The following is a 72,089-nucleotide window of genomic DNA, read 5'->3' as shown; positions in this document are numbered from 1 at the left end:
ATTAGTGTTTACTGCAGAGTGAAGGAAGGACCACTGTACTTCGCGCTGGCATATTTCAATAAAAATAATGTCTTCTTGCTGGCGTAGTTTAATAGAACGCACAAACACAGATGCTTTCGCGCGCACAACATGCGCACATACACGAGCGCACGCACGCATGCACACGCGCAAACGCACGCACGCACGCACAAGCACGGACGCACGCACACACAAGCACGCGGACGCATCCACACGCGCACACGAACCCAGGCGCATGCACGCACACACACGCACGGATGGGAATACGAGGAGCGAAACGTTGGTTGATATAGTTTCGGTTTCGGTTTTTTCACTTCAAAAGAAAACCTTAAGTTTAGATAAAACTTTAGATAGACTAAATCTTCGTTAATTTTTTACAACATTATTATAGTGACATTATTATTAGTAATATAACAATATTTTACTTGGTTTCGCTAAAAAATTTTTTTTTAAGATTGTGGAAGACCATTGGGTATCACAATCAGCTTCCGTTCGACGCGTTTGACCGTTTAGCTTTCGTTGGGGTTCCAGAGGCTTCGAAAATAGCTTCCTTTATTACGTTTTAGGCATTTTAGCAGGTATTTTAGATATCTTCCTTACGAATACCACGTTCAAGAATATCAAGCGATGAATGAGAGCTGGGAGACGCTACGTCTTGCTAATGCCCGTAAGTTGCGGACGCTGCTGCAAGCGCCGGTGAGTAATTTTCTTTTGTTTCTGCGAAGTGCACCGCTGTTTCAAACATTGTCGTGTACCATGTGTTTGTTAAGCTATGCTTGATTCTAGCAGTCTTTCTGGCCGATGGTATTTCGTTATTTGAAAATAGCGTACCTTCTTCAAAACATATGGCTCGCTCCGCAGAGCGAGACCGATTCGCGTGCGGCGGAACTGAGCCTGTTCTTGGCGCCGTCCGACGACGTTCGTCCGACGACGCTTTTGCGGAGCGTTCAAGTGCAGTCTGACGGGTGGTCTCAACAGCCGCCCGCCACCGATTCGTTTCGTAAAGCGGGAGCGAGAAAAACGTTTCAAGAGCGAGCAGCATGATTTCTTGCCAATGCTTACGTCTGTGCCCTTTAGACGCGCGGTCTCTTCGCGTATGCCGAAGCAACACGCTTTCGAAGTTTACCATTGTGATGTAAATAAAATGAGTTTGGATGTCACGTTTTTTAGTGGCGGCAAAAGCCGCTACAAAAACAATACCTAGAAAAGGCAAAAACATACAAAAGAAATGCGAAAAGAACTTGCATATTCGATGGAGTTGAAATACTACCAACGTACCGACGCGCCCAGTTATTCTTTCTATCAACATAAATTATCAACATACATAAATTAAACAAATTCCAACTTTTAATTGGTTACAAATTTGTAAAGTTCTATTGCTTTTATGATATCAGGCAATGTGTAAATGTATAGGATAGCTCATAGCAACAATATATGTCCCACTCATTATATTGTACATTTTCTCTAAATGCTCGAAGTTGTATAAAAAATTGTTCATCATAAATTAAGCCGCACCACTGAATGTACAATAGCGTGTGACCTTTATGTATGTTCTCTGCAAAAGAAAAATATGCATTCAAAAAGGGTCAATGATTGTGTTTCCCCTCTGTTAAAGCTTCTTTCAGGTATACGCAAGACATGGGTGTCTGCATCTAAAAGAGTGGAATTGGCATTTCTCGCAGGGCTGGCAGGCCTGACTCAGTTTGGCTGGCAGCTGGCAGCCTATGGGAACCTGGGGAACTACCACAAGAGTGAGAGTGATGCCCACCCTGCACCTCCTCAACGATGGCGCCATAAGAAAGGGGGGAGCTGCCTCCACAATGAGTGCAATGGCAGGTGGGTCGTTCCAATGAACCCCTATAAGATAATACAAAAAAAAATCATGAAAAATGAATTATTAAAAACAAAGAATGCGAATTGCACGGACAAGAAGGAGGAGATGAACACAGCGCTTTGTTGTGTTTGTATCCTCAGTTTCCATATTTTTCACAATTTCTTTTTATTAATTGCCTACCAACTGGTCCAATCATCAGCACTAGCCAAAAAAAGTATGCTGCTATTTTTTTTTTTATTCTGCAATGACACTGTGCTTACTGTTGAATCCTACAGTGATGAACAATAAAAAAAAAAACAAGGGTTCAAGCCAGGCACGCAGCCAGGATCTTGATTCGGTGCCGTCAATCACGAACTGCCATATGGGGGACGGGTAGGGCTCCGTGTTTCAGAGTTTATTTTTTGTGAAATTCGGAGGGTGTTTTTCGGAGCTTGTTTTTAGCAAAAATTAGGTGTTTATCGGAGTTCATTTTTCGTAAATCCCCAATTCTCTGAGATTCGGAGACTGATTTCGCAGTGTTTTCTATCAAAAAAAATTAATAACCGGATGCAAACATATGGCAGATAAAAAATAAAAAGCGCTTGTATCAATTAAGATTTCTTCAAGTGAATTTGGCGTTGGCGTCGTTGGCACTGCTAATTGGTCTCGCGACAAAAGTCGCACACAAGTGTGGCTTCGATATACGTCGTTGCCTTAAAATTAATGAACTGCCGGAGGTAGCCGCAAGGAACCTCGTAGTCATCCCATCAATCTATCCCGGGGCCACGCGAGGTGGAGTGCTTAAGGAAGTAATAGAGAAGTTTCTGTTGTGGGCGGCGCTAGTGTCAAGTTCGGACACTTTCGGTAATTGGGTTGCGAACATTGTGCCTGCGTCTTCTGCAAAAGCCATGGCGTCATGAGATAAACATGCTTTTTGGTTCCCGGCTCTCGACTGTCTGTACGCTCAGTTGCTTGCTTGCCGTCGCTGGTGGGCCGTGCAGTCTGACCGCCGGCCACAGCCCGGCACGACATGGTGTCAGAAGCAGTCCACTAGGCCTACGTTCCTTCAGTCCTCATGGCAGCGCATTAGGCCTACGTCCCTCCGTCATGGCGAACTCGCAAGAAGCTCCAACGTGGGCGGGCGTCTCCCTACGTCAACCCGCTGCTTTCAACTTCGACAACACCGGTTCTTGGCCTGCGTGGCTTACGCAATTCGAGGACTACGCTTATGCCTCCGGACTTCGCCAAGCACCACCGGACGTTCAGGTGCGGACACTTCTCTACTGTATAGGCCCCGAAGCTCGGGTCCTTCTCGACACGTTCGGCTTGAACGCCACCACCCTGAACGACTATGACACGGTGGTCAAGCGCTTCTCCTAACACTTTGTGCACCCCCTCAACGAGGTGTACGAGTCTTCGAGGTTCCACAAGCGGGTTCAGCAGCCGGGAGAGAGCGTCGACAGTTACTACGCCGAGCTCTGCAAGCTTGTCAAACGGTGCAACTACCCGTCCCCCGATGTCGAAGAACGCCTGGTTCGCGACCGGTTCGTTGTCGGTCTTTGCGACGGACGCCTATCCGACCAACTCTGTCGGAACGCGAAGCTCAGCCTCAAGGACGCGTGGACACAGGCGAGGCAGGCCGAAGACGCCGAGAAAGAAAAGACTGCTCGTGGGAGTGAGTCAGGCCAGCTTACCGTCAACGTCGACGCTGCGAAGTCTCGTCGGTGTCCGACGCACCAACGCAAGACAACGAAACGGTCAGACGACGTTTCAGCCGTGCCTTCACGTGGCGATATCGACTCGGGTTCCTGCAGCTACTGCGGTCGAGGCCCCCACGCACGCTCCGACTGTCCTGCTCGGCAGTCCCTGTGCAACTACTGCAAAAAGAAGGGCCACTTCGCGGACGTCTGTCGCGCTCGCAAACGAAAGCAGAGCAAGGTGGCGGCCTTACAGCTCCATGCAATCCTCGAGACTGAGAAGGCCAAGGCCAAGTACGTCGAGGTCACTGTCGACAACTACACGGCGAGATTCAAGGTAGACTCCGGCGCGGAGTTATCTGCTGTTTCGGAAGCCTTCCCAAACTTACCTCGTCATCTGGACAAGGTCGACGACCTGCTGACGGGACCGGGAGACCAGTCGCTAAAAGTCGTTGGGTCCTTCATGGCTACTCTCCTGTGGCGAGGCAAGACCTGCCATCAGCGTCTGTACGTGATCAAGTCCCTCTCCGTGCCCCTGCTGGGGTTCCCAGCCATCCAGGCTCTGGGTGTGGTCAAGTTTTTGGACGACATGAAAGTACAGGTGCCGCAGGGACTTTTCAAAGGCCTCGGCACGCTCAAGGAGGAGTATACAAGATCCGTTTACGCCCAGATGCGGTTCCGTTTTCCCTTAGGGTTCCACGCCGCATACCGATACCCCTGCGCGAGGTTGTGCGTACGGAGCTGACCAAACTTGAACAAGACGGAGTCATTCGTCGGGTCACCAACCCCACACCTTGGTGTGCTGGACTGGTTGTGGTTCCAAAGTCGTCGGGAGGCTACCGCCTCTGTGTTGACCTTACAAAGCTGAATCAAGTTGTCCTGAGAGAACGTCATGTGCTCCCCACTGTCGATCAAGTCCTGGGACTTCTGGGCGATGCAGCAGTCTTCTCGAAGCTCGATGCTACCTCAAGCTTCCATCAGGTCAAGCTTTCCCAGGACTCTCAGGAGCTTACGACATTTATTACGCCGTTTGGGCGTTATTGCTTTTGCCGCCTCCCATTTGGCATCACGTCTGCCCCAGAGTTTTTCCAGCGACAGATGGCATGGATTTTGGAGGGCCTAGACGGAACAGTCAACATGGTCGACGACGTCCTAGTCTTCGGCAGAACGAAGAAAGAACACGACCAACGCCTGCAGCAGGTGCTGTTGCGTCTCTCCAAGGCCGGCGTCACCCTCAACAGGGAGAAGTGCAGTTTTGGAGTGTCCCAAGTGTCATTCCTGGGAGTTGTTGTCTCAGCGGAAGGGATAAGGCCCGATCCCGGCAAGCTGTCTGCCGTCCAAAACATGGACCCACCAACGGACGTTGCTTGGGTACGCCGACTTCTCGGCATGGTGAACCACTTGGCCCGCTTCCTTCCACATGTGGCCCAAGTGACAGCGCCGATCAGGGCTCTGCTTAGCAAGAACACAGAGTGGACCTGGTCGTACGAACAGGAAGTCGCCTTCGATGCTCTCAAGAAGCTGCTGACGTCCGACCGTTGTATGGCAAAATACCACCCAGCCTACCCAACTACGGTCTCAGCAGATGCAAGCTCCTTCGGCCTAGGCGCGGTGCTGCTGCAGACTCAACCAACAGGAGAGAGACGACCTGTCGCCTTTGCATCAAGATCCCTGACAACAACTGAGCAGCGCTACAGCCAAACTGAGAAGGAGGCTTTGGCGGTCACCTGGGCTGTACTGAGGTTCGACGAGTACGTGCGTGGCATCTCCTTCGATGTCGAGACTGATCATCTGCCATTGGTCTCCCTTTTCGGAAAGATGGAGCTCGACGTCTTGCCACCGCGGATTCAACGGTTGCGGCTGAAGCTCATGCGGTATCAATTCCGAATGCTGCACGTTCCTGGAAAACTACTAGCCACAGCCGACACACTGTCTCGAATCCCTTGCAAGGCCCTCGTCACGCCAGGAGAGGTGGATGCCATCGAGCTTTTTGCAGCCGAAACAGTGGACGGCTCCTCTGAGGTGCTTCCAGTTCCCATAGAAGATCTCAAGATGGCTCAAGCATCCGACGGTGAATGCAGCACGCTCATCTCATTCTGTCTGGGCGGTTGGCCATCCAAGGGAAAGTTACCTTTGCACGTTGCAAAGTATGCACCCGTATTGGAAGAACTTTCAGTCTGTAATGGTCTTCTGCTGAAGGGAACCCGTATCGTCATCCCAGCTGCACTGCGCCCGACGATACTTGCCTTGATCCACGAAGGCCATCAGGGTATCAACCGCTGCAAGTCCAGAGCCCGCGAGTCAGTCTGGTGGCCCCAGATCAATGCCAACATCACTTCCCTTGTGGCGAACTGTGAGCAATGTGCCTCGTGCCGAGTCAACCTGGCGGAACCCCTCTGTGCCACAAGTCTCCCAAGTCTTCCGTGGGAAGTCCTCGGCGTCGACCTCTTCCACCTGAACGGCCAAACCTTCATTCTCCTAGTTGACTACTATTCCCGGTACCCGGAAGTGGTGACGCTGGGAAGCACGACGGCAAGGAAGGTCATTGACGTCCTCAAGAGTATGTTTGCTCGTCACGGAATCCCCAAGAGTGTCCGGTCTGACAACGGTCCCCCATTTTCGTCGCGGGAGTTCGCCGGATTCGCAAGCTCCTACGGCTTTGCACATGTGACGAGTAGCCCAAACTTCCCCCAGTCAAACGGTGAAGTGGAGCGAATGGTTCGAACCATTAAGAACCTCTTTCGCAAGGCCAAGGACCCATACTTGGCGCTCCTCAGTTACAGAGACACGCCAGGTGTCACCGGCTACAGCCCAGCACAGCTGCTGATGGGCCGCCAGCTTCGAACGCGGGTCCCGAAGAGGGAGGAGCAGCTACAGCCTCTTAATCCGGGACGAGACCTGGTTGTCACCCGAGACTCCGACTACGGCAGGAAGCAGACAGCAGACTTCAACAGCCGTCATCGAGCCCATACTCTTCCAAGACTTCAACAGGGCACTCGAGTTTGGGTTCAGCCTGAGAGGCTGCGTGGCACTGTCTTAAGCCCGGCGCAACGCACGAGGTCTTATGTCGCTGAGACTGACAACGGGGCAGTTCTGCAACGCAACCGGCGCAACTTAGTGCCCTACAGTCAAACCTCGGCTCCACCGTCTACATTGGCTCCCAGCGACCGGAGCGAATCTTCAACGCCCCTGGCTACCCCAGCTTCCGGCGATGGTTCAGCCTCGGGTGGACCTAACGACTCCCCTCATCGTGTTGTGCCTCGTCTGGCATCACCACCAGGTGTTCGTGGTAACGGTACGGGCCAACCCTACACAACCCGTTCGGGGAGACAAGTGATCGCTCCCAAGAGACTCGATCTGTAAGACTATGTTTTTTTTCACAGCCAAAGGGTCCGGTGCATTCTCGAACATTCTTAAGGGGGGAGATGTTGTGGGCGGCGCTAGTGTAAAGTTCGGACACTTTCGGTAATTGGGTTGCGAACAATGTGCCTGCGTCTTCTGTAAAAAGCCATGGCGTCATGAGATAAACATGCTTTTTGGTTCCCGGCTCTCGACTGTCTGTACGCTCAGTTGCTTGCTTGCCGTCGCTGGTGGGCCGTGCAGTCTGACCGCCGGCCACAGCCCGGCACGACAGTTTCAACTGCTCCTCTTCCCTATTTTGTACAATCACTATGGTCCACAGCTTTCACTGGTACCCCCAGAAACATACCCACTCCTTTCTCTAAAATCCCAACCCCATGGCCCAAACTGGAAACCAAAAGAGTGGCTTTGGTCGTGACACGGATGGTACGATGACCCGTTTCCCTGAACCAAACTTTGCGAGACAAGCCGTAAGACCTCTTTTGACAATGGTTCGAGGCTTGAAAGATACACATGGTCTCATTTCCCAGAACCATTAATCCTGCATTGCTCAAATTGTAAGAAAAAAAAATAGTATTTTTTTTTGCTGGGGGAGGGGGGGGGGGGGGGCATGGGCATATAACAATGCAGAGTTTATCGGATAAATCTGAATTAACAAAAATTTTACCGGCGTGTGTTTTTCGGAGTTTTTTGGACTTATCCGAAAACACGGAGCCCTAGGGATGGGGGAGAGGAGGTTTCGGCAAAATTGAAGACTTGGAGAAGGGGCGGGGGAGAGAGGGGGATGACTTTCAGGTGGAATGTTTTCAGGCATTCTAAGGATAATGTAGGTTCTGCAGAGCCAGGAGCCTGGTTTAAATGATAGAAATTAATCAATATTTCTCCACCTTTTCCACCTTTTTGAGCCGAAAGGTCATTCACATGTGAGGAGTGTTGCTTGCGTTATCACACTGCTATGGAGGAGTTAAAAAGGCAACTGATAACGCTAAGGCAGAATTTTCCTTATGTTGATCAGCAATCCTAAGCAGTTTTGGAACATAATGAACAATAAATGGCATGCACCTTTTACACTAAAAGATATATGGGACTATAGTATGCCCAGTGGTTTGTGTGCTAGTTTCTTAAATGCTACCTTTGCGGAATTATTTTCTTGTGATCAGGTTGAAGGCTTCCCACGGCTACTCCGCACTGATTGTCTGCTATAGAGCCAATTTTTCTTGATTATGTCGGAATTGTTCATATCATTGGAGAGCTGATATTGTTTTCTCCAGCAGGAGTGGATGGAATAATTCAAAGTTTTTGAAAAATACTAAACATTACTCTTCTTTTATATTACCAAAATTGTTTGAGCAATCTATTCAACAATCCGTTCTCCCACTAAACTGGCAGGTAGGGAAGGTGGTACCGATTCACAAGGGTGGTGACAAACATTCTCCTCTTAATTATCGTCCGATTTCTAAAACCAGTGTTCTCCGTAAACTTCTCGAAAATGATAAGTTTTCTAGCCTTGTCAACTTTTTATTATCAAACAAGTTTTCAACGCTGCCCAAAATGGTTTTCGAACAAAAAACATTTTAATGTGAGGCCCAGTTATTATCATACAAACATGATCTTCAAACAAATCTAGACCGAGGATCCCCAGGCGGACTGCAGTTTTCTGCGTTATGCAAAGGCCTTTGTTAAAGGATCTCACAAGCTCTTGCTGCTGAAACTTACCATACTTAATATAGAGGATAACGTTCTTGCATGGATTGAATGTTTCCTAATTCAAAGGTCACAATTTGTAGTTGTCAATATTAGTAACTCCTCCTCTGTCACTCTTGCTTTCGATGCTCCACAAGGATCACTCTTAGGGCTCCTACTATTTTTTATATATATTAACGACATTCCCACAAGTGTCTCCTCATCTATTTCTTTGTTCGCTGATGACTGCGTGATTTGTCCTAAAATTATGGAGCATACTTAAAATTCTAAACTCCAATCTGGTGCTAACGCTCTCTACGAATGGTGCAAAGTATGATCTATGAGTCTTAACAGTAGCAAATGTAAGGCCATACTGGTTTCTCGATAATCCGATGACTATCCTAAGTATCTCCTAAAAAATGCTCAGTTAGAGCCAGAAAAGCCATATAAATAGTTAGGCGTACATATAACTTGTAACCTTTCATGGAAAACACATATTCAGCATATTTCGCTTAGTGTTAACCGCATGTTATACTACATCAAACGCAATATTTCGTTAACCCATTTTCATTTATAGGAACTAATTACAAAACTTTACTTCACCCAAATTGAAATCCCGCACAAGCAACTCTTACATGTCCATTAAAAGCATGATCAGATAAAATTAGCGCAAACGACAAGAGAAGAGAAAGGTAAGACAGGAAAGGACAGAGCGCTACTCACAACTGACGTTTTAATAGAAAAGACAAGAAGGAAGTGAAGCATTTTTAAAAAATAAAAGGAAGAGGAAAACCCAACGAAAATACGCCCGCGCCCTAGGTTGTTTTCTAAAAGAAGAAGAAAAACGCCTAAATCGTGACTACCTTGGGTTGCTGTACTAAAGGAAGAATAAATAAGAAAACATCTCAGAAACTAAGCTAGAACGTTCAGATGTTGAACACTTCGTCGGACCTAATGTGAAACAAAAGTTGAAATTCTATCTTCATGTACACTACACACTTCTTGCGGCGTATGGATCGTTACTGGTGGAGTCCAAGATAGTGAAGTTCTTTTGGTGAAAGGGTCACCGAAGGGGCACTGATGCAGGAGTTCCCGCGCGTGATGATGGCTTGCGCCTCGAAAATTTCTCGAGCTCTTTTTTCGCCGTAACGTCTCAGCACTTTGGTGTTGTTCAGCAAAGGCGAGCAGTGACAGTCTCGTACTTGCACGGCTAGGTGTCCTGCTGGTGTAGACTTTAGAGCAAGAGCATGTTCTCGAAGACGGTCATTAACACATCTCCCTGTCTGGCCCACATACACATTTCCGCATGTTAACGGTATCTCGTAGATTACACCACAGCTGCAGTCCACGTATTTGTGTCGATGGTTTACTCCACATTGTGCATGTAGTATCTGCGTGTTGTTGATCTTCGGACAGAGCTTCTTCAACTTATCCGGTGCAGATAGCACGACTTCAACATGGAACTTGGAGGCCACCTTCTTTAAGTTATGCGAAATACGATGAATGTATGGTAGGACTGTTGGTCGGTGTCTTCTGTCCCTTTCTTTGTCTCGTTTACCGCGTGAAGTAATCAAACACTCAGCGACTTCATACAGCAGTGAACGCGGGTACCCAGAAGACTTGAGTCTTTGCACTTGGGCATTAAAACTATCACTTGCTGAATGTGCACAAGATTTCTTTAGTGCTGCTTTCAAGCAACTGGTAACAATACCTCGTTTTATAAGCTTGGAATGGGCCGAGTCAAACTGTAAAAGTCCTTTCTGGGTTCGTGGAGAGTACATCCAGCATGTATGGTCTTGAATGAACGTCAGCCTGAGGTCTAAAAATTGCAGGACCGCATTCGCTGGTGTCTCATAAGTAAAATTGAGGCCCTTTCCTCCTTTTAAGAAGTCTGAACGTATGTTGTTGATCATTTGTGCCTCTTTGTCATCCGGGCAACATGTAAGTAGAACCAAGTAGTCATCCACGTATCGAAAAATACGGGAGATTTGTTTGTTTGTTTAATGCCCAAGTGCAAAGACTCAAGTCTTCTGGGTACCCGCGTTCACTGCTGTATGAAGTCGCTGAGTGTTTGATTACTTCACGCGGTAAACGAGACAAAGAAAGGGACAGAAGACACCGACCAACAGTCCTACCATACATTCATCGTATTTCGCATAACTTAAAGAAGGTGGCCTCCAAGTTCCATGTTGAAGTCGTGCTATCTGCACCGGATAAGTTGAAGAAGCTCTGTCCGAAGATCAACAACACGCAGATACTACATGCACAATGTGGAGTAAACCATCGACACAAATACGTGGACTGCAGCTGTGGTGTAATCTACGAGATACCGTTAACATGCGGAAATGTGTATGTGGGCCAGACAGGGAGATGTGTTAATGACCGTCTTCGAGAACATGCTCTTGCTCTAAAGTCTACACCAGCAGGACACCTAGCCGTGCATGTACGAGACTGTCACTGCTCGCCTTTGCTGAACAACACCAAAGTGCTGAGACGTTACGGCGAAAAAAGAGCTCGAGCAATTTTCGAGGCGCAAGCCATCATCACGCGCGGGAATTCCTGCATCAGTGCCCCTTCGGTGACCCTTTCACCAAAAGAACTTCATTATCTTGGACTCCACCAGTAACGATCCATACGCCGCAAGAAGTGTGTAGTGTACATGAAGATAGAATTTTAACTTTTGTTTCACATTAGGTCCGACGAAGTGTTCAACATCTGAACGTTCTAGCTTAGTTTCTGAGATGTTTTCTTATTTATTCTTCCTTTAGTACAGCAACACAAGGTAGTCACGATTTAGGCGTTTTTCTTCTTCTTTTAGAAAACAACCTAGGGCGCGGGCGTATTTTCGTTGGGTTTTCCTCTTCCTTTTATTTTTTAAAAATGCTTCACTTCCTTCTTGTCTTTTCTATTAAAACGTCAGTTGTGAGTAGCGCTCTGTCCTGTCCTGTCTTACCTTTCTCTTCTCTTGTCGTTTGCGCTAATTTTATCTCATCATGTCTAACCAACTAGCCCAACATATGATATTGATCCATTAAAAGCAATTGGAAAGAGGTTTCTTCGTTTTATCCTAAGTAACAATGCCACCGCACCTCCAGCGTCACCTCTATGAAAACTACTCTTCGATTGCCACCTTTATCCCTAAGTCGAACGCTTTCTAGGCTTTCGTTGTTTCATAAAATTAAGTACCAGAACTCTATACTACGCGAGGCACTAATCTCTCGTTCATGTTAGGTTTCTTCTCGTCTTGATGATAAACATAACGTTGGCAACTCAAATTCTACCACGACAACGTTTTATTCATCTTTGGTTCCTCGTACATCCCAGGCGAAGAACCACTTTCCCGGGTCGATAGCTGCCATCACGGACAATGAGCTCTTCAAATGTGCCATCCCCAGTAATTTTGTTCACGAGAGTGCCTGATATGTTTTCAATTGATATAACCTTCTTGTGATTGAATGCGCCGAATATTTATTTTGCTTTAGGTTTAACATTTCTTGGTTTTCTCACCGTCTGTAATGCCTTCAGACCTTGAGGGGGCCGAGAGGGCAATAAATGAAATGAAATGAGTTTGATTTAAGCCGTTTAAAGGCGGCGGGCATGTTTCCTGTCCTTGTTACAGCTATACTTAAGATGTATTATACAAAACAACATGAAAATATTATAAGACGATTCTGGCTCTAATTGGGCATGACTTACGAGATAGCATAGTCATGCGATTGGCGAGGCACTCGCATGTTCTTACATCCAGAGTCAGTGTTAGAGTATTTTTATATTAAAACAGAGTATCGTCTTTTTGTTGCAGTTGTCAATACATAGCGTTTTTCTTTCTACAGGGAATAGCAACGTTTGAAAACATTCTTTATTCGAAGGTATAAACTAAATATAAAGAAATAAAAATTTACCTGGAGAATGAAATTTAAGAGCACTATGAACACTTAGTTCGACATTTAAGAAAATGAAAGGACATGCACTTTATGGCACCACCACTTTCACATCAGGCATTGCTCTTTGACGTCAACTAAGTTACAAATTTAAACGGATTATTTCTGTTCCTGGTTGAACTCTTTATTTTCCGGTATAAGGTCACAGCTTTGAACGCATAAGGCGATCTGCGGAGTGGTGCATCTTGGCACAGTGACACAATATATCCATCGTTGCCCACTTAGCGCTTTCGTCATGGCTGCTCTGTAACCTGGAAAGTCACGTTCTAAATCACTGGTCAATTTCTAACCGCTGCAAACTAATCCAAATATTTATTGATTCAAGCATTGCCAGGTTGCTGGAAATTGTTCATTTTTCGTTAGTCTTGGGCCTGCGCTAATTGTTTTGGAGTGGAAAAGTCGAGCAATAACAATCATCCTACCTCTAACATGTAGAAATATAGACATAAAACTGCACAGTGGAAAACTTTTCAGTTCTACACTTATTTGGAATGCGCGTTAAGCTGCTTGATCGGTGTAAAGATATATTATCTGTTGCTTTTCCTTCGTGTTTTCTAACCGTGGGTGAAGGAAATAAACTTATTAACGAAGCGCTGTCACGCAGTGGTGATTGTTTTGAACCGCACCGTTACCAGTCCCCCGTAAAATTTGGGGCCGTCTGTTCGACTATAGTGTCCTGTACGCCGAACTAAAGGTTTGGGTGAATTATGTGGGACAGAAGGGTGTAAGGGGATACCCTTTTTTGAGAGCTCTGACACCGGAGTTTGAGGCGAGGCTGACGTAACGAAGACAATCTTTGACATTTTATAATAATTCCAAATTGAAACAAGAAAAAAAAAAAAGCAGATTTTAATGCCAAACATTTTCAGAGCCAATTTTGAGGACAAGTTCTCGAGAGCGGCGCCTAAACTCCAATCTAAATCACTATCGTACACATGTTGAAAGACCTGGCTTGTGTGATCAGATTCTGCGAGAAACCTGCCTTATATTCACTGTCTTAATAGATATGCTTGCCTCGGCTGCAACAAAGACAAGCGGTGAACTCCGCAAAAAGGCGAACGCTGGCCATGAACTAGCGACCTAAGTGTAAGCCGGTAAAACGAAGGTATTTTTTGATACTCCCCGAAAGCACCCAGTGGGTCTACCGTCATCATCAACAATAGCGCGGAACACAGGCGAGCGGCCAATCACAAGCAGACATGTACAAATTACTCAAAAAAGGTAGTTAAGTTAAGTTACTGAGTATTGACACCAAAAGTAATTGGAGTAGAGTAGAAATTACGCATTCGTAATAGTAATTGAGTAAACTACTAACTACTGTAAAAAGTAGCGAATTACTTTGAAGTTACTTTCGAAGTTACTTTTTTATATTTTTGTGCTAGCAAAATGAACAGCAGTTCTGATCAATGAAAAACCCTGCGAGCCTAAAATAAATACAGTCTATTTATGGCTTGCGTTTTCGCCAAAATAGTTCATTCGCTCGCAAAAGGAATTGACTTTCAAAGTTCTTGATAAGAGAGTTTTCCTCTTTTCCTTCTAAATTTCCAGCCAAGCTAAATAGACGTTCCACCGACGGGCTGGATGGAACGGCGGCTTTGAATTTCAGAAACAGGCTGTGCAGGGTCGGGTAAGCGAGTGTCGGGATCTTAGGTGTCCATGACGAAACATGTGAGGTTTGCCGCGGGTAGAGGGTCTTTTATAACAAACTTTCCTCCTTTTTTCTTTTTTCTTCGTCAAGTTGAGATTGTTATAACTGGCCCCTCTTTATTCCGACGGCGTTCTGAGAGTACGCTGAGCGAGTGCACCAGACAGTCAAGGGTTCAAGTCTCGCGCCACGACGATGAGATCATCCGGACGACTGCGCGTTCCGTTGTAGTGCTAGTGCTACGCTACTGAAAAAAAAAATGGTTTTGGTTTAACAGAAGATGAACCGAAGTATACTTTGCCGCTGACGCCGGGCCTAACAGAAGGATCTCCCAAGGGTAACTCGCAATCCTCGCCGGCGACTACAATATTCTGACGCGCCTGAATCGTTTTTAACAAAGAGGTCTCCCAGGCATGGATGCTCGAAAGGACGCGAAGGATTACGTGAACAAGCATCGTCGCTCGTATGAAGTTGCAGCTCGAAGCGGGAACGTGCTCCCATGAACGGATTATCCGTGTCTGCGTTTGTGCGCGGGGGAGTCCGGCTTTGCAAAGGCGTATGCGCTGACGACAAGGCGACCATGGGAACAGGCGCCCAGCTGCGAGGTCATTCCAGTGGCGCCTCCCGTGGAACGTACCACTTGAGTCAGAACTCACTAAAGAGAGACAACTCGAAAACAACAACTCTCAGAGTGTACCCTTCTTTCACGGTTGCAGCTGGAAACGCGGCGCCTGCGTGCATTACCGGATTAGGTCAATACCCGACCAAGGCTTGTTAAACATCTCTTCCCTCGTTCGTGCGTGCCGCTGTTATGTCTTGGCTGCTCGTCGTCACCTTAGTCCAGGGACGCCTTCCCGAACAAGGGGGCCCCTTGTTCGGGAATGCCACTTCATCTGCCGGCGTCTTATTCATTTCTGCGCTCAAACTTTCGTAATGGGCCAAATTAGCACTATATAATTTGGAAAGTAGCTAGTAATTTGAGTAGAAGTTACCTGAAAAAAGTAGTTAAATTAAACTACTAATTACCCAAATCAAGTTGTAATTGAAAGTTACCAAGTTACTCGAAAAAGTAGTTAAACTACAGTAGTTTGAGTAGAGTAGTTGAACTACGTCTAAGTCTGATCACAAGGTAGGGGGGAGGTTCTCGACGGAAAATTGAGTTTGGCCGGAGCTCTAGATCCGACCTGACCGCTCGCTTGCACTGACCGCCGAGGGCTATAGCTGAAAGGAACAAACGCCGGCGAATTCTGGATGCAGCCTAGGAATCGAATTACGTTCTCGACACTGTGCCCTCTCAAGGTATCCGGCATTCGCGTAGGAGAAGAGCCAGGCGGAGGACCAGCGCTGAAAGTAGGATGGGAACTGGACCGAAGCCTTTGGCGGTACCAAGAAAGAATTTGCTTCGGAAAGCTGCGTACCGAAACTCAAGAAAATATTTTGTTTACAATGCTTCTCACAATCTGTGCAGTTAATCGTAACGAAAAGGTAACAGAGGAAAAAAACATGTTCGAAGGTTTTGGCCGCTATTTGTTGGGCTAAGGAACGCTGGGAATGTGTTGAGGGTGAACTCATAATGACATTGTTATCGCTGCTCTGTTACGTCTGTGTAATAAATAGCATTGATGTAGCGTTTTTTTTTTGTTTGTTTTAGTTTTCGAATTGCCGCATGAGAAGGATGAACAATCAACATCCTCGCTGAGACGGCTCATGAACGCGATCTTGTGTCTTCAGAAAAAATGATCAGATATCTTTACTACGGAGGCCTGCGCTGTCCTTCAAGGAGGAGCCTAAAAAAATATTAATGGACCTTTTCCGAGAAGCGTTCTGCGCACGCGCGAGCGGACGATGCCAAGTGGTGGAAGTCGGCACAAAAAATCGAGGAAATTGGGAAGGAGGCTGTGGATCAGGGAGTAAACACGTAATTGGAGCGTATATATAATTGTGTTACACACAAAAAAAAAGAAAGGTCGACGGAAAGAAAAACACAATGTTTGGGACGTGTTTTTCTTTCCCCTCTTTAAAGTCGCGTTGGGCACACGCCGCAGCTCAGAGATCGTAAGAAACTGGTAGCGTACCTCCCATTATCGATTGGTAGCGCAGGTAGGTGCACTTCCTCGATTTTAGTTCGTGCAGCCACCACCTGGTGCCGTCGGTATGTCGAAAAGGTCCGTTGGCTGATTGACGGTACCAGCTTAACTGTTGCGTCGTGGGGCTCAGAGCGGATGATCCTAGAGCTTCGGAGTTTCTAGAACGTCATCTTCTATTAACTATTTTTTTCTTAAAAGAAGAATGCAGAGGATCGATTAGTCAACAAGTTGTTACATGACCTAGAGACGGGAAAAGCTTCTGCTGGAGTGGAGGGGACAGATGGTGGCGGCATTGAGTGAACCTGGTGCAATATAGTTTGCTTAAAGCATGAGACGCTTTGTGACGGAACCCCAAATCTCAAAATATTGTCCGTGGGGCTATCCTTCCATTTTCCGCTGAGTTTAGCGGGGAAATTGAATAAAGTGACCTAAAGTGGTGTGATCTATACGCCACGTTAAGAAATTTATGTCACGTGTCCTACACGTCAATTTAGTTTCCTCGCCAAATTTAGCGGGAAAATTCACGTCATATCATATGAGCACCAACCAGATTTGTACCGTACGCATTACAAGTAATCAAATTACTTGTAATCGATTACTTTTTGAAGTAATTTTGTAATCAGTTGATTACTTTTATTAGGGAGTAATCGCAAGAGTAATCTGATTACTTTTTGAAGTAGTAAAATTACTTGTAACCATTACAATTTGTCCACAAGACCCCCTCCCCGGCACACGCCTTTTTTTTTTTTTATAAAATGACAAAAATAAAATTTGCTTTTTTTTTCGAACGGAAAAAAAGAAAGATTTTTGCGAAGCTGTAGGAAACGAGGTCAATCTTTTTCTATGTACAGTTTCTGTGGAATGTCCGTTTTTTTTTTTCGAGCTGGGACTGGGAGTGGGAAGCCCCAGGAAAGCCACAGTGCGTGACAAAGACCATTCAGGGCGAAGTTTGAAGAAGCAGAATGTAGCTTTGTGAGTCCTTCGTTCAAACTACCCCCCTCACGCACACACATACAGAAATAAAAAAAATAAAAAAATCCTGTTTAGGGTACTTACTCGCAGCCCGTAGGAGAACCAGAACCGAAGAATGCCTAAAGCGGATGCAAAATATAACAAAGGCAGTTGAAATATTTCCCCATTTCCCCTACGTGGTCTTTGTGACAAGCAATGTTTCGACTTGAGAGGTGGTCGGGGCGATCTCTTCCGCTAATGGATACTACACATGATCCGTTTCAAATCCTGGAGCTGCTGCTCTTTTGTATAACATGCGAGTTCATCTGCATGTGAATAATAAAATGAGCGACGCAAACTTTGAGCGACAACCATTGCTCAAGCTTAACAAGATCTAGAACCCCCTCCGCTCCCCCCCACACACACACACGCGCGCGAACGCCCAAATCATTAAACGTCTTCAAACGAATCCTATGCTTGTGTCCGCATTGTGAAGGTGCAACGACCACGAAGAGGGAACCCGTGTTTTCTTCTTCAATACTTCTGAAGATGTGAAATATAGGTTGGAAGTAGTTCATTGTTATGAGCGCTAAAGATGTGTCTTCACACAATAAAGTAATCGGAAAAGTAACGAATACTTCTTTAAGTAATGTCCAATTACTTTTGCCGTCGAGTAGTAGAGTAATCTAATCGAATACTTTTTAGCCAAGAGTAATAGTAGTTGTAATCGATTACTTTTTTATAGTAACGTGAACAAGACTTGCACAACCCAGTTTCTCCGCTAAATTTAGCTGGGAAAGCAACGTCACGTGACCGGATGTCGCGCCATCTATACCACAATTTAGCTTCCCCACTAAATTAATCGTGTGAATTAATGTCACATGACACACCAGTTCCCTGCCTCATCCCTTTCTATACCTCCTGCTCTCTTTCTTGCCTGCCCCTCCCTTCCCCATCCTTCTCCCTTCCTCCTCACTGATTCGAACTCCCTATCTCTCCTTCCTTCCCCTTAACTCTCTCTTTTTTACTATCTTTCCTCCATTTTCTTATGGTGCCCTCCCTCCTTTCTCTCCCCTTCCCCTTTATTCTCCTACCTTCTCCTTGGCCTTGTGAAGTACCAATTCAGTTTCCCCATTCCTCTCTCTTCCATTCCCTATCCATCCCTTTTCCGATTCCTTTCCTCACCGTGCTACAATGTCCTTCGGCCCTACAGTGTCCAACAGTATATGTAGGCCGTATACTTTCCGGTTTTAAGCGAAAAACAACGATAAGCATCCGCCGTTGTTGAAAATGAAAATCCGTTAAAACTGAAAAATACCGGTTTATAATTATTAATACTTTCGTACAAACCGCAGTCGTTGTTTTCTTTTTTTCAATGAAAAACTCATTAGACTAGGTCTTTTTTATGTTTGGAACTTTAGGTTTTCAAAGGTCTTATAGTAACCGAGATGCGTTTTGTCTGTCATTACTTCGATCTTTATGTTCGCAAAAGTTTGTCCTCATTGTACCCTTTTGTAGATTGCCCCGATGAAGGTTGCCATCATCTGTGAACCCTAGTTGGGTGGTTTGAAGTGTCTTTCATATTGTTTTTGTCGAGGCGTGTTCGGAAGCTGCGTTCACCAGACTGACCGGTACTCTCCCAAGCCTCTTTGGACATTTTGGGACTTCCCACGTCTAGCAGAAATGTACAGCGCGAGTTCTCCAAATTGCGCCTCGTCAGCAGGAACGAGTGGGCGGAAATGGCAGATGCGAGCCTTGGTATGTACGTATGCACATAGAAATTATAAACTGTAAAGAATATTGCGTTTCAGATCTAAATAAATGTTGAACCGATCTCCTCCTCCTTGTTCAATATATTCGCGATTGTTTTCTTTGATAAAAGACGTTTTAATCGTCTGCACGAGAAAGTTGACCAAAATGCACCTGTTGTTTGGATATGAATAAACACCCTAAGTAATCCTCCGATGTTTTAATAAACATTGGAAAGTTCGGCCTAAGGATAGGGTTACATGGTTACTGCACATTCAATATAACAGTGTTTGCGCCTATTCACCTTGTTAAATAGGTAAATATGGAGCGACCGTCGAAGCTAACCGGCTTTAAATCCCACCGGCTGCCTGCATGTTGTGCCAATGTCATCCTGCTGCCATGTGTGCCAGGTCTGTGTTTCCCGGTCCTTCCGAGAATAGAAGAGCAGTGCCTTTCAGATAGACTTCATACATAAACACTGGAATTTCGCTTTGTCAGATACAGTGGTATCTGATGATTATTCGAAATAAATTTTTTTAGCAATAACACACTTGCGTGCTCAAATAATTGATTTGCCTTATTTCTGCTCTAAGAATACCGGCACTCGTATTGAGGCTACAATGATAAAGCTACGCAAACTTAATAAAGAAGTGTGTTATGAAGGAGAAGAGATAGAATAAATCTTAAAGCACAAGTGTCATATATCATTTTACTACTCCGATCGATTTATAGTTTATATTTATATATTGTTTTAATATTTTGATATTTTTAAACGCAATGATTTAGATTTTAAATGAAAATTGCCGAATACTCGTTACTCACATGCGCAATACCCGTCACTTGCCATAAGAAAACAAGAATCCTCACACACGAAGATTTCCAAAAAAGCTAGGTCCAGAAATGTACACGTACAATATATATAAAAAATTACCAAATGTGACATAGTAGAAATTTTCTAAATAAAATGCTCGAAGATAACTCTGACAATTTTTCCGTAGTGTAAAAAATCTAGCATGAACAATTAATAGGTCGGTATATACGTCCAATAAAAAAAAGTAGATGGGTGAAGACCGACAACCTCCCGCGGGCATTAAAATGTTAGACGAACTACCTCAGAATAGTAAAAAACCTGAGGGCAAAATGTTCATTATTATTGAGTGCTAACAGAAAGAGAGCACTGCACCAATGCTTCCGATTCAACACAAAGGCCTTGTGTTAAACTTCTTTTTTTCCTCTCTGTGAAAAAAAATGTGACACACACAGTCCGTTCTACTCATGGAATCCATCAAAGAACTTACAAGAGGATTATTGTTCAATTCCAAAATAGTAATGGGCAAATTTAAAACAAATGAGAACTGTGATTCCGAAAAGGATAGAAAAAAATATATTACAAAAGTGATAAGTACGGAGCCTACAAAGCAGTGTTGTACACGTTCCTAAAAAAAAGGAACGAAATCTCGTTCCTCGTTCCTTCTGATTTTTGGAACGCGTTCCCGTTACAAGTTCCATATGTGAAAAAGGAACTCGTTCCCGTTACAGTTTAAGAAATGGAACGTATCGTTACATATTGTCACGGGTGGTGACCAATAAACAAGAAATAAACAGGAAGAAATAAACGTTTAATGTGGCGAACTTGTGCCAAAAATAAAAGGGTACAAAAGATAATAACGGAGCGTCGCGGGCGTCGAAGTCGGCGTAGCAGCAGAATCGAACGCTGGGAGAAAACTGACTCGACAAGGTCGCGGGCGACCTCTTATCTAGAGTGCGTCGCTATCTCGAAGATTCGGCGAAAGCGGCTCGAGCGTCGCGTGATCGGGGCGAGAATGAACACGCACTTTCTAGAAAACAAAAGCAGGAATAAATGATAGAAGTTACGTGCGGTACATGAATAAACGAGAACTTTCTGGAGGTCCGTGACCGAGCGTTGCTTTCTCAGCCCTGCGCGCGGCAATATACGTTACATTTGTATTTCTGCTAATTACCATATTTAGTTAAATCGAACAGAGATTTGTTTTATTTTTCATCTATCCCATTAATAGTCAGCATACGATTTTGTATGTCGTGGTGGAAGGGCACCAAGAAAAGAAAACGTGCGGAAGCAGGGTTTCATTTGTTCATATGTTCATGTTAAAAATCTCAGCTATTAACCATGTCCACGTTTTTAGTGGATCATTCAGACGAGTCAAATGTACTTTTATCTAAGATTGCCACCAGCGTTTTACAACTACCTCATACGTTGCAATTCAACAGAGTCCCGTGTTTGAACATAACAACAGTTGCTTCTCGATGTTGCTGTCCGAGAGACGAGCAAATGAAGGAGAGGGCAGGGCTTTTGGAAAGTCAGGCTTGAAAGCTACAAATACTTCTTTGTGAAGATTAGATTTGTTGTTCAGTTTGAAGGTGGGGGACAAACGAAGGAATAAAGTTTTTTTTTTTTTTTTTGTGTATCTTTTCAGTGAATAAAGGTCGGGACAGAAGGGTGAGTCCGATATCTGGCAATCTGTGATCTTGTTGTAATTGGTGGTCTTGTTATTGAAGTTAAAAAATGGCTGTAGTCGGAAAAAGATTTCTGGGTGTTTGAGGATTCGTGGAACCAAAGAAAGTACCTGAGTTTGCAACAACCCTCTTTCTTTGTCTTTTCCTACGACTAAAAGTTTTGCTTTTCGTACCGCAGTTTCGGGCACTCAAAAAAGTATCGATGCCCTCCAGCTCTCCTGCATTCGAAACTGTTAGCAAGCAAGGACCACACAAAATAATCCATAAGATTAGTAGCCAAGAAGGTAACGAGATCCTGCACTTCGTAAAGATATTGTTTTTGTACTTTCGTACTTTCCCTGTTAGAAATAAAATAAAAATCACCCCACTGGGCAAAAAAGGGAACGCCGTTACTCTTTCCGTTCCAGTAAAAATGTAACGCGTTCCCGTTCCAGTTCCAGCGATGCAAAATGGAACGACGGCGTTCCTTCGTTCCTCCTAAAAGGAACGCGTTCCAGGAACGCCGTTCCGCACAACACTGCTACAAAGATACGAGAAAGCAAGAAAAGTCGCAACTTTAGCCACTCTCCACTGATAAATTCAGCTTTAATATTTATATTGACTAGGACCATCGGGCGGTCTCGCGCAGGAACGAGTGTTTTCCCCTATTCGTATATTTCCCCATTCCTTCCTCCCCCCCTCCCCCCCCTCCCCCCCCCCCCCTCCCTTCACCCATCCTATTGTTCCCGGGTGCTATACGTTCGAATAAGCCGCGAGGGAGCGCGGCGAAAGTAAACTACGAGTCGACCATTGTCCCCGGCCGTCCAGGGAATACAGCAAGCCTCTCGCGAGAAGTTGCCGATAGATAACCACGCATACAAGGGAGGGGAAGACGAGGGATAGGGGCAAGCATTCTGCCTCGCTCCATGTTTTTCAATCTCATTCCATCTTTTTTTTTTTTTTTTTGCGCAGGAGCGAGGTTTAGCACGAACACTCACTATCCACGGCGTTGTTTGTCCCTGCTTCTCTATTTCACTTTTACGTAGTGTTTGCTGTTACCGTGTTTGTTTAGCTTGCTTAGTTTTAGGACTTGCATTCCTCCTCGGGTTTGTGCTGAAGGGTGCTTGGCTCCAGGCAGAAATAAGTTTTTGGAGCGCCTTCTATGTGTTAGAGAGGGTTTCTGGTGCACACAAATTGCTTTAGCCGTCTGATTACATTGTTTGTATGTTTGTTTTCCAATGCTCGGCAATTGTCTGGAAGCATTACGAATTGCTAATTCCGTCTGTTCGTTGGAAGCATGACCTTCTTAGGTCCATGTGTTGGCACCAGTTTAGAGAATATGTCTCTTACAATTTCGTCTATTCCAATTATTTCATATATAGTTTTATATATTTAGTTTAGACATTAGCTTTCGAATTATATTTATTAACATACGTTTAAGTGATCAGCTAATTAATTAAATCTGACGTCGTTTTCGGTCGATTAAAAGCAGCCATATCTAATAAATGAGTGGCCGTCTCCGAAGCAATTTTCCTAAATGACACGTCAAGCTCGCTTCATAACTGGATGACATTGTTGAACTGGGCGAGTCAGTATTGTTTAACATGACAGGATTGTGTTGCAATTACACTATCAATGGTGCACCTTTTAAAAGAAGGAAATAAAAATATATTGTAATTGTTTTTCTTATATCTTTTGTTGTCATGTTCACATTGATCACGCTGTAAATAAGGCAGTCGGTCATTGAGGTTCATTAGACGAAAAATGTTTTAGCATTAACCAAATCTCGTCTTATAGCTTTTAAATCATTCATCAAGTCTCAGCCTAATTAGGCTGGTATCTCTTTGCCAAGATTAACTGATTAATAATACAAAAAAAAATCTAAAACAAGGGAGCACGTTTTATATTCAAAGACTATTCACCATCTACAAACTAAACGGCCCTGACACGTAGGGTGAGCTTGGTTGTTTTTGGGGCCAGAATTACGATTTCAAGGCTCGCGTTTACTTACAACATTTATTATTTGAATTTACCCATCAAGAAACGCTTATTACATCGCGCTCAGCAGATTTTTCTCTGGACACGACCATCCTCATAAGATTCGGTTACAAAAATGTCGCACTAGCTGATTTCTCAACTCTGTGCAAATTGCAGATAAAACGAAATTCAAAACATCATGGTAATTATTCGTTTACGGTACTCAGGAGTGGGGCAAGTGTGCGTCTGAATATCTTTGTATTGTATTTATTGATATTGCTATTGGTTTTAGTTTTTGGATTCATAGAATTTTTATGTAATAATTAAGTACGTCATTCCATGTTGCATTTTGGAGGTTGAAAGTTTGATTCCCCTTCATATATTGCCCTAACCAGGCGACTTAAGGCATGTTAAAAAAAAAATCTACAATCAGCCTTGGAGAATGAAAGGAATTCACTTACGGCAGGTCAGAAGACTCGCAAATAAACTGTATTACTTGAAAAGAAGAAAAAAATGTAAATAAAAACAAAACACGTCATTATCAGATCACATGGTGTGCAGAGAAAACAAATCGCATGCATACGGTGACGAGTATGTGTTTTGTTCCTTCTCTTTTCCTTTTTATGTGATGAAATTCAGTTGCGAGTACAGTACACCTGTTTTACTGCCGGAAAGTAATCTGTTGTCCTGACGCAAATGTTCCTTTTGCTGTCCTAGTTTTTTTTTTTTTTTTTTGCAGCTCTTATTTTTGCATGATGCTTAAAAGCATTCAGGGTTCAACCTATAGTTGTAGAGAGGGGTGTCACCAACTCTTTTCGCACCTGGATTTTTACGTCGAATCTCAAGGTCTGCGTGATTCGCTGAACCTTCAGGCTTTTACCGAAGTTCGAAGAACGTCGTCTTCTGGACAGTGTTTCCCGGCTTCTACATAAATATTTCAAATTTTTCTGAAAAAAATAATTTAGAAAGTGGTTAATTTTATATTTTATAAAATGTTTAAAAATATTTACACCATATAAAAGCGAAACTATGGGATTTGAAAGCTTTCGTTAGGTAATAATCTGAACCAGTGATGCCAGAACAATAAACAAATGCTGCGGTTTTCCTTCGCCGGGTGAAGTCAACTATTTTTTTTTTAATTTCGCGCATCTACACGTATGTTGAATTTCAGTCGCATCTTTGTCGAACATCACGTTGAAGGTAACAAAAAGTCGACCTTTTTCCAACTCGAACCTGAGGAGGTTCGCGACATACCTATTTAGAGAGCGATCGCTTTAATAAAATAGTTAATGGTGAACAGAATAATTACTGGTAAAGGCCCACAATCATGCCGATATGGTCTACATATTACAGCAGGAGACAAAATAGATAAGAAAAAAATTCAGATAAAAGACCCGTAGTACAATTATTGAAACATACCGATCCTTTTAGAAACACACGTTTAAAAAATAAAACAGGGAAAAGTAAACAAAATGCATTACCATTTAAAGCCGCTCGGGCCCGTAAATCTTTTACAATTTTGGTATTACAAATTTACAACTTCGCTTTTGTTATGCACAAAGCGGACGCAAATGGCACATTTACAGTATACCGCAACATTTTCTTTTGAGAAGAGAGTGCTGTTTTGCAGTTTTGTTTTTACAGTCGTTGCCTAGACCAGATGGTAATAGTGTTAAGTTGGAAGTAAACATGGCATAACACATTTTAAGTTTGATACTGACTGGTAAGAATCTGCGGAACCTGAAAACTCCTTGAGAAAGCTTTTATTTAAATATTCGATGTTTACGTTACGTGACAGGTACTCAGAAACAAATATCCCTAGCGTTTTAAGTTGTTGCACAGATTCTATTGGCGTCGTTCAGGTTTTTAGGAAACATGAAACAGGCAACACTTTATTTACTGGTCTAAATACAATTATTTTGGATATTAACGCGTTAAGTTTTACTCCATTGACGTCTGACAAAAACAAAATATTATTTAAGACTATGTTTGCCGTCTTAACGAGTACATTCTCCTCGCCGTCAGAGAAAAATAGGCTTGTGCTTATTTTTTAAACTTGCCCTTTTAAGATGTAGTGAAAGTCTAGGTGACTTTCTGGGTGGGGACGCGTTCGTAAGTAACAGCTTGGTAGACATGGTTCAATTGTACTCCCCGCCACACATATTAAAAAAGACTCAAAGCAATTGAGCTTTGAAACGAAAATAACGTTGATCTAAGTGAGTGCTCTAAATCCCAAACTTTGACTGACCCTAAAAAAAGAAGAAATTGTGACTTTACGCAATACCCTTGAAACATAAGTAGATAGTCTATGGAAAAGTCAATAAAACTATCCAATAAACGTTTAAATATTTCCGCACTACTGCTTCACACAATAAAGCAGACAACCTAGTGAGCGCCTCAGCTGCATCGCGGTAGAAGTTTCATCAAAACCCTTAAATCAAAGCTACTATGGTGCCTGAAATGCATGCCCCAATGGTATATATAGAATGTTCTCAAAAGTGTTCCGTCAATGTCCGCTAATGATGTCACTGAAGTGTCATGTCGTCAAAGGCCGCGATCCTGTCGGTGTCAGAGATGCGACGGTGGATAGGGCAGAGGTCTGTTCTGCCGCAGATCACACTTCAGCCTGACAGTCCTCGGAAGCTTCGCTAGCCAGGCGTTGGGACGCCGCGACAATAGCGACCCTCACGGCCTTTCGTGTTTTTTTTTTTTTTTTTCTGAAAGCGCCTACGACCCCTTGCTAGGATCGCAACATCCGACAGCATGACACTCCGGCCTTTACGACGCCATAGTGTGTTGCTACTTCAGAGCAGCTTTCGGTATCATCACAATCACAGCCCTCGTTTCACGGGTTGACAGCCAGCCCTTTGTTCTCAACTCCTCGACGCGGCTTATCGAGGGCGGGAGCGCCTCGGCGCCGGAATGTGAAGCCCGTCCGCCACTGCAGTATGTGTGGTGTGTGTTTGTGCGTGCTGCAGGGGATGAGTGTGGGCGGGGCCTGGACGGGGGACGTTGGTTGGCAGCTCGGCCATTATTAGCTGCCAACCGTCTGGGTACCGAAGAGCTATCTGATAAAAGGAGCGAACAGGAGGTCGAAGTGCATACTCTTGGACGATGTTGATTTCTTCGGTATCATGTATTAAACAGAGTCTATCGTGAGAAACTCTCCCGTCTCCTGATGTCCCTGCCGGGAGTCGTCCTGCGGTTCCGGTCCTGGCCCGGCCCTGCTTGAGGCTGCCTGGAAAACTCCTCGGTCCCAAATGAAGACATTTGGAGTCTTTTCTAGGCTAACCTTGGAGGAGTCTGTTGAAAATGACAGCGTAAAGAAAGCGCTCCTGCAGAGGTTTCGATTAACCGCGGACGGGTTCCAAGATAAGTTTAGAGGGGCTAAGCTGGAAAAGGGGGAAACCGGTACTCCACAGGCGGCGGGGTTATTCAGCCTTTTCGACCGCTGGGTCGACCTTTCCGAGACGGCAAAGGAGTTTGCTGCATTCCGAAATTTGTTCCATAGGGAACAGTTCACTCGGAACGTTCCCTCAAAAATGTCGTTTTCCTTAAGAGAACAGAAGAGCCAAAAAATAGACGAAATGTCCGAGCTCACAGACCGCTATATGAAGACCCAAGAGCAGGAGCCTGCCAGGAGATAAGAGGCTGCAGCAGACGTTGCGCAGAATGGGTCTGGACCGATATCGAACGCGTCACCAGTGCAAAACCAGTCAACCTCAATGGAAATGATTTCTGTGTGGCAAAAGCGGAAACCTAGCGGCACACTGTAAAAACAGTCAGAAACCGAGCAACCAAGCTAGGGCCTACCGAAATTGTGGAAAGCTGGGTCACACTTCCAGTCATTGTTAGAACCGGGACGGAGGACCGCAAGTTTCCTGTGTTCAATCAAGCACGGAGGAGCTGTATGTAGCATATGGTCGAGGGGAAATTGGCTATGTCAAGCTAAGGGACGGCACCAAGGTGCCAATGGTGAAGGCAGTGTTCGAGGCTTAGCATCTGATTTGGAACATGCCTGTAGCTGCCGGAAAGCTACAAAGTTGTTGATCATACTTTTTATTTTGTTTTGTTGTTGTTGTCTATTTTTTAGAGCGCAGCTCTTAGGTACCCGTTTCCGGCTTGAGCGGCGTCGGCGTCGCCATCGGCGTAACCGTGAGGTCATGTGACCTTCCCGAGGTCACGTGACCCGGGGGAGGGGTCACATGGCCTCGGAGAAGAAGCCATACAGGCAAGAAACAGAACGGAGCCTTCTATAGGGTAAGGGTACGAGCTGGTGACGGATGGGAAAGTAATGGGAAGGCTAAGTTGTGGGCCCGTCTTGATGTGAAAGAGATGACAAATGATAAAAACCCAGAAGGTAGTAACGGCACACAAGTTGTTATAAAGGTGAAGAAGCGCAGAAAGAAAAAAGCCATAGATGCAGACCTGCAACGAAAACAAGTCTAACGAAAACGTATTGAATCGCAAGGTGAAGGGACAGCTTCGAGGAAGAGGTGACTCCCAGAATAGCCGGCATCTGAGAAAGAGCCGAGTCGCTCACAGCACACCTCTTGTGAAGCGGTTTCGGCCAAGTCAGGCTGTTAGGCGAGCACAACGAACAAGGAATCATAACGGCCACATGGCCCCGTTATGATTCCTTGTTTGGCTGCTCAACACCACATCTGAAAGCCTGTTAGCGTCAAGAGTAGCATCGCTCGAAGACGAAGGCTGTTGACAAAGACGCGCTGAGCTTCAAAGAAGAGGGCACACTGTTCGAGAAACGATGTGCCTCTTGCTGCTGATCTGAGACAGCTTCAGCAGGACAATTAGACACAAGACCGTGAGTAGCTTATTGTGGAAAGGCCTTTGATGTGCCAGGCGTGTCCAGCGCACCGTACAACAATTGATGAAGGTTAGACTAATGTATTGTATTCCAGGTTGAACACATGAATCAAATATTGTCTTGGGAACTTAATGAGCTTTTTCGAGTATTCTGTCAAAGGATTGTACGTGTGTGCATTTTTTTTTTGTGATCTTTGCATTTTGTATTGTGGCATTAACTGCAGCTCTGTGTTGTTCATTTTGTAGGGTTCGCTTTTGAGAGAATCTGCTTATAAAGTGGTTTTGCTTATTTCTGAAACAAATGAGGTTCAAAATGTAGAGGCTTTGCGCTGAGTTGGAAAGTGTGTACAGTAAGATTTGATTGGAGGAGGCCTGAAATATTTCGCAGCACGAAGTGAATTTCGATGTTTTTTGCTGCGTGATTGCAGATAGAGTTTGAATATGCCTCTGTTCGCAGGCTATATTTCTGTGCCGCAATTTTTTTCTAAATGTCAAGAGAGACTACCTCAGTGTATTGTAGAGTTATACTATAAAGAAGAAATGTACGGTGAAACATGTTAATATGCAGTAAGCAAAGGCGATAGAACTAAAAGTATATTTCGAACGTTTGTGAAAATTTGTGCTGCTAATCATCTAGTTTCAGGACGTTTCTGAGAAATGTCGGGCACAAAACATGAAGATTAGTGCGCGTTGAATTTGTGTGAATTTGTATTTAAACATTCACTCGCCGATATATATTTATATGTTTTAAAGGGGTAGCGTCACGCAATTCAACGTTCTTGTTTTGTGTTATTTTGTTAGTCTCCGTTTTGAGTGGGGTGATAGCCTCCTCTATAGGGAGTATTCACTGGTGGGCCATAGCTGTGTGCGCGAATTCTCAGCGCGTGCTTATGTCGAACTTCCACAGTTTCTTTGCAGCGTGCATTCTACACCATCAAGTGTGCCAGTCTTAGCAGCTTATTGATGTGAGCTCGTTCTGAGCCTGCACTTTAAATAGCACCCACAAATATGGCGTCCAGTGAGTACTTCCTATACTGACGAATCCTGGCAGACCACCACGAGACGCGGCAGCCGAAATTTAAAAGGTAGGGCGGCAGGACAACGGATGAGAGGAGAGCCAAGTGACGGGCTCCCCGCTGCGGCGAGACGCCAAAACATACTTTTCCCGAGCGATAGAATGCCCGCTTGTGCTTTTACCGTTCCTCACGCTACCGCTTCGTTTTTCGTCGGGTTTGAAAACTATGTTTCCGGTCATCGCCGCTGCATGAAGTGTGCGCTGACGACCAGGCTCCCCGAGAAAGGATCTGTGCTACCAGATTGTCGCGCTATAAATCTGCGACCGGGCACTCTATGACTCCGTCGTTAACTGCCAGGCTTTGTGAGTATACAGGAGGCTATGGTGGGATACTCGAGCGCCGAGGACACGAGCTCGGAGGAAATATAAAAGAAAGGAGAAGTTGCGCGTTTGTGGTTGTTGGTGGAACGTGGAGCTAGGCTGCCATGTGGTTGTTGGTGGAACGCGGAGCTAGGTTCCGGTGTGGTTGTTGGTGGAACGCGGAGCTAGGTTGCAGTGTGGTTGTTGGTGGAACGCCGAGCTAGGTTTCGGTGGGGTTGTTGGTGGAACGCGGAGCTAGGTTGCAATGTGGTTGTTGGTGGGACGCGGAGCTAGGTTGCAGTGTGGTTGTTGGTGGAACGCCGAGCTAGGTTTCGGTGGGGTTGTTGGTGGAACGCGGAGCTAGGTTGCAATGTGGTTGTTGGTGGAACGCCGAGCTAGGTTTCGGTGGGGTTGTTGGTGGAACGCGGAGCTAGGTTGCAATGTGGTTGTTGGTAGAACGCGGAGCTAGGTTGCAGTGTGGTTGTTGGTGGAACGCCGAGCTAGGTTTCGGTGGGGTTGTTGGTGGAACGCGGAGCTAGGTTGCAGTGTGGTTGTTGGTGGAACGCCGAGCTAGGTTTCGGTGGGGTTGTTGGTGGAACGCGGAGCTAGGTTGCAATGTGGTTGTTGGTGGAACGCGGAGCTAGGTTGCAGTGTGGTTGTTGGTGGAACGCCGAGCTAGGTTTCGGTGGGGTTGTTGGTGGAACGCGGAGCTAGGTTGCAATGTGGTTGTTGGTGGAACGCGGAGCTAGGTTGCAGTGTGGTTGTTGGGGGAACGCGGAGCTAGGTTGCGGTGGGGTTGTTGGTGGAACGCGGAGCTAGGTTGCAGTGTGGTTGTTGGTGGAACGCCGAGCTAGGTCGCGGTGTGGTCTGGTGGAACGTGGAGCTAGGCTGCGGTGTGGTTGTTGGTGGAACGCGAAGGAAGGCTTCGGCGGTGTGGTAGGTGGAACGGGAAGGAAGGCTCCGGCGGCATGGCTGGTCGAACGCCGAGCAAGACTCCGGCGGTGAGGGTGGTCGATCCCCGATCAAGGCTTCGTCGGGATCATTGGTGGGCCCCGGGCAAGTTTTCGCGTACTCGTCAGTGACCGCTGTTCGGCACTGCAAGCACCCAAAGCACAACAACTTCGCGACTCCGACTGGCGGCGAGAGGGACCAGGCCACCACCGACATCTTGGGACACTGATTGGACTCTTCTCTTCCTCCGAACTGTATGGCTTCTTTGATTTGGCTTGTTTCTTTTGTTACGCTTTCGAATCTGTGGCTTTTTTTGTTTGTGTCGCGGTTACGAAGAGCGGAATTGCACGCAAGACATGTTTTATTAATTTTTTTATATTTTTTTGTTTCCGACTATGTGTGCACCTTGTGCAACCCTTTTTTTTTTAAGTCCCTCTAGTATTAAATAGTGTTCGTAACGTCAGGTACGACTCGGTCGCAATTCCTACTGCCTCAGGAAGTTCATCGCCGAAGAGTGGCCCTAGCACCTGGCCAACGATCCAAATTAAAATAAAAAAAGTCTGTTTATGAGATCTCTTCCCCCCAAACCTGTGACACACTCTCTGTCTCTCTCTCTCTCTCTCTACGTATATATATGCCAAACCTCTCGCCCCAACCTGATGTAATGTTGGCTGTTCAGCACTTTATTCACCCTCAGAGCAAACAAGGATGCCAAACGCAGCCTACACTTCTTTCGCACTGCGATCGACACTCATATTGATCCCCACTCCAGATCTAGAAGGGACTGTCAACATAGCGGTCGCTTTTTCGTTAGTTTTGGTTTCCCATTTTGTCAATGTTTTTTTTTCTTGCGTTCCTTTAATCCTTCTGCGTTGGAGGCGCGCAATGGAAACGGCAATCGTCTCGCTTCTAGTATCCTGTCACAATCCCCCGCCCGTGGAAACCTTAGATGCGCCGAAGCAAAGCATTAAGAGCACACGGCACGGCGAAACGAGTAAAACAAAACGAGGCAAACAATGAACCGTTTACATTGACGTTTGAGTCGCCGCACGAAGGCGCTTAGCGGTTTTATCCCGACACCAGTATTGATCTGGTAGACTTTTTCAGACATTTGGACGTATAAATGTCATCTATTACTTCTAAAGGATTACTCACCAAGTCTGGTCTGGAGAGTACAAAGGAAAGGCTTGACCAAGGAACGGCAAAGACCTCGGAGGTTCCATTTCAGTCGTAAACGTTCGGACCAACGGAGAAATTTTATATTTTTGTAAAATGAACGTGCACTTGAAAGCATTTCAAAAAGGCCGCGGGTGCTGCTGAAACATCATATCGAGTCTCAAAGCTTGTAAACGGAAAGCACATCACGTCTCGCACGTCTATGCGAATATTCTTTAAAATAAAGAATTTCAAAGCATACGCTTGCACCTTGCACATACTCACACGACGTGCACATGTGCATCGAGCACATATTCCCGTTAGTACAATGCATGGCATTTTAATCGTAAGCACAAGATCGCCCTGTTTTTTTTTTTAATCTACAGGGTGAAACAAGGAGACGGCAGGCTCTTTAAATCGACCGGAAAATTTGGTTTTTTAACCTATCGCGCTACGAATTTGTGTAGCGTTGCCCACAGATAGTGCATTTTTTTTTGTGTAAAATTTGCGATGAGCGAACTTACCTGAGAAAAAAGTAAAGAAAGAAAAAAGCTTAGCTCCTATGGAAACGCAGCGACGCCATCGGTCTGCAAACAACACGGCGCCGTTTCGCACGGGAGACATGAGATGGCGCAACAAACGCCGCCAACGAACGAGCATACGGCGCCGAGAGCAGGCCTTTTTAGCAGACGATCTTTTCGACTCAAAAGCGGCGCGCGTTCCGCAGGCGGCGACCGTTGTAGAAACAAAAAAGACACGCGCAGTAACAGCAAGGAACTGCAGTTCCTTGTCTGCAAAAGGGCCGGCACTCGGCGTCGTCTGCTCGTTCGTTGGCGTCGCGACCGCTTGCGCCATCTCTTGTCTCCCGTGCGAAACGGCGCCGTGTTGTTTGCAGACCGGTGGCGTGGCTGCGTTTCCATAGGAGCTAAGCCTTCTTCTTTCTTTACTTTTTCCTCAAGTAAGTTCGCTCTTTGCAAATTTCACAAAAAAAAAAAAAATGCAGCATCTGTGGGCAACGCTGCACAAAGTCGTAGCGCGATAGGTTAAGAAACCGAATTTTCCGGTCGATTTAAAGAGCCTGCCGTCTCCTTGTTTCACCCTGTACTTTATAAGAGTGTTGACAGCAACCAAATCTTAATGCTCAGGGTACTTACTGCTCCAAATGAGCAATCTGTAACAAGTTAGAATTTTAGATGACATTTATTGCATTCACACGCGCGCGCGCACGCACACACACACATACACACGCACGCACGCACGCGTACACACACGTACGAACACACGCGAGCACGCACGCAGTACAAGAGGTTGAAAGCGTCTCAACAAAATAATAATCTGATCTCCTCCAGAAAGAAAGAAAAAAGTGGTCAGCTTAGTGACAATAAATCTCCGCAGCCTCTGTAATTAAGCATCGCAAATTAAAATCAGTGTTGTGGCCACCGTTCGGCATAATTGTACGCGGAGAGCTGTTACACGTAAAGTGTCAATTAAGGGGTTCCCCCGGGGCAGAATATGATTACCCTATATACTTTCTTAAACTCTTAGCATTACGATTATAATGCAATTAAATGCATTATAATCGTCATTCTTTGCATTACACAACTTATCGCACAAATATTTATATTAGAATGAACACTAGCGACGAAATTTTTGGCCTTTATAGGTCTCCCCTCTTTCCATAGTGTTTCATAATTTCGTACGTTAAATATGTTTCGTGGCCGGCAATGGCCTTTGCCTCGAACCAACGGTACTTTAAACAAATAGACAAGAAAAATAACCCATGAAATGGAAATGACATATTGCGAGAAAAGAGAGTATTACGTAAGAAAAAAAAGAAATTCTTCCGTAGCAAACGATAAAAGGAATATAAAATTATTCTGCTGTTGCAATTATTTATTCGATCGCCTGTCTCCTGGAATGCGTATTTCTTTTAACACTCTCATACGTAAACGTCCTTTTAATATTTTACTTTGGTGGAATGTGTTTTTGTTTCCAAAGAAAGAAGAAAGCACGATTATTAGATGTATTATATTTCAGTATTGTTTGTGCTGCTTCAGGTTATATGTCGATCTTGCGTCTCGCAAGCGTGGTCGGCGTGAAAGCTCGTCTTCACCGTACGTACTTACCTCGTGCGTTTGTTTTACGCCCCAAACGCGCTCACGTGCTTTTGTTTACCCCCAAACCTCAACCAATGACGGCAGCTGCTGGGCTGCCTCGTCATCGCGCGTTCCCTGAGCACTCCTATGTTGACTCTTTGATTGACGTGCCTTTCCTTGCCTTCTAATGCTCCAAAGACGCGTTTTGAAACACTTGCTTCTCGTGTATTCTTTTCGTTACGTTTTTTTTTAAAATCTTTTTTCTGTTTTTCAAAAATTATTTGTAGCATCTGTATTACTAACGTTCTGTTTTCTTATCCGAGTGTAGCTCGGAGCGTAGCTGCAAAGCAGTCTCAGCATTGAAGGGGTGCGGCGGTCCGTAATTTTTTTTTAAACCGCAGCTCTTAGGGGCCCGTTTCCGGCTTGAGCGGCGACGCCGTCGGCGTAAACGTGCGTTGGATTGTGGGTAATTGAGTGGCATCACGAGTGACGTCACAGCGCGTTGTATTATGGGTGAAGTTCCCCAGTAAATTCAGCGGAAAAAGTTTCCCGCTAAGTCTAGTTGAAAAATTTCTCCGCTAAAATTAGCGGAAAAAATTTCCTTGCTAAATTTAGCGGAAAAATTCTCCACTAAAGTTTGGGGGAAAAATATCTCCGCTAAATTTAGCTAAAATATTTGCGCATAAAATATAGCGGAAAAAATTTCCCGATAAATTTAGCGGAAAAATGTCTTCTCTAAATCTAGCTAGAAAAATTCCCCTCTAAACTTAGCGAAAAAAATTCCCCTCTTCATTCAGAGGAAAAAAAATTCGCGACTAGATTGTGTGGCAAAATTTCTCCCTAAATTTAGCGGATTAAATTTCTCCGCTAAATTTAGCAGAAAAATTTATTGCTAAATATAGCAAAAAAAAACCGCTAAATTTAGCGGGAAAAAATACCCGCTAAATTTAGCAGGTGAATTTACCCACTAAGTTTAGCGCAAAAAATTCCCCGCTAAAGTCAGCGGGGAATTTTTTTTCAACTAAATTTATTGCGAAATTTAGCGACAATCTTCCGCTAAATCGGAGGGGAGCAGGAGAGGAGGAGGGCAGGTTATGGATGAGGAAGAGGGGCATACCCTCCTTACCATACCTTCCCCTCGTTCTCCTCAAGAGCTGAGCTCAAATTTGGCGTTACAGCGGATTGCCAACGTATTCCGTTTTTTTTTTTTAATCTTTACCAGATTTGGAGATATAGTGTTGGGTAAAGGACATCTTGAAAGCACTTGAAATAAAATTAAATTACAGGTTATGTACTGCAAGCGAAGTAGTAAGTACACCGGGAGCTACATATTTGAAGTACAGTACGATACATAAAATGCGCTTTCAATGTAAAGGACAGGTATTATTTTAAACAATCTCTAATAATGCCCTTTCCTTTCCCTCTATAATGTTTTTTTTTTATTGTAAGATTGCTTTAGGGTCATCGGGGATGCATCAGTTATTTTCGCAAATGGCGGAGAATTTTGGGTAAAGTTAAGTGGCATCACAGTTGACAATGGATAATTTTTTATGCAAATTTATCGACATCCAGTTTGGGAAATGTACTTCAACGCCGGAATTTGCATTTTCCTCAGAGAGTAAAAAAGAGTTACTTTAAGTAAAGTAGAAGTGTATACTCAAGAAATGCATTTCAAGTGAAGTACACGTATTCTAAACCTCGTTGAAGTAGTACTTTCAGAAAAATGTGCTTAAAGGACTACCCAACACTGTAAATTTAACAGTTGTCGCTCCGGAAATTACTTTTGAAATGTGAATTTTCAAAACTTAGAATCTTAAATTCATTTCCAACAAAACATTACAAACTTTTGCACTTATCCTTAATGTTTGTATTATTGTCGTCAAATTCGTTTATATATATATATATATATATCTTTTACGACTACTCAATCAATAATAAGTAGAACAATTATCTATACCAAAAATATTAAATTATTTTGGAGCAGGAAAATGCAGCTGAATTGATTGAGGGTTATGTTTCGCACATTTATCAGTCGATATTAAGGAGTCAGCGATACATCACTGAGGCATACTCTCGGAGTATCTTCGTTTTCTTGGATTCACAAAACTTCATGAATTAGGTGATCAAGTGCATAAATATTTAGCTATCAGTGTTAATAGCCAAAGAAAAAATATTTATTAGATTCTCTTTTAAAAGTTACTCGTACTTGTTATGTGACACAACAACACGAACCCTCAGGCAAATATATCGGTGATTCGCTGCGCGTTTCTTGATATTGGTGGATAATCAAAATACACCTCCAATCCGCTGGCCGCCTGAGCGTTCTGACTATACCTCATTTTTGCTGAAGTCCAGATCACGGTGCAAAATACACTCTTTAACTGAGGACTGCCCGAAGCTTAGCGACCAAATAGAGTCCTCACATGAGAGCATGCGCGCGTCCAACAGCTCGCGGCGGACTAGCGTTGCGCACTGGCGAAACCACGCAACTGGGGAAAACATAAATGAAATATCTCGTTACTATGACATCTCTGTTGCAAGCGTCTCACACCTTTGAGCACGGAGGTCGTAGTCGTCTGATGCCGTAACAACGAATAATGTCTTCATATTTTTTTCACAGCTGCGTCCTTTAGTCACAGAGCGACGCTGGTTCGCCACAGGTTGTTGGGCGCGCGCATGGGCTCGTGTGCGGACTTTACCTGAACTTCGTTTCAGCATAAGTCCAGACGCCGACGATGCTACAAGCGAGAGCATGTGGCCTAGAACAGTGCTTGCATTGCACGAGCTCGCGTGCTTGGCAGGGACGCTGAACGCCCGGAGCTCGCGATTATAGCATAGGCTCTCTCTGGACGCAAGCTGAAACGAAGTTTAGTCGATCAAGTCTCATTGTTCCTCGCGCCAGTGCCTTCACCTAAAGGGTATAGAAGGTATTCACCGGACGCCATATTTGAGGGCGATGTTTAGAGCGCATGCTCAGAACGAGCTCACATTAATAGCCTGCTAAGAACGGTAACCTTGGTGGTGCTAAATGCACGCTCCAAAAGGACTGCGCAAGCTGGGAGTCAGCACGCGCTCAGCAGCAGCGCACACGGATATGGTCGCCAGTGAATACTCCCTATACATCTTACACCGTAGTCCAGACGCAGCCGACACTAGGAGGTAATGGGACAAAGAAGCAGCCTGAAAAGCGTAAGCCACCGGGTCTTTTCTGTTTGCGATTGGTTCAAGCGATAATAGAACACGCACAAAAACATTACGAACACCACGATGGTGCGCTTTTGACGCTGTTTGATTGGTCCCGGAAGCTCGTAGTGTCGGCTGCGTCTGGAATGAAGATGAAACGAAGTATTCGCTCCTTCTCGCGTGAGTTAAAACGCGGTGGCGAAGGTGTGCACATAGGCTCCCAACCCCCTCCTTTTCTAAAGCAGACGTCCGATTTCGCAGTATCTGCGGAATCAGATATACACGCCGTCTTCTGGAAGTAGCCATTTATAGCACCTTTAGAGTAGAGCTGTTACAATAAAAAATTTGAAGAGTAAAAAGTTAGAAAATGTGCGTGAACCGGAAGTGTGCCGGGCTACCCAATAGATGGCGCCACTGAGCTTGTGGCCAAGCAAAAAAAAAAAAAGAAAAGGCGAATAGCTCTGGTTCTGGATGAGGCAGCTATACCACGTTTTATAACAAAGTCTGACCTCAGCCCACGATACGACGCAATGAAGCCAAACAAACACTGTCAGAAGTGCATCATCGTGGCGGTTGTCTTTGTGGGTTTGCTAAAAACGGCTTAACAATAACACGCGGAAAATATTAACGCAGGATCGCAGCACATTTACCGTGTGTGATTGGTTTAGTCGGTCAGGGCAAACCTACAAAGAAAACGAGTTCGCCATGACAATGGACTTTTATCGCTGCTTGATTGGTTCCATCGGATTGGAGCGCTGCAACTGCAGCCGAACTTACTGTGAAATAGAACGCCGCTATTTGAAAATTGTTTGTTTTGTTTGGAAAATATTTTACATGGACGCTCTCTCGTGATGCCTGCGTTTTGTTTCGGCCGCCATATTTTTTTTTTTTTTTTCAGTTGGAAGGTGTGAGCAGTTTTATTTTTTTACAGGATATTTTTCTTACTCATGCCTTGGTTTGGTAAGGAGGGGGGGGGTGCGACAGACTACCGACATTTGTTTATTCATCAGCGAAAGTGACTGTTGTCCCCGAGTGAAAAGTTTCCCACTAAGAACGGAAGTTTGCCTTTCAATCGTGTTTGCCAGAGCACGCCTCGCTGCCTGCTCTACTTCTAAGTCGGCCGTCAGGAATCTGCGATGCTCGACAAGGCATATTTCAAACGCATTGCAGAATGTCTCAAGGGCAGAGCCTGCCACCAAACGTCGAAAGTAAGGCATAACGGGTGCGATGTCTATACTATGTGAGCCGCCTGTGTTCCTAGTGCACTGCCGTGGCCACTCGGTAGCGAACCAAAATATATTTTAAAGTGTACTTCTCTTTAACAAGTGATTCGCATTTCCAAAATTATTAAAACCAGGCTTTCAAGCGAGGTCGTCGCAAGTAGACCAATTTATACGTATATTTTTCTTCGTACACTATTGCCTGCGTGGAAACTGCTCGTCAGGTATCTTCAAGATATCTAATTATATTTTCACTATATTTTTACTCGATTCAAGGATCTCCTGGTAGAATCCACTTGAATGCTACTCTAAATATATTATCCAAAAGGTGTTTATTATCTTACCTTATCCACTCTGGTTGACTCCTCATACATCACTCTGAAAAAACCCATTCATCCAGCGTTTTCTGACGGAAACCTCATTTTTAACTTCTCCGCTGGTCGCAACATTTGTTTATCGACATTCGCGGTTGCTTCTCCCTTTCACTTTGCCTCGTTTCTGCTAACATCACTCTAAAAGCTTGCGAGTCTTCAGAAACGTACTTTTTCTCGCCTCCTCCCGTTTCTGCAAATTATGGATTGTGCCCGCAACTCACTGACTCCCATACCGACTAAATGCTAGTTCCCCGAAATCGACCGTTTCTCTATCTACTTTTATTTTAGCTACCGCTGTCCTTCAATTGCTCTTCCTATTTCCTCCTCATGCTTGTTTCCATACTTGCAGGGCTGCGGCGGAGAATTGGTTGTATCAAATTTGTGCGTTTTCGTTCCGTCTTCTGCTAGCTTACTCCATCTAGTGTGAACATGTGCTTAGCACAAAGGAGGATATACCAGAGAGAAGTGGGTAGGTCAATTCATTTCCACCACCACCCATTTGACTAGATTGAGTGAGTTGTAGAAAGAATGTTCTGATCTCGCAAAATAAAGAAATGCAGAAGGAATAACTCAAAGAAAGAGGGAATGCCATCCCTCATATTCATGACCCGGGGATTTTCGCACGTTGATCTAGTCGGTCACTTACTTTTGGCGAGAGTAAATTCGAGTCTAGAACGTCGGGGCCTGACATGTATAAGCTCTGGGGTGACAGGTCGTTTTGTGAGAAACCGTTGAATTTCTATGTGAAAGTTTCATACCGCAGGCTCAAGGCCGGTGTTAGCTTTGAATAACTTATGTGAAACTTTAAAATTACCTTAAAAAAGACAGAATTTTGGGTACAACAAGACTTTGTAAAAAAATAAACAACAACTATAGCATCTGCAAGCGCCAAAGTCAAACGATAAAGTGTAAAGATGGTGTCTAATAGAGACCTAAAGATTTTGGTCATTCCGAGGCATCTTGACGTACAGAGTCCTAAATTATTGAACGTTTTCCATAGCCTTGCTTAACATTCAGCAAACTCGGTCCAGGTGCGAGTGTGCAATAGTATAATTTTTGCTGCGACAAACCTCTTGGAGGGGCCATGAAAGTACGCCAGTCTACTGGATTATACCTATTAAATCACAATTATAATGGGGGCTGGCATTTGTTCCCTGAAGCTGTGTCAACTCCGTACGAGTTCACGCCACGTCATCCGCTCAACGCCGAAAACTAGTATATATAACGAGGACAAGTCGTCGAAATGAAGAGGCTTTGATTGCCACGAAGCACGAACCTGCAGTAATAATTGTCATATATCCCACAATGATACTTCTTTAGAAATAAACCAATATGCAGATTCTTTATAGGACTACGTCAACCGTACTTGCGCTGTCAGTATTCTAACGGGGTTTACCAGGAAACAAATGTATGACCGATTGAAAAAAAGTTCACTTTGTTTTCTAAGCTATTTTCACGTAGTGAGAGAATACTAATAAGCGCAATTTCCGCCCACCAAAAAGAAAAAAAAAGAAAAATATTTGATTTTTAGAAAATATATAAAACAGATCCGGCTGTAGTTGTTTTGCCTATATACCGAAACTGTCTAATCAGTGCCGGATGAATTGCGTATTTTAGGGTATTTTTTCACGCTATCAAGGACAAAAAGAATCCTCTTTGACAAAGTAATCATAATTTTCCATTTATAACGAGAAAAAATAAAGTTCGTTCTTCCATCTATCAAGGGGTAAGTGCTGTCCGCTCCCTCTCTTATCAACGTTTCGTGTTAAAAGTAATTTCCTGCGCGAAGTTAAGCGTAAAGAAGAACACTTCATAGTCAATAAAATATAACTTCAAGACGATTTAAATGGTGAGGTGTCTTGACATAGTACACAGCAGTAATCTGAATTTAGTTACCTGAAATTAATTTCTTTGGAGGCTGTAGAATGCTTTGCTTAGGCTTTATCGGGAGCGTTATCTCGCTCAGTTACGCCGCTAGCAATTAAAATGCTTATGTTACCCGGCGTAGGTTCAGACGCAAACGCTGACACGATACATATATGATAACCTGCCATTTTGTCATAGCTGCGTTAAACTTAACAGAGAAACGGTATAGAAATGGTGCTGACATTGCCCCTAGGTGAGTGCACAATGGGGAGTGTTTTTGTTCAACCTCCATCGCGTGTCTGTTTTATGAACGGAGTTCAATAAAACGTTTCCTGAAAGGCTAAGAACAGTGACAGGTTTGAACTCTTAATTATTTATAAGGAGCATTTTGGTGTCCTTTTTGGTCCGGAATACCCGCTGCTGTCCTCAAATGAGGGCAATTAGACAGAAAAGTATTGATCGACGTCGACTAATTAAAGATAGTTTTTGGAAGATGTTCGCTAACGGCCAGAAACAAAAAAACGCAGAAGATTGGGTGTAGGAACAAATGGCCTCGGAACTAATGGTCCCCGAACTAATGGTCCCGGAACTAATGGTCCGAAGTCCAAGGTAGGAAAAAATAGTCCGGTAAGAAGATTGTTTTGAAACTAAGATATACCATGTCATATACTTGATCCGTTCTGCAATGAGTGATTTCCTGGTAGAAAGAAGGATCGGGTAAATGTTTTGAGGCCGGTTACTTCAAAGAAAGTGGTCGTGTATTGAACTTAATTTTATTCAAAATCTCCAGAATATTTTCCAAATAAATACTGTCCCACAGTTATCTCCTACCTGTTAATTTAGTGACCTTATACGATATTATAGGAGTTATTACGGGTCCATATCACATAAGGGAATGACAATTTAGCGAACAGCGATACTTGAGTAAATCGACGTTTTAGCAAATAACGGGGGCCCGTGCTAACAACCCCCCCCCCCCTCCCCGCTCTGCGCTTCTTTGCGGCGACAGTCTGCGGCGGCTCACCAAGAAACTGCGAACCCACTTGGCCAACACGCAAACGCCGCTTCGCGGAGGCCGACTATTCGTTAAAGTGCCATTCGGTGAAACGTCGGCGTTCGCTAAAACGTCATCCGATCAAGTGAGTGCCTCTCCACCTGGTCATTCTGTTGAAGTCATCAAACTTGAATTTACTCCCATCTTGTCATGACGCGTTGTGGTAGCACACATAACGAGCGGAGCTCGATGCCTTTATAGGTGAATTAGGTTCTCGATAGCGCAAAACATTTCTGAGCTTCTGAGAAAAATATAAAAAGCGGTCGAGTTCATGCAAACCGGAAGCCTTGAAATTCGGCGAGTGTTTTTGGATTTTATCGGATTTATCCGAAAACGCAGAAGCCACAATGGCGATATTTATCTGCAACCATTTTTCCCTAGCTTGTACTTGGGGACATTAGTTCGGGGACCATTTGCTTCGGGACCATTTGTTCCGGGACCATTTCTTCCGCTTCCCGAGTTGGGAAATTTTTTTCTGTGAAGTGCATAAATGTCGATCCTAAAATGTGTTTATTAGCTGTGCTTGTACCGAGAAAGGCGGATTAGTACCTTCAGAATATTTTTTATGGCGTCTGGCGATATAAATAAAACCAATAGTAAACGCTCCTTTACTTGCTTTGTAAAAATGGTGTGAAGGCTAACTGCTTTCTGGTAGCGGCTGATGGTTGATATAGGCTGTTAATCAAGTAATTTGGTACTTCCACATGTCAATGGTTGGTGGTGCTTTCACAAACAAAAATGAATCAACTCTAGCATTCATTTTAAGGGTTTCATATGACGTGAGCTTTGTTCTGAGAGTTACAAAGAAAACTTCGCGTAAGCATAACCACGTGCGTAACCCTACTGACACGTTAGTTTATGAAAAGTTTATATCATGTCGCAAGATCTCTGCCACTGGAGCCAAGCTCTTTGTGGTATTGTTTGTGTTGTACCACTCTTCGGGAGGAGTGCCATGATAATTCAGAAGAGTACTAGAGTATGCTTCCATCAAAAATAGGGATGTTATTTAGGCTCATTTATGAGCCGTTCTAACTTCCAAGACACCATAGGTATTTACAGTGCGTTGAACCTTGCTCCACTTCATCCGTTTATGTTTAGCTGTGGTTTTGTTTCAAAGTGAAAGTTTTAGCTACCGTAAAGTGTCTGACTACTATGATCGTTTAAATATAGTATAAAAAATACAGTTAGGGTTGTTTTCTTCCGGATGGCGGTGTTGAGAACAGAAAACAAGAAATACAAATTATCATATTGTTATGCCGATATGGTGAATATTGGAACACGCACACATATAAACTCGCGTAAATATATCCTTTATGATAAACACCATTAGTTATATTCCTTTTATTTAAATAAAATACCCATTTTTCGATTGAATGTTTGCGTTCTGTGGACACTGAGTAAGTGCAAGATATTTTGTTTAAATATACTGGTTATTAATTTTCAATGTCCACGAAAAAGCCAAAGCTTCAGCTTTGCGGCATTTGCGAGATTTGATGGCATTGGCGGAATAAAGTGATATATACATACTCTACAAAATTCTCGAACTGCCGTATCCGAAAAAAATTATTACATTTTATTGTCCGGGTAGCAATTTGTTTCCGGTCATACAATTCCCAGTCCTTCGGAAACTCATACTAACAAGCTATCAATTCAGTGAGGGACACGAAATTGCAATTAGTATTGCGCGCATCCCTCTCCTATGTTTAGGATATTGGAAAATAATAATCTGCGTAGCCGTGCAAGAATGCTTCGCTTCAACAGGGACGAAAACACATACCTTCGAAAAACGGAAGTCTGCATCGGATCCTACATAGCGCCGATCCTCAGCGATCTATCTCTCGCACATCGCGACAGATTACTTAAAAAGTGCCTAGATCCCTCAAGAGTGGCAAAAGTGTTTCGCTTCGTAGGTAATTTCTTACTACTCGTCGACATCAACGAACGAGACGTCCCGAACACAGTGCCCAGAATGCTTTTCAGTTCTCAAACATTTTTAGACACGTTAGAGGTAATACACGATCTTCCTGAACAAAGACCTTCGAGACTCCTGAACCTTTCTTTTGCCCTGCCATGTATGTTTGTCATATAATCCTGGGAGAAAAACTTCACCTTAATTATGGTTGTTCTGATCCTAAGTTGGTGAAAAGGGGTATAATGAATGAGTGCTTCAAAACCTCTACTCTCAAATCTTGCTCGCGTTCAGCCCAAGTAAGCTATGCAGCACAAAAGTCCAGAATACTGAAAGCGGGTTACCCAGCACAGCTGTTGACCTCAATGGCTAAACGTCTCCTTAAATATAAAAACATGGGAATCGACATCTCGCAAATCACGAGACAGAAACAAAAACCAAAGGCCGCCAGTTATACACACATTGACAACAAATCTCATGCCCTTGAGATTGGCAACCGAACAAATATTAATGTTGTTTTTTCTGCACCCGACAAGCTCTCAGGTTTATGTAAAAAATTAACGCCACACCAAAAACCAATACAAGCTGCACAAAAAGCATAAAACCCCTTATCCTTTGCTCAGAAAGAGTGGTTTATTAATTTCACCTTTCATGTGTCAAACCTTACATTGGTCCAAGAGGAAGACCTGTTAACGACCGATTAAGGAAACACATCATCAAAGCACCCAATTCAAGACTTCTTGGCATTCACTGCCGCGACTGCGAATGCCCAGCCAACTTCAAAAACTGCTCCGTATTCAGCAAGAATCATCACCGACGCACAAGGGAAATCATCGAAACAGCAAGTATTGCGAAGCAGAGTCAGGCATGTGTTGGCAAACCTTCTATATCGCTTTCCGAGAATGATTTCTACCTAGACTCCACACAAAAGTAACAAGTGCGTAATGATTTGAAATCATTTAGAAAATGAAGAAATACTATGTATAATGAGTAATCTTAACAGCAGAAAGATATCAACAATGTGTGATAACACTTTTCCTTTTCCTTTTTCTTAATTCCAATTGTTGTAAAGAAAGAGGACAAAAATACAAACCAGAGTTGATAGTTCAGTGCGATGTAAGAGGTTCCCTTTTGACTGTGTGCGTGTGGTCATAATATATAAGTTAGCTTTTGCGCGGTTACCTTTAATGTTTGGATAGTCAACTGCAGGAGTGCTTTTTTATCAATATCTTAAAACAGAATGAAAAAGGTATTTTACTAGTATCTTAGTGCGAAGAAATGTTCACATTCCGATACTTAGGCCTGTGTCGCTCAGCTGCATTTTATGCTATTCTTTACATTACAAATAAGCCAACAAGGGTGTCTCCTGTCTCAAATCATGCAAACCCGTAGAAAATATTAAAACAATATCTGTGCTCCTGCATTTTATTCGCTCCCTTTCTCAAAGTTTCCATTATGATTTCTCCTAACTGGTTCACCTGCACACTTGCGCTTCTTGCAAATCATAAACAAATTTTAGTAATTTAAAAAGAAATTTAACCTACAAGCAAAATGGTGGTAAAATATTTTTTCGTATCTTAGCGCAAGATAGTGTTATACCTACCCCCTAACAATACTTTAGTTTTTGCAAATTAAAGCTATATTAATATGCATATTTCACAACTATTCTCTTAGGCATTTTGTATTTACTTAGGCACGAGAAATAGCTTTTATTACCTGATTTAAAAGAAACGTAAGCAAAATAGACGTGCCCGATCATTCTTATCTGTTTGTGAAATAGCTCTAATTTCTTTAAAACTGAATTTTTTTTATATTTCTTGGTGTGTAAGCCAGAATAAAATGGCCTTGATTGACATCGCTCGCTTTGGTTGCATTTTGTGGGTAACAATTCACTTTCGTTTACTGTGCTCCTTAAAGGGGCACTGACACATTAAAATCGTGTTTTTTTATTGTTTGAAATGATTAAATACGATGCCTGGACATTACCTACAAAATTAGAAAATTGGGAATTCAGTATTTGTGAAGTCAAAAAACAAATTCAAAATACCGAATTTGAAGTTCCCGCACGATCCGCGCCAGTGGAGTGACGTCAAGTTTTGAGGGCTCCTGAGAGTCAAGTCTCTTCGCGCCTCCGCCGTGAGACGTGTCTTCGCGACCCGAAGCGAGTAGAGAAGGCCGCCGGCGTCGCGGGAACTACCATACTGGGAAACCGGTTTCCTGTGCGAGTGCCGTGCTGCCTATCGCTTCGAGCAGACGACGGTGCCCAGGCGGCGTCACAACCGAAACTACGATACACAGACACCAAACCCAGCTGTTTTGACCGTTTGACGATTTCCTTTCCAAAGTCTGAGAGGTCGTCGGGCAACTACAAAAGGCCACTTCCGATTCCCCGACTCACCGATCATCCCGTGCTACATGCGTCGAGCGCCGCCATGTTTTCCAAGGGAGAATAAAAATCCAGATGGCGACATCGCAACGGACTCCGATTTTTGGTATTTCAAAAACAAGGGCCGTAGTGCATTCGTAATTGCGTTAAAAACACATTTTACTATTGCCGTTATTAAATGTTATAGAAATGTCGCCGACAAAGCTTCTAAGTTTATGATTTTTGATTTCACCAATGACAAGAAGCAAGGAGGTGAGGACCGGGAAAGGAGAACTCCAAAAATAAAAAGGCGCACGCACGCGTGGGAAATTGTTTTTTCGCGGTATGGTATTTTTTCGTGTCTACGCCTACAACGTGCATCGTTTTAGACACTAAAAAAATACGACTTTTGGGGTGCCAGTGCCCCTTTATGTGCTATATTTTTTTATTTTTTTTATGTTCTATAAATACAAAAAATAAATGTGTCTTTTATGAAGAGGAAAGTCATGTGCATAGATAATTTGCTTGAACGTACAAGTATGCTATATCCGGTGGCTTCTGCACTGGGCTGGTTATTATATTTTTGGAGAAGCAAGTTTTTGTTAGTAACGATCGCCTATTCACCCGAGCGTGTAAGTGACAAACTTGTCTCCATTAAATAGACCTTCACTTTTGGAGCAACGTAGATCCAAATCATCTTTAACATGTGGCGGCTCAGACAAAATAGTCTACGGATGTTGAGTTTTTCAGTAACTACAATAGCTTATCTGGTTAACTATAAATAGAGATAAACACGTAACAAACCTGAAAAGTTTAATTACCGAATCTGGTACTGTACTGGTGTGATTTCTTTTAAACTTACTTTGGAATTACCACTCTTGACTAAGTGGAACAGGAAGCAAGAAATGTAGATCCCAGCTGTTTTTTTTTATATTGAACTGAGTTCGTGTCTGTTTCTTTTTACTTTATGTAACGCAGTTCTTTGTGTTCCTGTGGTCTAGGAACTGAATGAAAAAAAAAAAACTGTCTTTGAACATCCGGTGCTCCTGAGGGTGTGGTGTTTTGTTTCACCGCTTTTTTTTTGTTCTTTTTTTCTAGAACAATTATAGTACCGGGCGTTTCTCAGAAAAGAAAACCATGTTTCTCTACCCGCATGAGTAAACTATCCACCACAGAAAGCTCAAACTGTGTGTGAATTAAATGATAGCGTTTGGGATTGAAGGCGAAAGTTGAAAAATATAACGTTGCTGGAGGAAGAAAAAAAAAGACTTTTCGAACCGACATTCACCTATATCACATATCGTCCAAAAAATAACTAAGATGGTGGACGCACGTGGCACTTATATCAGCGAAGACATCTTGTCAGAAAGAAAGGTAATATTGTTTTCTTTCTTGCTGACAAGTTTCTCTCCGTGAAATAGACTCTGCAGGCGCGCATAAGCACGGTTGCAGTTTTTACGATATTAGGTTTAGATGGATGTCAACTCATAGCAAAATTTCCTTTTTTTTTATCTCTTGATCCAGGCAGCGTCATGTCCTCAAACTATCACGTGCTACCTCAGGCGTTAGAGTCCTTTTCTCACAGAGTTACAGTTTTCTATAAGGCTAAGGCGGGCTGAGAAAAACGGTTATCTTGTGTGACGAACTCCAGGGTAATATGTTCTTCTGCTCTGTGAAGAATGGTTTGGGTACCTCTGGAATGTGTTCTTTCCTTCTTTTTTTTTTGAGATGGCTAGCCGGATGACATTTCTAATAAAATGCTTTATCTCAACTATTTTTTTACACAAAATAAAGCCAGCCTTGAGAAACTATTCGCTTACTCGCCATCCTTTTTTGAAGATTGAGAAAATCCCCTAACCCTAGACAGTTGTACGTCAACGGGTGAAGGATTCTGTACGGAAGGTATATTACCAAAACCGGTTGACTAACTCGTATGTCGTTTTCGCGTTCTACTGAATTTACTAAATGTTGGTACTCTCAGTTGAGCATATGGATGTTTCATGGGATTCTGATGAAAATTAGTGAAAATGTATTTTCTTTCATCCCAGGCACGACTTATTCATATGTTCTAAAGAAATCTAAAGAATTATTTTCGTATGCTGCATCCCATGCAGGTTATTACATTGAAAATAATGGTATTTTTTATCTTTATTGTTTAACAAAAAAATTCTATTTAAAATCTGGTTCGTACGCGATTGCGAATTCTAATCTTAAAAGTGAATTTTTCTCTTTGATCCTAAAAATTTAAGAAGTTAGAACCATGCTAGAATATATATAATACTCGTTATTCATGATCACTATATAGAATCTGGAGAGTAATATAAATAAACAAGAGGTGCTAAAACATCTAGACTGTAGAGGTTTTAGAATCTGTTTCGTATTGGTAATAACGTTTTATGAGCTTTGTGGCTTTGAATGCTTTATCAAAATTTAGTTGCATTACAATATGTTTTGTACTGATCATAAATAACCACAGAAATGTTTAACTTTTTTTTTCGAACGTACCCCACACGATTAATGACCGGAGTCCGCCGTGTGTACATAATTGAAAATGAAGAAAGTGATAATGCCCCCGTCTCCACGTAATGTTTTCGTTCGAGGGCATTTTATGATACTCTGAGAGAACTTTAATGCTGCCATTCATATAGGCTTTTCTTACTAGATATGCATTTCTTGTAAACTCTATGAATATAGTATCACTCTCAGGAATGCTCCTATGCAATTTAAATGATTAAAAGCAATTTTCTTGTAAGATGTTTTATCCCTTTTTTCCATTTCACATAGAAGTGGCCCCTTGCTTAATTATAGTTCGAGGCTTGCCATGTTCTATTTCTTTTAGCAAGGTTTCTTTGTGTTCGAGTGGGAAATTATATGTAGTTTCTTGCGACATCTTCGCAGCAGCACTGGTGTGCATGTATCTATACTCGAAAAAAAAAAATCATAAGGGCTGCGGTTTTTTTAATTTTTTTTTGGCAAAATAAATAGAAAACAAGTTTAAAATACAATTGGAGAGATTTGCGAGCGTCTCTTGAGCGGCTGCAAACAAAAGGCGGCCCCGGTTTAAACATGTATCCCTGGCATGCTGCGTACATCACCCAGAGACATTGTGCATGGATGCGGGCTGAGACGCAGAGGGGCACAACCAAGAGCAAAAAACACACCCGGAACAGCGCTCGCATACCCGTGCCGCAGTGTAAGATACAAGAAGGAGGACTATGAAGTTTGAATAAAATTAAAAAAAAGTAAGATACAAAATTTAGCAGGTTTAAGAGTATATTTGTTAAATAGGCGACTGGTGCCATCCGAAGCAAAAAGTGAGCCTTTTGTTATATTATTTGTGTATAATGATCGAACACTTTCTATTTTATATGTGACCCATTCAGGTTGTTGATAGTGTCTTGATTGAAAACTTCTGCATTTATGGGATGTTGTTAAAGTGTGGATTGTTTTTGTGTTTTTCCGGTCAAAATGTTCAGATGTTGGAACGTAATAATTAGGTTCTGTTTAAATTCTGTATAATGAAGAGAGAAAATGAGATTTGATGGTTTTGATATAAAGGAAGGTACGGAAGCCCAACATTCCATGCAGCCCGCTGCCTCATAGCACACCTTTCGTTTACTTTTGCCGCAAGCTTTATGTTCATTTTAAAAACAAGAAAAAATATGAAAATTTAGGTTATGTACGAAACTAAAGAGAACTAGGTGTCTATTTATCGATTGATGTTTTTTGCAGCACTCGCAATATAATCTTCATTTGATATATTAACAACAAAAATGGAGATCTATCAAGGTGCCCAGAAAACTTGGACATAACAATTCCGGCCCCAGGAAAAAGAAAACTGGTGAAAGAAATTCTCCACCATCGACAGAACAAAACGTGTCGCACTGTGATTCTTTCATCTTATATATCTATCTTATCTGTGATATCTCACGCCTAAAATATTCATTCTTTTGGGCCAGTTTGTACTGAAGGCAAATACTTATGAGACCGAAACCCGTTCCGTAGATCAATTGAAAATAAACAATACAAACTATTGTATAAAACTAAAGAAAAAATATTTATTGATATAAGGCTCAGTAATGTTGGCGTGGGTTCAAACCTTTGTGGAATTAAAATATTTCAACGTTAAATATTGCTAAGTGGGCCATGATGTTGCAGCGCACGAGATTAGAAACAAATAGTTTGGCGTGTTAACTTCATAATTTAGGCTTGATACCGACTTCAAAAACTATTTTTGGCTTGGTGTATGACACTGGTTCATAGCCAAAGACCACCGCGCCCGAATAATATGAGTCTCAAACAGTCTGGAAGCAACACCGGTTGGAGCAAGAGAATGAAATACTTCGAGCCAGCACCAGCAGCTTAGCAACTTTTGCTTTGCTGCACGCATACCCTTCAAAATGAGAAGCAATCTTGAAGGCGATCAAGCCTGTTTTGAGAGCTATCTCGGCGGAGTGCATGACGGCGTTAAAACACAGATTTTACGAATTGCATTTGCTTGAGAAGGAACAGGCGAACGCTACCATTACGTCCTTTATTGGTGGAACTGGAACAGAAGCTCAATTTTTTTACACAAGAAAAACAATGTTGAGATTTGGACTTAATAATGTAATGAATACTTCAATATAACTTGAAGCTCGTAATATTTTTATAAAAATTGCTATATATGAATGACAATTCTTTGTCATTCTTTTTTTCCTGGATCACCACCTATTCTAAGAATGGTAAATGAAAAAGTTATAGGTGTTGTTTACCTTATTTATATGAAGATTACCTATACATATATTTATTCCGATTCAAAACTTTGCGTGTAATTTAATAAGAATGAGTTAAATAACATATGTTACTATTTCCGTGGAGCTAATTGGAATTTTTTATAGATATGGAAATTTAAACAGCAGTAAAAGGAACGAGAAAAAAAAACATGTTGGTGCCGTTGGTTCCACTGGTTGTTGAAGTGCCATACGCCAATACATACCCCCTAATTCACACGACAAATATGATTGTTTTGTAGTTTTGCAAGCAAGGAATTTCCGTATCTCAACGTACATTTCACTTTGTCATAACCCATTGCAGAAGACCGACGCAGCTCGCTTTATTCACTCAGGTGACTATCGTTGTTCAAAACGGAATTTTATTTCTTGAAAGCGTGTGGATCTTCGTCCTACGAGGCCTAGTCGTTCAAAGATGATGCCTCATGCGCATGAAAATCAATGAGTTGTCTGCGTAACGAAGAACTTGGGATGTAAGAAATGGTGCAAAATTAGGTTTTGGTGTACTGGGAGTGGCGCAAGGCTGCCTATCCTTATTACCTGAATGGCATAGAGGTTTCGACATACGCTAGGCTTCGATTTGAGTCTGCGCTTATAACCGCCTCGTGTAATGGGGGAACGCTACTGTGCGGTTAGTGGTGGTTTCCTTTCAAATTGCTATTGTTTATTGCTAACGTCAGGCAACATGAAGGGGTCGAGGAACACTCGCGCAAGTTTACGTGAGAATGGGCTTGAGGTCTGAGTGCGGCTCCGAACAAGAGTGTTTTTTGTTACAGGTTTAATGTTTTTTTTTTTTTCTGAATACATGTAAATAAAAGTTTTTGAATTTTGAACGTCCACTCGTTTACTGCCCGGAGTACAACCGGAGCCAGGCCGGCTGCGGAAGCTGAACTGGTACGTTTCGGATCATGTATGGTGAGAAGGGGGCCTAGGTTATTTTGGAATGTTACTGATGGCCTATATCGCTTACATAATTGGAAGAATATTTTTTTTTCCACTCCTTTAAACAAAACCCAGAAATATTACACAGCACCCTACTGAAAAAAACCATTTGAAATTCAAACCGGTGGCAAACTGATAAATCAAACGGGTGCAAACTTGTCGACCCGCTTGGATCAAACGTGATTATGGGATACGGGTAGCCGTTTGAAACGGTACCCGCTCGAAACGGTACCCATTTGATACAGGTGCCCGTTTGATACCGGTGCCCGTTTGATACAGGTGCCCGTTCGACCTTGCACGTGACCACACGTTTGAACGTGCCATTCGAATCGAGAAATCATGTCCTAGCCCTAAACGGGGATCGTCTGGTAGGTTGGTTATCTTAAACTTATTTAAGACGTTCCGAAACTCATAAAACTATTTATAACATGGAGGAAACACGTAGAACAAATGTACTCTCGTAGGTGCTTGCAAATGTTCATTAAAACAGACACAAAAGATTATTTCGATTCTCCTCGAAGTTTATTACGCCTTCTGTAGACAAGTACAAACGTGCAAGCGATCTGTGAAATGTGAGAGGCACTCTAAGCTTTTATACAACTGAAAAGATAGCAAACCAAACAAGAAGCGAGGTAATTCTAGACTATGAAGGTAGACTTCCAGGAAATTATTCACCCGGCTGCCGCGAGAATAGTGCCTGCATAATTCTTTAGATAATTTAGAAGAGTACGAGTAGAAGAACGGTCAATCGTTGTCAAGAAGTAGGTTGCAGTGCACTTGCCATAAAAATAGCAAACTTGAAAGATGTAATCCGTGATATTTGTCGACACGGTCAAAGCAGGACAACCACACAAACACAAATGAGAGGGAACGGCTTCTTGGAAGTTTCAACACGATGTGGCGCACAAGCTGTCAGTTGCCGAACCCAACCAAACCGCAAGAATTCTTGACTTTTTTGAAGAATTGTTTGTTGCCGATATAGACGTAGGACTTTTCGAACACTGATAGCTTTGGTGCACATCCAATACGTTGTCGAGAGACATCCTAATAAGACCGCAGGGTTAGGCGACTGATCGAAGCAGGTGGACGCGCGAAGTTCGAGCTGGAACTGACAACAAGCAGAAAAAGAAAAAGGCGGCTGCTAGGCGCACCCTTCCGGATCTGGATGCTTATTAGCGTGTAGCTCGCGGGCGGCTTTTCGGGTGACAAGAGAGGAGGGAGGGGCGAGCACCACAGGTACAGCCCCTCTCCCTCTCCCCAGGCATTCCAGAAAAATGCGTTTTTGTAACCTCAAAAAAAAAAAAAAAACACGCGCGCATTTTAGCGCGTTTGAATCTTGGAAATGGCGGCGGGGCGGCCAGAAGTTCGGCTTGCGCCCGAGCGAAGAAAGTACTCAGCGCGAGCTCGTAGTTTTACTGCTGCAACGGCGGGCGTGCTCTCGCAATGCTCGATGTTCTTGCAGCCGCGTGTATGCGTTCTACCTTCGCTGCGTCTTGAATTAAAGTGAAACGGAGTCTAGACGCACATTTTTTCACGCGGTCGCGTCTTCTGCGAGAGAGATTCGAGCTGAATAAGTAAATTGAGGCAACAAAGATGGACAAAGTTTTAAATTTCTGTCAAAAATATCGGCTCACCAACGTCGCGCGTTCGCGTAAAAAAAAAAAAGTGTTAGTTTTAGTTGCAGTATAAGCGAACATCAGCGCAATTGAAATATAAATATAATTACTTGCATTACGCGGACGATCTGAAATCGATGAACCGGCGCTCCCAGCCTTCCGGAAACATTGGCTGCCACGGCTGAAACGCTAGGTGTGCCTACGCCGTGATCTGAACGTTCAGTATCAAACGGGCTCCGGAGAGCCGTTTCATTAAACCGGTGCAGTTTGCTACATGGTCACCGGTTTGAGCAAACGTGCGACAACTTTGCCCAAACGAGTCGCCCATTTGCCCAGACGGGCGACCGATTTGCCCAGACGAGCGACCCGTTTGCCAAAGGAGTGACCCGTTTGTCCAAATAGGTGACCGTTATGGCTCATACGGAGGACCCCTTTGACAAACTGGTGACCGGTATGGTTAAACTGTTACCGGTATGGACCCGTTTTTTTCATATAGGCGCCAAATGGTTTTTTTCAGTAGCGCAAGGAACAGACCATTTATATTCATGACCGCTTTGGGTATTGTGCAACCACTAATATAAGGAAACTTTTCTCACGCACGACTTCGTCTTCATGCAGATAAATCCGCACCAGTAACCTGTACATCGTTGACTTTTCTACGGGCATGTAGTTACTCACGTATTTTAAAGACCGCAATTTTCCAAAGAAACATCTACGTGCAAGATAAATTTATTAGCAAAAGAACTAAATTTGGTATTAAGTTCTTCGTCTTGCTAAAGCATAATTTTCTCTTTAGCCCCATCGTGTTAAAGTGAAAATCGCCACAATGTCGGGTTGCATCAATTTGTGTGACGTATTCCTATGACGTTGTGCAAGGTGGTTTGATGTTTGACAAGGAGAAGCGAATGTTATGAGAGTAATATTACTAGATTTTGCCATTTTATGTATCACCTTTTGTAAATGGTAAAGTGACCACAGTGTTACGGATAATTCGAATTGACCGAGGGTGACTCGAGCGATTCTTAACGTACTGCTTCGAACTAAAACAGCTGCACAGCGTCTAATAGTCTCATAGACAATAATACATCATTTATTTTTAAAAATCAAAGTTTGTTCAATGGGTATTTGTCTTCCTCTTCATTGATTTACAGGTGGTTGATAATGATCGCATTTAAAATGAGAAGAGAGTATATACGTACTGATTTTGAGTATAATAAACGGCATTATAACAAAGACCTTACAGTCGTACATAAAATAAAAAAATAAGATGTGAAATGTGACAGTTACCATATAAGTCTATTAATTTGTGAAATTTGACGTTCATTTATGTTCAACAAGTTTGAAAGGAGGTTGAAAGGTTGAAGGTTGTTCCTTTCCCTCAGAAAGTCTTAGATATACAGGAAGAGATTTATGTTTTGGTACGCACACCGCCATGTTTTTTAGCAGTCAGATTTGTTTTATCTACAAGTGAAGACAAAAATAGTAAGCAGTGGAACATCTAAATATATTTCTGTCAGGTATTTCTATAAGTACTTTAGATTTGTAGATTTCAACCTGTATGATGAGTGATTACTCGTTTTGAGTCTGGTTGGAGAGATTATGCCGTAATGCCGTTGAGCTGTGTTACATTAATAACTCGCCCGTCTGGGAAACCCATTGTAAATTAACCAAAGCTCCAAGTTAAAGACACTACCCTTTTTCTTGTTGGAAACAAGTGCTGACTACTAAAGCGGAGAGAGTGGCCGATGCATAAAATTCGTTGCCACCATTGCTTACAAGGCTCTATTACCAAAATCTTGCACGCTGCCAAATGTCTAGCAACTCTCTTTGGCGCCTTTCAATTATCAGAAACTTTAGCACCATGAACGTTGAGGAACATAAAAGAAAGCGTAAATTTGTTTAGGATGTGCACTCAGTAGTACAAGCAGTTAAAATATTTACATCCTCATAACTGTAAAAACAATAACATAATTCGGGCTTAGGGACAAACGAAGCATTTAAGGATATTATACCGATACGCAAACCACAAATAGAGTGGAGTAGCGTCAATCAGCAACGAGACCGACAGATGCCACCAAAGGTAAAGGCCTTGCAGTACGGCCTTTTTTCCAGGCACCAACACGATGTGGACAAACCGCGTTGTACTTTGCTGCGGGGTTCCGAAATGGCCGACGCTGACATTGGAACATCGATTCGGAGACTTTCGTAACGGTCGAAACTAATTCGTTTAGATGATTGCGGTGCTGAAGTGTGGCAGTTTCTGCTCGTGCGTCAACTTGCAGTGACCCCTGCACTCCACTTTGTCCCGAATGGATTAGGATTTTTTTTTATTAATTTTCTTTTGTTTTGTGTTAAACGTTGCGGTTTGCGCACAACACTTTGTGAAATGACATATCCAACAGACACACCCGGCATCAGATAAAATAATAAATAACTTGAACAAATAGCTGTCGATAGTGCAGAAATCCGCTATTGAAGTTTTGCTTTTATTTTATTTTCTCTAGAATCCCCATCCACTTTTTGCTCAGCAGACACACTAAACGCAAACGAACGGGCCTATATAACATAAGCGAAAAAGCGCTTAAAATATCACTCAGGGTGGTGTGTTTTTGACGTTTTGAAACCTCTGTAACGGCTGTATTTTAGTTTTAATTTTGTTTATCCCCTTTAATCGTTTTATTAAATTATTAACTTGTTTCGTAATACTTTTCAATTCCTCAACTTGTACATCTTTGATTCAGAAAAACGATCGATTTCTGTAAAGAAAACGAATGGTATATTTATCGCGGCTTGTGTTTTTTTGTGGCTTGCCATTTTTTTAACCGTTCTGTGAGCTGCATGAAGATACAAGCTCTTGCTATTAAAATGAACCATGGCATAACCAACAAGGGTTGAACCATTGTCGATAAAAAGATAACTGATTGTGCTAAGGGCATTTCCCTTTGGAGGAAGGTATTTCTACGCGTATTTCCCTTTCATATAAAAAAATGACCTTAGTAATGCGTTTTTTTTATCAACTTCAAATGACACATAAGGAGGAGTAAAACCACGGTTTCACTACCTAAAACAAGTATTAGGCGCTGCCATGAGCGCCGTCCACTCCTTGTTCAATGCTTTTGTGACACGGCCTTCCGAAAAAAGCCACTGAAAGACCTGTTGCGCACCCTAGCAGGTTTTACGAGTGGAGGTCCAACTGGCATTCGATTCGTTAAAAAGAATCTTGAAAAGGGGTCGTGAATCTGTCCCAATAACAATACAAATGCGTATGCTAATCAATGCAGGTTTGCCGCGAGGAACATAAAATTATAATTCAAAAATGTAACTTATACAACGATGCGAATTATAAATCGGTAAATAATCTCAAACTCCAAGTTCAAGGGTCTCCTTTGGATCTCACCGAAACTTGCAGTGCTGAGGATCAGGAACAACGCCACAAACTTGTAGCCCTCAATTAAAAAAAAAAAAAGAAAATAAAGAACGAAATATGCTACCTGTTTCAGTTTGCCTTCCGTGTTGTTTCTAATAATAATTTAAATTATATAAACTTAAAATAAGACACTGTGGGGAATGGTAGTCAATTCGCCAAATGTTTCAGTCGACTTGGTGAAATGAGAGTATTTACTCTGAAAAACACTTCCCAAATATTAACCCCATAAGAAGTTATTTTTCGTGTTTTTGTTCCCTTACATAAATAGCGTTTTATTTAGATTAATATGTTTAGATACTGTCGCCAATGCCGTATATTGAATACCATTTTTTTTCTAATTCCGCAATGCGCTATTGCAAAGAAAAAGGCGATGTGTAAAAACCTAGCGAGGGTTTCTTGCATTCCTAATTGCTGATAAGACCTCAGACGGGCCCTGGTGATGACGCCATAACGACGGAATGCTGAAGTCGATAATAATGATTATGATTCCAACGCTTAGGTGGACGTGCTTGCACCCATCGGTGAGTGACCCGATCTCAGCCGAGTTTATATCCTCCTTTAAGCAGAGCTGCCTGCATGCGAACATGTGGAACAGGAAACATACTCGTGTGAAAAGACAGACGAAAAAACGTAAGCTCCTACGCAATCTGGAAGCAGAACCTGGAGGCTCGCATCATCCCATTTCGTATGTAAAGAAATAAAAGAAAAGGCGCATACGCACGCGGACGTATTAGTTCTTCAAAATCAATTTTCTCCTATCTCGCATTTATCGCGCATGTTATAATAATAAGAAATTCTGGGCATTTGCTTCTGTGCATGTTTGGCGATGTGTGCTTTCCGTTTTTATCTGCAAGCACCAGATGAGGTCACGACGTGCGTGTTAGTGGAAGTGCCAATGTTGTCATCAGCGGTCATCATACATGGCGCCACTGATTGCATGGTGTGATGGACCCTCATTCGGGAGTCTGGGGTATCGAGCAATATTAGTGCATTATTAAATATCTGCGGGGCAGAGGATATAGGCAGATCGTCTCTTCCAAGCTAATAAAGAGGTTTGATCTCTGCTTCTCTCAATTACGTCACTAGCATGTGATGAAAGCTTTCTATGACCCCATTTCTATCGAAATATAAGACACATTTGCTATTTTATACAGTAAATGTGATGCATTGATACGCTAGAATCCTCAAGTACTGACACAGATTGGCATATACAAAGTGTTTCTTGGAGAGCTTTCAAAAATCCATTGAAAAAAAGGCTGCTTGAGATACAGAAAACGCTTTTGTGAGAACAAACTACCACCCCTGTTGGATGTCAAGAATTGCAAAAACATACTAATTAGCAAAATATTTAACCAATACACACTACTGAACTTTTTTTTAAATAGCTAGAAATAAACATATTATTCCAATCAGAAACTTCCTAAATGTTATCGATAACCCCCGCATAAACCCAATAAGAAATATATACGGTCTGGACACGATTTCCCGGCGTCCTAAAAAACGCTTCGTTTTGACGCGTTCCTAAATTTCGGTTTTGCTTTCGAAGCACATCTTCGCTCCCACGGTCCTGCTCTCCAGTGGTCGCAGCGCGAAGCCACCACCTGGCCTCCCCGTAGGATGAAGATAAGTTTGACGGACATGTCTTTCTCAGCCACTGGGGAGCAGGACCACAGGCGCGGAGTTGTGCTCCGGTAAGAAACCAAAACCTAGAAATGCGTCCAAATTGAGCGTTTTTTACGGAACGCCATAAAATGCTCTCTCTGCCTTGTATATTTCTATGCAGTTAATTTAGTGGCTTTTGATTATGCTTAGCAAGTTTCTTAGGAGAACCATATATTTATTTTTACCAATCAAAACATTAACAGGTATATTTTAGTTAATTATCTAGATAATGGACAAAAATCATTTTCTTTCTTTTTTTCTTCGAAGTCTTTGCCGAGTTCATAGCAGCTCATAAAATTCGTCAATGTTGACGTTCAATTTAATATTTATTTTAACTTTTGCTGCCTTGGGAAAGGGCTCGCGACCCTTTTAGCGCACGAAAACAGAAACAAACAAACAGGGAAAAAAACACTGACACACTGTCCGTAGAATTCATACTCTCAAACTTAGGAGCTGAGTGACCGTACGGGGAACCAAGTCAGGGAAAGTGTGACGCGGTTTTCGACTCTGAGAGAACATGTTTCATTTAAAAACACCCACAGTATCTAAACAAACCAAAAACAGTTGAAATTTTTTTGTAAATTCTAAATGGTGCTCCGCTGCAGGTTTCGCTATAACAAGACTTCGGGGGTTTGTGTTCCACTCGATAGACAGAATTTTCTTGATTTTTTATGGTCATTTTTTATATTTTAGGAGTGTGCCTTAAACTGTATCTTGCTTTTTTATTTCGTAGGATGAAGAATAATCGAGAGTGTTGACGCAAGGAACTTATGTACTTAAAACTGTCGTTTATATTTCTGAAGTTGAAAAGAAAATGATCTAGCAACGCACTGTTTAAAATTTTGAAATGTGAATACATCCGTTTTTTCAACATTAACAAGAAATATACTTTTTGCAACTTTTTTGTTGATTAGAACTGTTCAATGTGAAAGTTAATACATTTGAGACTTTTTGCTTAACGTATTGTTACAACATTTTCTAATATTTATGAATTTGTAAACATGGTAGAAGATATGAATGTCTAAATATCCCGAGTCATTTCTGCGCGCAGTAAAGCTATGCAGCTTTCACTGCGATGTCCTACTTTATGGGATATGAAAAGCAAATTACGTGAAGGTTCACTCGTCCAAAACTATATTTTGGCAGTTCCAGTAAAGCGTCAACCTCAAGAAGACAATTCAGCGTCTTGTAATTAGGGTCGAACCTATGCAAGTTTCAGCACATGCAAAACATAGAGGTCGTAGGGTGAAGAGTTGATCCAATGATAGATTTCACAGAGTAGCATTTAAAAAATAAAAAAAATGCTTAGAAATGCATTTGTTGTTTGGCTTTGGCATTTGAAACAAATCTGTAAGTAAACAACAAGAACAATCAAACATATCCAGATTGTGCCGTTTAGATATTCTTTCAAAATCCTGCACTCTGAGTTCAGACCTTCCCTTTTGTGAGTACCGGTGACAGCAGCTTTTGGAAAATGAATTCCATCTTTGATCGACTTTAGAGAATCCCATTTTCCAGAAGCTCGATTGTTTTAGACAGAGCCTTTGTACCGCAAAGCTCAGTGTGGGCGAAAAAAAAAACAACATCTATGAAGATTCCTGAAATCCCTTTTTCAAAAACGTAAAATTTAATACAAAAATAGCGAAGAGGTGGAGGAACAAGTTAGCATTGACAACATCAGCTCCATTCAATTTCATGCTATTTTAGTTTTTAAACTAAGTAATCATTCTCTTTTTTTCTCTCTAAAGCAGCACCCATCATATAAAATGTAGGAAAAAATAGTTTCCAGACAGATGCTTGCCTAACATTCCTAGAGGTACAAATAATAAAAAAATAAAAGAGATGAAATCTTAACGTTAGCGGTCATTAGTATCTTAAGTGACAGACGACAGATGGTAAACATAAAAAGTCATTTGGCACTTCTTGTGTCCTGTCGTGTAGTGTCCTGTCCGGATTGAGTGTCAATTCTTAGAAATAGCTTTTTTTTTAAATTATGGTTATAATTAAAGAAAGTTTTAATTTAGGCACCATTCTTGTGCTATATATTATTCTTCGAAAAGTGCATATTCCTTTGAACTGCGCGGCTATGCACAATAATGAATATAGACAGACGTTCAGAATCGCATCTGTTGGCTTTAAGTTGAAAAGAAGGTTCACTTTGAAATCTCAAATTTAATGCAGAAAACACCTTTGGCTCTGGGAATATATTGAAGATAATTAAATCCATCGCTTAGTTTATCTATTCACATTACGGTCACGTTGTTATAGGGGATCATTGCGCTTTGGTCGTAGACGGACGGTATTTCTGAAAAAATAGGACCGTTGCTGAATGAGATTCAATGCCGCTTTGTGACCGAAATGCGTTATATTTTATTTCCAATATTTTGTGTGATTTCTGAGCCACTGCTCAATGAAAAGAATTAAAATATTACGGTTCAGTTTTACATACAGGCGTGCTAAACGTTTGGCAAATGGATAACTCGATTTTTCAGTGGTTTGCGAAACGGCCACTTCTGCAACTCCTCGTAGTTTCTGAACATATGGGCCTGAATACAGCAGATCACTAGTGTACATTGCCTGCTTTGTTGCCTCCTACTGACTCTGACACGTATGATTAACCGTTACATTTTATTAGGTTTATTTAAATATCAATACCTCAATATCAATAAATATCAATGGGGTGAGCGAGGACAATATAGCGGCGTTTGCTGCATCGCCGACAGCCAGCGTTAGCGACGCACTTCCTGTTTTGGAACGCAGGAGGGAGTATCCACTAACAATTCTTGGAGGAAACATGTTCAAAGGGCCCCTGAAAATAAAATAAAATGTTTTTACGTTAAAAGTCGGGTTGGACACTCGTTCCAAAAACTAATTTTCCGTGAAAAAAACATAATTTTAGAGCAATATTGACGTCACAAGACGCGATTTCGTCGGCAGTCACCTCATTTCCACTTGTTGTCTCTCTCGGCATTTTGGGCGTGTGGAGGAGAGGTAGATCCGCTTCGCCTTCACGACCGAGATGGTCATTCCGGAATGACCCATGACGTTACGGACTTTGCACACAGAATTTGAAATAAATCTTTCACCATCAATATTGCTCTAATTTTTTTTTCAAGTAAAATTTATTTCTTGACACGTGTGTCTCAACCAGACCATTTTAAACAAACATTTTCTTTCTTTTCAGGGGCCCTTTGAGGGTTGTAGCTGGCTTTATAACGACTGCAGTTTCTGTTCTAGCTTGTCGGGGAAGCCAGAGCCGCCGCGACCGCAGCCATCGTTGATGAGATGGCCACGCAGCTTTTGACGCATTTTAATTGACAGTTCGCTACTTTAGATTTTTTTAAAATATTTCTATGTGTGACTTGTTTAGGTATTTTATTTATTTGTGTGTGCTCTTTCGCGGTCAAAGACAACGCCTCCATATTTCGACACATCTTTTTCGTCATTTTCTGCATTCAGTGGTGGATGCTTCAGCAAGAGACGCTTGGCAACATTGTACGACAAGCAGTGGACGTCCTGGCCGGAGAGCAGATTCGCCTTACCTCCGAATGCGGTTGAAGATTAAGCTGGTATCTCACTTGGTGCCCTCTTAATACGCATAAAAAAATGACGTTCGTGTTTATGCAGCAAACGTCTGCCTGCCTTTGAGGTGCGGCTACACTGGTTTGCTCTATCGATAAGATATTTAGCCAGTGCAGTACAGCTGCAAGTCTGGGGCCTCTAATTTGCATCATGCAGGAGTGATAAACCTACGCCTGTACGCCGGTACGATGCTTATTCAAATCGGAACCCGCAAAGGTTGGGATCGAGTCCAGGATCCCTGGTCTCTACTCTCCGAGCTTTTGCTCCACGTTCTCAAGGGCTGCAGTGCGCTAACACTTTTTTCCACCAATTTCCCTAAAAATAAATTTAGATTGTAAACCAAATTTAAAATTGTGATACCAATTTTTGGAAAACATTGCGCGAACTGCAATGAGAATTTGAACCATTCAGGTATTACTTACTCTTGCCCTCTCACTTGACTGTGCATGATACAAAACTGCATAAACCCCCCCAAATTTGCTAGGTTTTTAATGAGAAAAGAGTTCGACTCAATCTGATTGGTTACGAAAGCGTGATTGACCACATAGTTTAAGAGAGTTATCACTTCTCGAGGCTAACGAAAGAGATAACGATAGCTATAGAACCGCAGACAACTTCGATGATCCTTCAAAGTGTGAAGCGAGCACCCACTGCCTAAATGCGCAGGCAAATAATGAAAATTGGCGAACGCCAAAGCAACACACAAAAACTTTCAAACAAAATAACAACCGTACAAACCTCGCCCTAACGGGAAAGAGGAGTTCTTGAGGGGCGGCAACCACTCGTCTCTTTCTGGCGTGAACCGGATGAGGATGGTCTCATTGCCTTCGCCGAGTCTCATTTCTCTGTAGCTGCAAAGTTTACGACGCCTTTTTTTTTTTTTTTTTATTGACAGCTTTATAAGATTTGGAACGGACCCGAAGGAAGTTGGTTACAACTTTGGGATCGCTCGATTTTGTATTTCTGGTAGACGTAGGTAGAACTAGGCTCCCAAGTGGAGTTCTTGTAACGAAAGTCTGAGATTCCTCGTGGTTTTTTCTATAATGTTCTTATTTTGTTAGTAAGACGGAATGGCCATCCGATGGACACGACTAAATCTCAATTTACTCCAACATGAGTTTCGAGGGAACGTCATCGCCGTACCATGTTATATCAGCGTCCTTCAGAATCATCTAAGGTTTTCGTGTTTTTTTTCATCGTTTTAAACAAATCAAAGCCAAAAGATAAATAAGAAATGAACTTTGTCAACTTTTAAAGGAGAGACATTTTGGAGACAGTCTGTCTGTACCCATTTCGGTAGACTAGCCGTACTCAGAGCTTAAAAATTGCGTGGTGTGACCTATTACGTTCACAGTTCTCGTTCGGTTATTTGTTTCTTGGCGTTATTATTTGGCTGATGCAGCAAACTTGACTGGCTGTGGAACATTATTATGAGGTACAGGACCACCCTGCACGGGGCTCGGAAGAACGCCCTCCATTTCTTAAGTTGTCGGCGACCTCAACTATAAGTCACCAAAATTTAAGAAACTCAGAGCATGGCTTGATATGTCCAGGCTTCACGCCTATTACGTTCACGTTTCCGTGATTCCTCCTTCGGAACTCTTTACGGGCAACGGTGCAGTTTCATTGGCCGTGAAGCCAGAATTATGTACTCGGGAGTCACAACGCTTCGCGTCTCTTAGGTTTGCCAGTGACTCTACAAACAAGTCTATACAATCACAGTTTGCTTCACTGTTCAGAGACACTTACAATTATCATTTGTCGAGTGTGGCATATATTCGTGTATCAACACACACAAAAGCAGAGTGCATACAAACTGGTGTTTCCAAAACACGTGTTTTTTTTTTTATTTAAGGGAGCTTCATTTTATATATTATTGGCAGTTCAACAAACGCAAGGCGTGGCAGTGGTCCCGTGTATCCCGTCATTACTCCGTAACCAATCAGGTTGCGGCATAAGCCGACACGATTGCCGAAGGACAAATCACCATGCAGTGACATATGAATGAATGAGAGCTTTGCGGAGCGCAAGTTCGTTGGCGTCTTGCACAGCGCTTCCAATGACATCAGAGCACCGAGCTCTGATTGGATTCATGGTAATGAAACTCGGGTCTCAGGAACACAGAAGGGGACGAACACAACACAACGTCTCAAACACAGCTGAACGTTTTTCAGACACTCGTTTAAAAAGGCGAGCCCCCCCGGTGCCCCCACAGGGGAGGAAGTGGCCGAGTGGGCTAACGCGTCTCAGCTCGGAGCGTGGAGCGAAAGCTTGCGCTGGGAACCTCCTGGGTTCGATCCCCGCCACCCCCGCCCGTTTCGATCTGGATGAGTTTCGTACCGGCACGCGTTCGTGTGATCACTACTGCGTGATGCACGTTAAAAACCCCAGGTTAGCAGTTGTACCGCACTGGCCAAATTTCTCATCTACAGCTAAGAGACCGATTACCCGTTGAGGCGCATGTCCATCAAGGCTGTATAAACATAAAGAGCAAGCCAATTTTTTTTTGTGTGCCCCCACCCGACATCCACAGTCCCGAAGGTCAAGCCGCTTCCTCCCGTCCAGTCCACGTCAGCAGCCCTTCTCGCACACACAGCCATCCACATGCCCTAGGCGCCACAGAGTCGATGAGAACGTCCACGCAGTTGATTTATCACCCTCCACTCTCACCACTGCTAATCCCCCACTCCCTCGCAACGCTTCCTTGCCCCCCGCCGACGAATCGTACACAAGCACACCACACAGATATACCCCCTTTCCTGTCCCCCCCCCCCCCCCCCCCCCCGCCCTTTACAGTTGCCGGCGTAAACACAAACCTCGAAAACACACGAGGAGGCCCACCCAGTGAGCTCAAATACGCCGCAAAGTAATCTCAAAGCGGCACAGTTTGTGCCGCTAACCGTCCGTCCCCCCTTTTTTATGTACTTCCTGGATGATCGAAAATATAGTGGGAGACCTCAAGGCTTCTAGCATTGAGGTCTACCCACCATCCTTTCATTCAAAACCAATCAAACCTCGGCGTCGTTTTGACGTCACCAGAACCCCTGCTCAAGAAGCAGACGACTTTCTCTCCGCATAGGGATGCATTCTACCATACTTCGTCTCACCCTACGATGAACTTAAGGCAAAAGCTACGAACCACCAGATCCAATGACGAGCCACTTAGAAATTGCCTGATATGTCGCTTCGACGAACGTTACTGAGTGACTCATCAATTGTACGTTTCAAAGAAAGCCACGATCTTTTCAGTGCCGAAGCTATAGAAATGATGGAACGCATTTTGATAAGGAGCAATATTCGTCCATCCTTAATCAATGTTAGGCATGTCATAGTTTAGCATGGAACGTGGTTGGACTTGGTGGCCTGTAGCTTTGGCCTTTCGTCCATCGTAGGATGAGACGAAGTATTGAGACACTTTTTTCGCGGAGCCCAACGTTTAATTACATTTAATTGTTTTCTTGTAGACAGCAGCCCCTTTGAGATTAAAGGCCCGTGAGAAACCAGACGTGACAAACGCTTCTATGTGTAAGCGCTATATTTTTTTGTCGAGTTTGACAGTGACAACAATTGTTTGGAAGCGAGGGTTGTGCTTAAAGCAGTAGCCGTATATAAGAGGGAAATACATTTTCTAAGACTATTATCTTAACCTATGACAAAAAATGACAAAACTGCTAATTTTGGTTTTAACGTTTAAAGTAATCATTTTGAATTTTCCGTCTTTGGTGTCTCCTTTGATACGCCCAAATCGGGTCATCTCATCGTGGAACCATTTTTAACGCCATTCCGAATACTTAGACTGGTATTTCCCCGGTAAACTCAATTATATAGAGCATCACAAGTATCTTGAGTATAAGGTACAAAACTAATAAGTAATACCACTGCAAAAACATTTATAAAAAACTATAAGAAAAAGATACCTCGGCGGGATATGGCTACATACTTAATTAAGCCAAATATATCTGAGACGTAGAAATTTTACTAAAGGAAAACGCGGTCCGTGCCACCTCAAGTTATTGTTGGACCTGCCGTTGTTCTACGCGTAAACTTGAAGAACGGAGAGTGGAAAGCGGCACGAAACCATGTTGACAATCGAACCACAAGCATATTCTGACAAAAAAAAATCTGAATCACCGAAGAAAATATAACTTAGTCTTTACTGAAAAAAAAAACAACAACAATAACCTAAGGACTTCCACACCTTCATATCATGCTTTGACTGTATTAGTCTTAGATAGACGCCGGTTCATAGAGAGGTTTTGCCTTTTTGCTCTATCTTTCGTCGATATAAAGTCATATTAAAAAAAAAGAAAGAACCTTTCACGTTTTATCACGACCTCCATTGTCTCATTCCCCCGGCGTTGCAGACTCCGGCGATGCGTAATTTATTTACGTTGGCCGAGAAACAGCCCTTACGAAAATGGCAGATCTGGACTTATATAAAAAAAGACAAATATGGATATATAAAAAATTGGGCAGATCTGGCCATATCAAGCACATCAGTTTATATAAGCCCTATATAGCCAGATCTGCCCAATTTTTTATATAACCATATCGGGGTCTGCCAAATAGGGGTATATCTGCCTCCCATATCAGGGTGTTTTTTTTTTCTATTCTTGCAGATTTGTTCTTAAAAAAATCATGAAAGCTGCACTTATGTGGTTTCTGCGGGTGAGTTATACGCCAAGGGGGACATTACGTGGGCGCTAAGCTGGGCGATTACTCGGTTAATGAATTAAAAATCACTAATGAACTTTTCAATTAGTGAAAATAAACATACGGCTCCAATAAGCAGCTAGTGGGGCGTCGTCCAAAATCCCTAAATCAGTCATTTTCAGAAAGTCTTTCAGCGCGTGAGAAGCGCACTAAAGATACCACTCGTGAAGCCGGTACAAGGCTAGCGGTTTCGGTAAGGCGCCCCGCAATTTTTCTGTATCTTATCTAGCCCCAGCCTTGTACCTGGTCCACGAGTGGTAACTCCAGCGCACTACTGCGCTCAGTCTTTCTAAAAATGACTGGTTTAGGGGTTTTGGACGACACTCAGCAAGTTTCTAATTGAAACTATATGTATATTTTCACTAATTAAAAGTTAATTAATGAATTTTAATTAATTACCCGACTTATCGCAAAGATTAGCAGACTACATAACGTCCCCCTGGGCGTATCACTCTCGCACAAACCGCATAAGTGGAGCGTTCACGGCTTTTTTTTAAACAAATCTGCAAGAACAAAAAAAAAAAAACGGTATTTACTAAGCTGGTAGTTGACTCTTCGACCCTCCACAGCGAGAGCACTGGTAAACTGTGCCGCGCTCGGCTGTAGCAATTACCCGGTATCCCGACGATCGTTTCGTCGGCATGAACCGCGAGACAGGGTGTCCGTCAAGTTAGAGAAAGTACGAGCGGGAGGAGAAGGATACGCCCGCGGATGACCGACTTAGCGGCACGCATCTCATAGCGGCGAGCAACGGCACTTTTCTACCGTTGTTTACGTTCGCGCACGCCCTTGCATCCGCTTTTGCCCATTAGTGGAGTACATGTCCTGTGCCTATCGTTACATAAGGCCGATAACGGCGATCGGTCGGCGGCGGCCCCGTGTGCAAGTTCGCCGAGACGCCGCCGTCAGGGGATCGGTTTGTGCCGTGCGCGAGACAGTAACCCTTGCAAGGAGCGAAAGTATCTTGGCATGCCGGTTAGGAAACATCATAATATAAAGCCTGAGTCAATGAGAGTTGTCCGTTATTTGATTTATTCTCATCCCAGGGTTTAGATTAGGACGGTAACTTAGCATTGTTTACCAGTATTTCGCAAAATCGTCACAATCTTTCTACAAGCGACTCGTAAAGCCACTCGTCAAATTTTGGAACCCGTAATTAAGAGTCTCTGTTTCTGTTGTTTTTCGGCGACACGTCAAAACTTTGTCGGCGGCATATCAAAACTTTCTGCTTGCAGCGCAATCGCACTAATGCTGAAACATTCTGCACCATGATTCTCCCGGCTGCCAGGAGATAGACACGGCCTAAATCTAGAGGTAATCTGGAAGAATACATTTAGGAAAAACGATCTATTGTCACGAAGTAGGTTGCAGCGCACTTACGTTGACGAGACGCGACTTGAAAGGTGTTATCCAAGGGAGATGTCGACACGGCCACGGCAAAACCACCACTCGAACACAGAAACGCGAAGGTGCCCGTGAAGATTCAACACGATGTAGCACAAGCTGTCGTTTGTAGAACCGAACACTAAACAGATCACAAAACATTCTTGGGCTTCTTTGAAGAAATCGCTTGCAGAACCAGACATACGCAGCAGCCACAGATGGAGAATTCACACGCCAAACTAGGTCCGGCTAAACGCATTCCGAGATTGGGAACGGCTAATGCGTCATCCCTCAAACCACGTGACCACTTAACTTTTACAACGCTTTCAGCTTAGGGAGAGAGAGAGGAGGATCAAGGGAGAGGCCAAAACGGGGTTTCACGAACAAAAGGCTTATCTTACGGGGCCGCAACGAGGGGATGTGTCACTTGTAACGAAGGTTGACAGTGCTGTGAATGCTAAGTGTGGCCTTGGGCGCCAGGCAGGTGCGATGTCCTGCTTTGTCACCAGATTCTAGACTGTAGCCACGTGACCCTAACCGGAGACACGATTTGCCTAAAACACGCGTAGCATCTACCGTGCTGTCAATCTCGAGTGAACATAGAGTTCTATGATGTCCAGCTTTTGAACTCTAAACGATGCGAGTTTTACGCTGTATAGCCCACATTATAATTTTAAATAAAAAATAAACGCGACTATTTTTTTGTGCCTGATGTCGACAAATAAATAAATATGTATACATATATATATGTTTACCAATAAATTTAAAATCATGTGTACACTGTTTCAAATTTTTTTACGAACGAGTTACAAATAAAAGACACCACGGACAGCACATCTTCCGACTTTCAACACACGATGAATCGCCGACGCTCGCAAACGAACGGATACGATGCTGCGCAAACGGTTTTGAAAGAGTTGCATTTTGTACCTCGGGCGCAACGGCTTCCGTTCGAAGGGAAACGGATTCGGGACGGCGAAGTAGCGTCTTGCACCTTGAGTAAGCTAACGGTTCGTGTTTACCTGCTCAATTTAGCGGGGAAATATGAAAAAAAAAAATTGTTTCACTGCCAGATTTCGCGGCAAAATTGACGTCACGTGACAAACGTACCAATTCAATTTTTCGCTAAATTTAACGGGGCGGTTACACCGATGGCGACGCCAACACCGCTTAATTCGGAAGGGTGCCTAAGAGCTGCGACTAAAATCCATTGTTTGATTAAGTCGCGTTACGATCGCACTACGTCATATTGGCACACATCAAACATACAACCAAATTTCATCTGTCTTTCAATCTTCAAATTGAGCAATTAATTAATTGGTCCAAATACCTGGAATAACTTCACTTTAAGGATGTTAACAATAGTTAACCAATTGCATGAGACTCATGCAATATAGATCAATCAACTAGTGTCTCAGCGAGTACATATAACTTGTTGCTTCCACAACTGAAACGGGCCCGTATATCATTATCTGGGGCTATATTTGCCCGCGTATATGGTGATATATGCCTGTATTTACGCACTTATACGGCCAGATCTGGCAGTATTTGTCCACCTATATGTCGAAATACGGCCGTTTTAGTTCCCATATCTGGCGAAATACAGCCCTATTTGACTGCTTATATTATCATATCTGGCCGTATATAAAATATATCAGGGCCATATCTGACATTTTCGTACGGGAGGGCTTTTTTTTTTCTCAAAAATACCTGGTACTCTTTTTTTATAAATATTTTGTTTGCAATTTAATATTAACATATACATGAACGGTGATAAGTAACGATTCGCGTATAATTTGTTTTCAGTCAAAGGGGGAAAAATAACACGTGGCGATTCTCGGGCATTTTGTTAACGTACCGCAGCCACCAGGACAGTGGCGTTAAGGGATAAAATTGCCTAACAAATAATGAAGTATTAAGCGCGAGCATTCCAGGATAATCCCCGCGGAATTTCTAAGCTGCATTGGCTAGAGTGAGAACGGAAATCTGCGAAAACAATCGGCATATACACCAGGTGTTACTTAATCATTATTCTTGCATCAATTGGCGTACTAAATAGAGCAAAAGTACGCAGACTACGATTTCTGTCGCCTTCGGATATATATATATATATATACGGTATTTTTTTTTAACTGAAGATAATTTTGTTTCTTTAAGCGTAAAAGCTAGAGTAATGCGGTCTGCGCAGGTGAGTTATACTCCCGAGCGCAGACTTGCAAAAGGTTCTCGTTTATTATTGCTGCGAACATAACTTCTATCGTTCATCCCTGCTTTTGTTGTTCTAGAAAGTGCGTGTTCATTCTCGCCTCAAGCGCGCTACGCTCGAACCTTCCCCGCCGAATCTTCGAGATAGTCACTCACTCTAGATAAGAGGCCGCCTGCAACTTTGTCGAGTCAGTCTCGCCCCTGCGCTCGATCCTGCGGTTTCGCCGACATCGACGCCCGCGACGCTCTACTGTTTTCTTCTGTTTCCTTTTTGTTTTGGGCACAAGTTCGCCCCATTAAACTTTTAGCTTCTTCAGTTATCTTTGCCTCATCAATTGTCATTCGTGAAAATACGGCCAGGGGGACATAATATAGGAGGCTAATTACTTAAAATTCGTTAATGAACTTTTTGAATAATGAAAATAGACAGATCGTTAAGTATTAGAAACTTGCTCAGCGTCATCGGAAACCACTAAATCAGTCATTTTCAGAAAGACTTTGAGCGCGTGAGAAGCGTAGTATTGCACTAAAGTTAGCACTCGTGGAACACGTACAAGGCTAGCAGTTGCGGTAAGGCGCCCGCGCAATTTTTCCATCTCTTATCTAGCCCCAGCCTTGTTAGAAAATAAAATAAAGATAAAGTCTATGGGGAACGATCGACCTGCCTGATCAACACAAGTCTTTCTGCTTTACACATTGTAAAGGGAACTCAATTGTTAGAGTCAGAATTTCCCGGGAGGCCTTTCTGCACCCCGAAGTATGCAAATTCGTATTCGAAGACGCGATGAAACTCTCAACTCAAAATAATAAAACAAAGGCAATTGAAGGTGAGGGGAAGCTCACGTCTTGCGACCCATTGTAGTGGGTTTCATTGTAAATAAAAACACCATTGATTTCAATTAAATTAGAATGTTATTGTGAATTTTATTTTCGCTTGAAAGTCGAGATCAAAAAGAGTGACAGTGAGGCACACGCTTGGTTAAAGGATAACTTATTATTGTCGAAAATTATTTTAATTAAAACCTTTCACAAACCTTTTAGTAATGTTTTTTTTCTGATCTTTTTTACAATCTATGTATATGGATGTAACCCCTATTGGCGATACAAGGATGCAAATGCTGCTTATTATATTTCGTTCAAGATTTTTGTTTTAATCTACAGACTATCATATGGTACATTTTAACTGGCAATGTCTTGTAAGGCTGACCGTTTTAAAGGTTGTCCAAGAGTTCAAAAATTTGTGAACTGTTCACGGCGCCTTAATAACCTTAAATTAAAAACAAAACACTCTTTATTTAATTATTAAGAATCCAGTACCTGTTAGAGACAACGCAGTATATTCACAGACGATGCCGATTAGTGCCTCTGATTTGGGAACGTGTGAATGTCGGCGGATCCCTTCGTTGTGGTTATTCAGTAGAACGCATGCAAATGTCGAGTCGCTGAATTTTGATTTCATCTTATCGAAAAATAAAATGAAAGGTGTGTTTCGCATCACCTTTAAGAATAAAACACACAAATTAAGGTTACAGAACAAAGTGATATACATTTTGATGGTTATTATTTGAAAAAAAAAGGTTCTGTGCCCACTTATATATAATTATTCTTATTGCCAGTGCTCATACATTGTACAAGCGACACCTCCGAATAAACTATGCTGAGGAACGGAGGACAAAAACTGAATCCGGAAATGGTTGAAACGTGTACCACGTTTACACCATTTCCGGGTTCAGTTTTTGTCCTCCGTCTACACACACTGATGAACTCGATTCCTTGCAATGATCCTTTATTCACGTATTCTAAGCGCTGACTACGCTAGTGCAACAATCACTCACTTGTCTCGGCCAAAAGCTCGAAGAAAATTGCTTTTACAACGTTACGATTTCAACCCATTCAGCTGGCAAGGGCCGAGAGGGCTGTCCCTAGTTTCTAGGAGGCTGGGCGCATTATTCGATTCGGACCTGGAGCCCGGAAGAACGATCATTTCCTTGAATGTTCGTGTCTGGTGGAATGCATTCC

Source organism: Ixodes scapularis, unplaced genomic scaffold (genome assembly GCF_016920785.2).
Source record: "Ixodes scapularis isolate PalLabHiFi unplaced genomic scaffold, ASM1692078v2 PGA_scaffold5__190_contigs__length_132052651, whole genome shotgun sequence".
NCBI lineage: Eukaryota > Metazoa > Arthropoda > Arachnida > Ixodida > Ixodidae > Ixodes > Ixodes scapularis.
This window is presented reverse-complemented; position numbering follows the sequence as displayed.